Source organism: Diadema setosum, chromosome 20 (assembly GCF_964275005.1).
Source record: "Diadema setosum chromosome 20, eeDiaSeto1, whole genome shotgun sequence".
Classification (NCBI taxonomy): domain Eukaryota; kingdom Metazoa; phylum Echinodermata; class Echinoidea; order Diadematoida; family Diadematidae; genus Diadema; species Diadema setosum.
In genome coordinates this window covers 1,738,872-1,810,960 of record NC_092704.1, presented here as the reverse complement: position 1 = coordinate 1,810,960, position 72,089 = coordinate 1,738,872, and the positions used below count along the sequence as shown (strand labels likewise).

General features: G+C 38.7%; 2 protein-coding genes across 2 annotated transcripts; one reads left to right on the top strand and one right to left on the bottom strand.

Moving 5' to 3' along the window:
• Positions 1-46,465: 46,465 nt before the first annotated feature.
• On the bottom strand, positions 46,466-65,241 carry LOC140243817 (uncharacterized). The gene is made up of 17 exons (XM_072323484.1): positions 65,080-65,241; positions 59,630-59,700; positions 58,921-59,120; positions 57,481-57,577; positions 57,081-57,255; positions 56,593-56,746; positions 56,064-56,215; positions 54,369-54,595; positions 53,439-53,568; positions 52,937-53,021; positions 51,462-51,494; positions 50,609-50,965; positions 50,233-50,283; positions 49,309-49,464; positions 48,538-48,617; positions 47,540-47,714; positions 46,466-46,934 (listed from the first exon to the last, which is right to left on the bottom strand). Exons 1-17 carry the CDS (start codon positions 65,169-65,171, stop codon positions 46,872-46,874), a joined length of 2,298 nt encoding a protein of 765 aa, XP_072179585.1. The 5' UTR covers positions 65,172-65,241; the 3' UTR covers positions 46,466-46,871.
• Positions 65,242-67,325: 2,084 nt separating this feature from the next.
• On the top strand, positions 67,326-70,337 carry LOC140243986 (synaptosomal-associated protein 47-like; the record flags this gene model as incomplete). The annotated part of the gene is made up of 2 exons (XM_072323647.1): positions 67,326-68,331; positions 70,069-70,337. Coding segments are annotated over 2 exons (1,275 nt in total), but the record flags the coding sequence as incomplete, so codon positions are not given.
• Positions 70,338-72,089: the final 1,752 nt, after the last annotated feature.

Genomic DNA, 72,089 nt, shown 5'->3' with positions numbered 1-72,089 from the left:
TATGAACTTATGGAAAAATCACAACGGGTGGTAACTTTCGGGGGCGGGGGGTTCGGGGTATGGTTATGGGGGGGGGGGGGTAGTAATCCGGGTGGTAGTTATCCTGGGGGTAGTTATCCGGGGAGTAATTATCCGGGTGGTAGTTATCCGGGGGGTAGTTATCCGGGGGGTAGTTATCCGGGGGGTTGTTATCCGGGTGGTAGTTATCCAGGGGGTAGGTTATCCGGGGGGTAGTTACCCAGGGGTTAGTTATCCGGGGGGTAGTTATCCAGGGGGTAGTTATCCGGGGGGTAGTTATCCAGGGGGTAGCTATCCGGGTGGTAGTTATCTGGGGGGTAGTTATCCGGGGAGTAGTCATCCAGGGGGTAGTTACCAAGGGGGTAATTATCTGGGGGGGGGGGGGGTAGATGTCCTAGGGGTAATTGCCATTGGGGGTAGTTGCCCTAGGAGGGTAGATGACCGGGTGGTAGTTGTCCTAGGGGGTAATGGCCCTGGAGGGTCATTGCCCTAGGAAGGCAGTTGTCCGGGGGGTAGTTGCCCTAAGGGGGAATTGACCTGGTGGGTAATTATCCGGGTGGTAGTTATCCGGAGGATAGTTGCCCAGGGGGTAAGTGCCCGGATACGCAATGCCATAATCAAGTTCTACGACATCAGTATTCAAAGCTTGATTGTTTAAGCTTTTAAAGTGTTCAAAGAAATCTTCTGTTGAAATGTTCGAAGGCGCTGTAGTTCCTTTTTTGTTTCTACTTATAATATTCCAGTAATCTTTGGGATTTTTACTTTTCAAACTCCTTATGTTAGTATGTAAGTCAGCAAAGTATTTTCTTCTCTTTGATCGTACAAAGTTTTTATAACTCTTGCCAATTGCTCTCTTTTCATATATATAATCTGATCTATTTTCTCGACATTTGTTTTTAATTTGCATGAATTTTTTCCTATATTCTTTGCACTCTTTATCAAACCATGGCTGTGAACTAGAAAGAGTCGTTTTGCTAATATGCGATTTACTCTTCATTTCGTGCAGCATTCCAGATGAAGAAGCCGCATTAACATACACTTCTTGCAATAGATTGATCGCTTTGTCGATGTCCTCTTGACCAACATTATCAACATTTATGGACTCAATAAAGGAATTTAATTCGGATATAGCAAAAGCGTTCAGACCATCTACAAACTCAGACTTCATATCGTTATTCCATTTAATCCTTCTCATTTTTGTGTTATAATCGTCATCATCCTTCTCGGAACTATTGACCGTATTGTCAATACTTTTCAAACAAGGAACAGTTGATGACGTTTTTGCATGGATACTTAGAACGATCGGGCAATGTTTGTCGGACAAGAGTTCATCAAACATATCCACATAAAAGTTACTGAGGTTCATAAATAGTTCAGATGAGGCTATTGCGTAGTCAATGGTGCTAACATCTGCACATGTAACGCTACCTTTACCTTTATCATCACCAACTCTACCGTTAACAATATGTATATCTAAACATTTACACAGTTCTATCAATTTAAATCCATTGTTATTGGTTATGTGATCCATATTGTATCTCTCGGTGCAAATACCAAGAGACTCAAGTTCATTTCTTGCATTGAAAATCGAATCATTCATAAAATGCAAACCAGTTTCATTATGGATTTCATCGTCAATAGTAACAAAATCTTGGAGACAAGCCGTCCTAGAATTAGAGTCACCAACCAACAGCAAAGGAATGTCATACTTGGCTGGATATTGATGCAATCATGGTATCAAATACATCACTATCAAAATATTTTGAACCTTCATGCGGAATATAAACTGCCCCTATTAGAGCTGAAAAACCAGGTAAAACAAGTTTTATCCATAAAACTGAATCTGACTTTGTTTCATCCAGTATCTCATAGTTACTCTTATATTTATCTGAAATGATTATTGCGAGACCATGAACACTACCAAGAGCATGGGAACTTTTCAAATTCTTTTTCTTTGCAGTTATACAATGAAAGTCAGGGAAGTAAACCGGATCAATGGAGTCAGTTTTAGTTTCGGATAAACAGACTATATCAAAATTCTTTATGTATTCTGTAAAAATTCCGTAATCACACTTTTTCTTGAGACCGCATAAGTTCAGGCCTAACATTCTAAGATTGATTGTGGAAAAATTGCAATAATTATGGTCCTGTAACGCAAGATGTCCTTGAACTTCGCAGGCACGTGCCTCGAGTTCCTATAGCTAAAGGTAAATACCAAGCTCTCTTACTTTGCGCTCATCCCACCAAAGTTGCATCATGACCCTATCAAGAGAGTCAATCACCTTCACAGTCTTCTCGTCCCTCTTAGAGATGAAGTGGATTTTCCCATCGATTGTCCATACTTTCAGAATGCCAGTGTCCTTCTTCATCTCTTGCACCACCTTGCTGCGCATTCTCGTCAGGTCATCGTTGATATAGACCTCCTTGTGAGACGCCTTTTTCCTCAAAATTTTCTTGCTCTTCATCAGAGAGGCCTTGGCCTCTCTCCTTGTGAAGCGCGCGATGATAGCGCGCTTTCCCTTCTGGCCGCTCCCGAGGCGATGACAAATACTCAGATCAGAAGTGGACAGGTTGACGCCGATCTCCTTGGCCAACTCAACGACAACCTTGGTCGTATCCTCATCCTCCGCTTCCTTCACGCCGTAAATTTTGACATTTTCTTTTCTGGTGTCCTGCTCCAACCTTTCATTCTCGAAATGGTTGATCTGAATGGTCCGCTTCATCTGACTAAGATCTGCTCTCTCTCCTCCTCGATGGTCGATCTTCTCCACCAGCTGGTCCATCAATGATGTCATCGCCGTTGATACAGCTGCTGTTACTGCCTGTACTATGACGGGCTGAAGGGTTGCCAGAACCTTTCCAACCACTTCAGCCACCAGATCTCTCGTAGCATCCTTATCGGGAGGACTGGTTGAGGGTTTACTCTTTACCTCAGGGGGCACTCCTGTCGCTGTGGCCACTGCATAAGTAACTGCTTTCTCCAGCTTCAGATCCACGTCGACGTCAGGCTGCAGCTTCGCCGTCACCTCATCGTCTAGAACTGTGAAGCGACTTCCACTTGCCATGACGTCACAATCAGGAAACGGCTGCGCAGTATGAATACTAGAGCTGATGCGCAAATGACAAGACGCGAATGATAACTCAGCTAGAAAGTTGAAAGTTGAAAGTTTATTTACTCACAACCCAAACTCTGGGTATCGGAGTCCAATGAAAAACATATAGCACATTATAATATCAATAAATGATAATTGCAAATAACTCTGAAAAGTGTACAAAACAACTATACCAAAAAAAAAAAAGAATGAAATGCGATTGATGAAAAGAAAAAAAATGTACAGAAATATACAATGTATACACGATATATGGTGAAAAAAAAAACAAAGAACGGGAAATATGACGAGAGAGAGAGAGGAGAGAGAGAGAAGGGATATGGAGGTGAAGAAGGAGAGTGAGAAGGTACAAGACTGGTGAATTAACAAAAGATAATCGAGTGACTTGGTTCAGAAAAAAAAAGAAAAATAGAAACAGAAAAAAGAAAAACGCAAAGACATACGGAAATGAATTCATACGCTAAGTGAACAAGAATGAAGGAAATATGGAGACGGGAACGAGAAGAAGAAGTAGAGAGATGGAAGAAAAAAGAAGGAGAGAGTGAAAAGACAAATAAGTTATATATCAATTGTAAAGAAGGCACAGCCTGTAAAAAAAAAAGCATGTAGTATTTGCAAAAAGGATAAAAAATACTAATAATCTAAACATGTGTCATTATATAATTACAAAACTTGGTTAAATTGGAAAAGGACTGTTTTCTTTTGACAATTAAATAATTGATCCATCTTCATAGTGTTTGGGTATTTCCAGTAATATTCTTTTAAGTATTTCTTTCGTTGTTCATTAAAGAGTCTACACTGAAAAAGGTAGTGAAATTCATCACCAATTTTCTCTTCATTACAATGGGTACAAAATCTTTCGTTTCTTGGAATCTGATTGTATCTTCCAGAAACAACTGGCAGTTTATGATTAGCGCAACAGAATTTCCATAAAATTTTTGCCTGTGAATCATTAAGGTGTCGAAAATACTTCTCAAAATGAAGATCCTGCTTAAAAATTCGATAATTTAAACATTGAGAATTTTTGTCTACATTACTATGCCACTCTTGTTTATTAACTCATTTAATCTGGTACTAACTAAACTTTTGTAGCCAGCTAAAGTGAGATGTGATGCTTGGCTGTTCCAAATTGCAGTTAGACCTAAGTTGTTAAATATTTCTTTTATCCTAATTAACCATGTCATCGAATTTTCTTGCCTTGCCGATAAAACATATTGAAAATTATACAAAACATGCGCTATCTTTGACATATTACTGTTAACAAGTTTAAACCAAAACATTAACATCCGAAGGGTCACTGTTTTTAGTAATCTATCTTTACCTATTTCTCCGTAAACCATACAATTCGGAGTTCGCTTATGTAATCCAAGAAGTTCCTTACAATATCTACAAAAGAAAGTTTCAATTTGGGCGAGGTCTTCAAAACCCCAAATTTCACTGCCGTAAAGCAAAATAGGCATGATCAAATGTTCAAATAGCTCTAGTTTTACGTCGATTGGAAAGAAGAGAGGTAAGATTTTACTTTTCATGGAATACAACGCTCTTTTGGCTTGGGTTACTTGTTTGTTTATAGCTTTCTTAAAATTATTATTATAATTGAACGTCGTTCCTAAGTAAACATAATCATCGCAGACACAAATTTTGTCATCTCCGAAAAGAAAGGTAGGAGCTGTTCTAACTCTTCCACGGGAAAAAATAACTATCTTAGTCTTAGCAGTATTAACGGTCAGATGCCACAATTGGCAATGATCAAATAAAGCATCAAGAGCTAACTGGAGTTCCTCAGCATTTTCAGCCAACACAATCGTATCATCTGCATTTAGTAATGTGAATAAATCAACAAACATATTCACTTCTTCGGTAGAACACGTTTCATTGATACCTTACGAAAGAGAATCCAGGCCAGGGTATCTCTGAGACAGAAATGACGAAAAATCGTTTAAATACAACGAAAATAATATTGGTGATAAATTCTCGCCTTGTTTTACACCTATGTTACTCTTAAAAAAAAAAAAATCTGATTTAGAATTGTTATGAAAAACGCAGGACTTTGACTTTCTACAGATATCCTTAACGACCCGGAGTAATTTACCATTAATTCCATGGTCAAACAATTTCAACCACAGTGAAGATCTATCAACCAAATCGAATGCTTTTTTGTAATCAACAAAAGCTGTATACACCCTTTTCCTTCTCTGTAAATAAAAATCAAGAATAGCATGTAATGAAAATGCATAGTTAAATATCCGCATCTAAACCAGCTTGTTCCTCTCCTAACAGGCATTGTGATTCTACAAACAAAGTTTCTCTATCATTTAATACTGCCGTGAATAGCTTCCCAACACAGCTCAATAATGTAATACCTCTGTAGTTGTCAACACAATCTCGTGAGCCCTTCCCTTTACACAATGGTTTTATCAAACCGTTTACCCAAACTGTTGGGACAATGCCACTGTCGAATACAAAATTAAACAATTTGGTTATCACCTTGACCAAACTTTTTGAACTATTCTTCAGAAGTTCATTCAAAATCAAATCAAGGCCTGGTGCCTTGTTATTCTTAAGTCGTTTCATTTGATTGACAACTTCCGATATTTCAATCTCTCTGTCTAATTCTTCATTTGACATATCATTAAGCAGTGCTTCAATACCAGCATCATAAGATCGTACGTTACCACTACCCAAACTTTTAAAATGGTCATAAGAGTCATGCGATGATAGTTCTTGAGATGTTTCACAGTATCTATTCTTATTAATCAGTTTCCAATAATCTTTCGGATTTGAACTTTTTAAATTCCTTAACGCTGAATTTAATTGCGAGGTATGATCTTCCTTCTTTAAACGGATAACATTTTTGTACAGTTTACTTTTACGTTTCATTTCACTCTCACTATGATCAGTTTTAGTTCGACGGAAAACATTTCTTGCTTGTATAAAATCTTTTCTTGCATCAGAACATTCCTTATCAAACCAAGGATTTGCGTGAAATTTGTTTCGGCGTGCCTTGAAATTCTTTGCTTTAGACTAAATAACCATATTACACGCAACTGCAGCATCTAAATAGATATTACGTAGATTACCAGCGATCTTATCAGTTTCACTTTGAGAGATGTTTCCTTTAGTAAGTGTCTCTATGTAATCTATTGACGCAAGTATTTCTGCATCATCAAAATTTTGAACGAACATATTTGTTTTCTTATCCTCCCATTTGATCTTGACTTTTCATCATTATCTGTTCTAAAAACATTATAATTTTCAGTAGATCTTTGTACAGCATGAGCAAATTTATTGACAATTTCGAGTGAAATCGGACAGTGTTTATCTGATAGAAATTTATCAAAAGTACCGACGGAGAAATTTTCAATTTTTGTGAACACTTCGGGAGATGCCAGAGCATAATCAACAGTACTGGCACTGCCACATGTTAAACGACCAATACCGAAATCATCACCGAATCTGCCATTCACTATATGTATATCCATATTTTTGCAAAGATCTAATAATCTATAACCGTTATTATTAACATGACGATCATTGTTGAACCTTTTAGTACAAATACCAAGCAATTCAGTTATAGAGAGTCAGTTATATTCTCGGATATGAATGACAAACCAATTTCATTTTGAATCTCATCTTCCACTGAAAGAAAATCACCAAGTATCCCTGTTCTGGCATTGAAGTCTCCTACCAACAAAAACGGGAGATCGTATTTAGCCCGCAGAGTGGTACAATCATTCAAGACTATGTCAAAATGTCGTCAGTATAGTACTTTGACCCTTCATGCGGAATATACACTGAGCCAATCAAAATAGAAAATCCAGAAAAGTTTAATCCACAAAATAGAATCAGACTGAGTCTGATTCAAAATTTCATAACAGCCCCTTGAATCTCTCAGAAACAATTATTGCTAACCCATGAGTCCCACTGAGGGGGATAGAGACGTTTCTTTTCTGGGCCGTCACATATTGATACCCAGGAAAATACTCCGAATAATTCAAATTGGTTTTAGTTTCACTGAGACAAATGGTATCATGCTTTTTGACAAAATCTTGTAGGAAGCCATAATCACATTTCTTAGAAATACCGCAAACATTTAGCCCTGCAATCTTCAGCCTTGAAATCGATGAGCAATGATATTTATGGTCATCGGAGCAGGCATGTGCCGCGAGTTCCTAGATGTCAAGGTAAACCCCCAACTTCTTGATGCGGTCCTCGTCTCATCCGATGTCATGGAGATTGTCCAGCGAATCCAGAACTCTGATGCTCTGCCTCCCATCGGACTTACTAATGTAATGGATCTTTCCATCTATTGTCCAGACACGTAGTATGCCTGTGTCCTTCCTCATCTCTTGGACGACTTTGCTCCTGAGACGGGTGAGGTCGTCGTTGATGTAAACATGTTTCAGATCCTCTCTCTTTCTTAGACCTTTATTGGCTCGCATGAAGGTTGCCGTTGCCTCACGCCTGGTGAAACGAGCAATGACGGTGCGCGCTTTCTTCCTTTGATGGTCATCCGCCGGTGTTGAGCCCAATCGATGGCAGATGCTCAAATCTGTGGCCTTGATGTCTACTCCCATTTGCTTCGCTAGGTCTAGCACCACTCCTGTCGTATTTTCACCCTGCTCCTCCTTCAGACCGTAGATTTTCACGTTCTCCTTCCTTGTGTATTGTTCGAGTCGTTCTACTTCGAAATGACCAATTTGAACAGACCTTTTCATTCTCCCACTAGCCCTTCCTTCCTCATTCTGTTCCTTCCAAGTCTTCTGTTCCTCAAGCAAGGTCTTCATTGCAGCGGTAACAGCGGAAGATACGGCTTGGACAATGATAGGCTGGATAGCAACTATAACCTTGGTGACTATGTTGGCTATCAGCGCATCATCAATTCCAGTCACTGTAGGGCTAGTGGTGTCTCCTCCCTTTGTGTTGGTAGACCTAGATCCAAAATAAAGGAATCCTAATAAAAGGTGGAACCAACCTTTTACTAGAATCGCTTTGTTTTACTCTGCTTTTGGATATCTCAACCATTTCAAAACTAATTTTCGTCAAATAAACATTGAATTCTTCTTTGAATTAATGCTCTGTAGCACTTCAATAGTGTTTTCTTAGTATCTTGCAAAAAAAACAAGAAAAAAAGGCCAATCCTGTTTCTGAAAGAGCACACTCTCAGTTTTAAAATGATGTACAACTGAATTCAGATGGACTCTCCTATGTATTTGAATATTAGAAAGAAGCACACACTACGCAAAAGCATAGCTAGCAAATAGGTTCTGAAGTATGCGGTCTATCTTACCTAGCTATGTTCTGTGCAATGAATGGGACAAAAACCAGGATATAAAACTCTGGAGCAACAATAATGAAGGGATTATCAGATAAAGTTGAAATTAAACATGCCAATTATGTGAACACAAAATAGAAAAGCGGACAGAAAACAATCAAGATGTTGTTAGGTTCTGTAACACTACTCATGCCATTTGCAGCAAGTGCATAAAATTTGAAAATCTATCATGTGTGTAGGTCTAGCAACAATAGACCTATTCTTATTTTCCAAATGATGTCCTGAAAGACATTATATTCGCACTCCATTTTAGGAATTTTTGTTGTGCAAGAAGCTTTTGTAATAAGGATCTATTACAAAATCACCATGACATTTGCATTCATGACTTTCATTACAGTGCTGCAGGTACATGTCAGATCCTCGCATCTAATGCAGCCACCCCCCCCCCCCCAAAAAAAAAATATACATTGTATACATTAATTTTTGAAGGATTGAATCCACAGCGGTCAAAACCAACATATGTTATATTCAACCTGTCTGCATCACCTTTGGCAAGCTCCATGCCTTGAGAATCTATATGAAAGAAAAAAGAAAGAAAGGACAAAAGAAATAGAATATGGAAAAATAAACAATACTGATTACATACTGAAATTTTGTGACATGCAAATCACATCCCCTCTCCCTGAAATTATACAGAGTGGTAACATGTGGGTGTACAGTTGAATGAATACACACACGACTACCACACATATCATTACACAGAGCTGCTTGTCAGCAATTTCATATACAGTATATTAGCAACAGTTTAACAGCATCAAGCAAGATAAAAAAACAAAGAAAATCGTCTGGGTTGTCATACACAAGAATTAGTGTATCGGATTCTTCCTGATGAACAAAAAAGGTACGACACAGACTCAAAATGAAAATGTGACTGTGACTTAAAACACTCATCTGACATAATGTTATTCATTCATGTCAGTAAAGACTTATTTGACTTTTTTTAGAAAGGATTGTAACTCATGTCAGGCAAGTTGGAGTTCCAAAATAAACAGAAAGATGATTCAATGGGTTATGCAACAAGTCAGCTGCATTGCTATGTCAGTGCATTAATCAACTCTTGTGAGCCTTACTGAATTCCCAATTGTGGCTGATATAGACATAAACTTTAAATCAACTCCCAACTGGGGTGTATGAATGCACTAATTTCTTCACTTCTCGTGTGGAACAGTTCACATATGGAGGTGACATTGTTTGTCCACCAAGTCTACAATAATTGCTAAAATAAGAAAGACCGAATTACCTGTAACTTATATGTCATCAACAGAGGTTGCCTTTTTTCAACTGTTATTCAAGTTGTTTATTTTGTAAAATCTTTATACTTTCAAGTTTAATTTGAGAAAAGCATACCTGTGTTCTGTCGTAGATAAGATACTGCTATACAGTTCGTAGTCCAATTGCAGTCTGACTCTGACCTGGGTGAAGTTCAGCTGCAGTTGTCTGTCCCAAGGCTTGGTGAGGTTCAGCTCTCTTCAGGCCTTTCGGTGTGCAAATATAAGAACAGTTAAATACCATACAAACAGAAACATCGGATGCACAAATGGGATAGTCGGAAAATATTTCAGATGAGCGTACATCTTTATTAAAACAAGCAATAACAACAAAATGTTCATTAATGATTATCAATTTTGTAAGATATATTATGTGAACAACAAGTTGTAATTGCCAGTTTTCAAAGTTTGAATCACTATGTAATGAGCCCCTGTTAGCAAATTGTAAGAGTATGAGGTAATTTTAGTAATGAATGAGAGGGGAAATTAATAACAAGCATTCACTTTATTCAGTTGGCAGCAGAATTATTCAACCCCCTTGCATTATGGACACTATGGCAAATTAAATAACATTACAATTACTAAATCATATACAAGTGGTGGACAGATAGTTTATGACAAATGCCTACCTGATCAATAGTCTTTGATTTGCATATAGTTAGAAACTTTGATCATTTATGCATGAAGAGATAAGGTCCAGTGAGCACATTATGGTCATTTCAGACCTTTCTGTGATCACTGAAGCAGGACGTGTTATGGTCTGATGATAACGATTAATTTCTTTTGTTTTTATGGAATTTTAAATAGTATCTTGCCATTCTATACACAACTCTTAGCATTTCATTGGGTTATATTCATTTTGACATGACTTAAACTTTGAATTATTAATATCATGGCTAAACCTCTGTACAAACTCTATGGTGGCAACTTTCACTAGAAATTAGTTCATTTAAATATTTTTGTACAATGAAAAATGCCAATTGAAATATTAAGAATCCTACATCAAATTCCATCATATTGTGTCACCTATCAAAACATTGAGTGAACAAACCATATTCAACAAAGCATTTCAGTGATCACTGAAAGGACTGAAAATGACCATAAATGTGCTCACTGGACCATCTCTTTATACATGAATGATCAAAGTTTGTAACTATATGCAAATCAAAGGCTACTGATCTGTTATTTACTTGTAGCAAACTATCTGATCACCACTTGTATGATTTAGAAATAATTTCAGTTATAATGAAATGCATTATGCCAGAGTGTCCAACATGCAAGAGAGGGGTTGAATAATTTTGCTGCCAACTGTAGGTGATCAAGATATCATGATTTCTCAACTTGCTTCAATAGCTAAAAATAATCATTTAACACACCAAATGAAGATGGTGGAATATCCATGACACTGTCACTTGACTTTTCCATTTGCATCTTGCCCCAGTCCTTAACTCTGAAGTGGATGAAGTTCACATGTTGTCTGGTCCTTGGCTGTTTGGAGTTTATTCAATATACAAGAACAGTTAATATCTTTAACAAACAAAACAATAGTGCAGGACATGGGACATTAGAAAGTATGTTAGAGATGGGTGCTTTGCCTTTGCTATAACAAGCTATAGCAATCAAATTGAAAAGCCCTACCATTGATTTTGAAAGACTGAATTCACTAGTATCTACTGATCCATAAGCTGTAAATAGGACTTTTCACAGTTTAAAATGATTAGCTATGTGGAATATTCTTGTTTCAAACATTCTAAGAGCATGAGGTTGTTTTGATACTAGAAAAGGGAGAGGGTAAATAAACAATCATAGTAGGGCCTACATTAAAACGTGACTGCTAAAGTTTGTTTCAGAAGCTTGATACATGTAGACATGCAGGTACCCCCCCCCCCTTCCATATCTAACGTTATAATCAAAAATGTGAATACAAAATAGAAAGTGTGTTTTCAAACTGTTGTTTGATTATACAAGATTCTACATACAATATCTAGAATCTGCATGAAATTTGAAATCAGTTCACATGTTTTTGCAGTTTAAATATATAAAGGACCTTATATTATTATTTTTGGGGGGATGATTAAAAGACATACTACTAGTATTTGAGTTGTCTCAATTCAACATGTGTAAGCCTATTTGGAGTTTGGGGTATTATGACTTCTTGAGGTTCTAGATCTTGTCGATAGGCATCCATGTTGCAAGGTCTACATCTACCTAAGATCTGGTAGGACCATCTGTACTGTGGCTTCACATTCGGGTTGATCACAGTTACAGCCTGAGATGCAGCCACAGTCTGACTCTGATCATCAACTGTTGTCATGTCATCATCATCAATTAAATTGCTAAAAGAAGTTGTGTAAGCGGTACTAGCATCGGAGTATGGACCTATAGAATCTACTAACTGCCTAGATAGATAGCACTATTTAGAAGACCTATTAATTTCCTTACTGATGAGTGATAGGCCTACTTATGTTAATGATAATATATGTTTAAGAATACCAAGGCTAAGGGTCTAGTCTGGTTATACTTTTGGTATAACACTGGTTAAGTAGTATCTAGGTCAGTAGGTGCTACTCAGGATCACTATACCACTGGATTCTAGATCTAACATATTTTGTTACATCTGGTAGTGTAGCAGTAGAATTCTAGAGGTTCCATGCCAATGAATTTAGGTAAACATCATTCTTTATCTTATTGTGACACATGCATTGCGATTACAGTGCTGTGTGCACTTAGAATTGTTGAAGATAGCTTTCAAGTCTGAACCAAGATCTGAACCATGGTTTCCAATTCATATTCTGTGTAACGTTAGACCTGGATCTACGTACTACTACTACCAGGCCCATAATTCTGTTGGACAAAATAACCTAGATTTTCTAGACTGGAAAAAAAAAAAACAACCAGATCTTTCCTGTCGACACAAAACGGAAAATTTGTATCACTTCTCTAGTAAATACTATCCACACAGCTAGTGACAGTGTAATTATTCAATGTTAGACACGTCTTCAAAAATATAATATTAATAATAAAATGCAGACCAATTCTTATGAAATTTCCGGTTTCTTCTTCGATCCTTTCACTATTCAGGCCTTAAGTTACCTGCAATTCACCCATACATGAACAAATCGGGCAATTGCTCTCATGAAATATCTGCACGCTAAATATATCATAAAAATCAACCCACAAACATTTCACTATTAACGTTACTTCTAGAAGTTGTAGTAGACCTAGCCTGACCAGACCGCTGTGCAAACGCGAAGCGACAGCGGCTGCGTGTAGTGATAGTAGGAAACCTAGGCCTAGACCCTACCATGCTAACAAACTACCTATTAACTCAGCTGGCCATTTGGTCATTCAAACAAACGGCGATGTGCCTACGTGGGACTATTGTGATAACGCTACTACCGGTAAGATTAGATCTACATCTAGCTAGCCCTTGTAGGCCTTGGAGAATTGTAGAAGATTCGAGCAAAAATATATCCAAATAATATCACATTATGAATCCACATGCATTACTTTTCAATTGCAGACAGCTTTAAGGTTAATATACTCACTAACAGAAATATGTACTGGTAGCCAGGCGCGCCGGAAGCAGTTTTGGATTGGGGGGGGGGGGATCGGGGAGGGCAAATATGTGAGGGGGCTCACGATAGACGATTATGTTACACAATATACACATACACACACACACACACACACATATATATATACATATATATATATATATATATATAAATATATACATGTATATATATATATAATATACATATACATATATATATATATATATATATATATATATATATGTATGTATATATATATATGTGTGTGTGTGTGTGTGTGTACAATGACGACTCCGATTTTCAAGAGGGGTAGTAAGGCGGATGGAAAAAACTATAGGCCAGTGTGGTGTGTAAGTTGTTTGAAAGCCTGCTGAGAAAGCAACTTGTTAATCATCTCCAAAGGAATGATCTTCTTTCTGATCATCAGCATTCAGCATGGCTTCATTGCTGGGCGGTCATGCATGACAAACTTGTTGGAAGTGTTGGATGAATGGACACAAGTACTAGAGGAGGGTGGTACTGTTGATGTTGTGTATATGGATCTAATGAAAGCTTTTGATACCGTTCCCCACCAGCGCTTGCTCTGTAAATTGGAGGCATATGGCATTCAGGGCAACGTCCTTGCTTGGATTAGATCTTTTTTACTTGGCAGACGCCAGAGGGTTGTGGTCAGTGGTCAGAAATCAGGTTGGTAGTGTACTTGGCCCGATTCTGTTTGTAGCGTACATAAATGACCTCCCAACATGTGTTCAGTCTAGCTCAAAACTCTTTGCAGATGACACAAAGTTGTATGTGGGCTCAGATAAGCCAGGAGCTACTGAGCAGCTGCAAGAGGACTTAGAGGCACTTGAGTCATGGGCAGATAGATGGCAGCTTCGTTTCCACCCTGACAAATGTGTTGTAATGAAAATTGGTCGGTCATGTTCAGACTCCCAATATGTCATGAAGAAAGGGTCTGACACAATTGTCTTGGCTCAAACAAAAGCTGAGAAGGATTTGGGTGTTTTAGTGGACTCACAATTGACATTCAAGGACCATATCTCCCAAGCTGTTGCAAAGTCAAATAAGCTGTTAGGAATTATTAGGAGATCCTTTGTATATTTGGATGAGGATACTGTTAGGCTCTTGTTTAAAGGCATTGTGAGACCCATCTTGGAATATGGTCAAGCTGTGTGGTCACCTTTCAAGCTAGGTGAACAAAGAAGACTTGAAAGTGTTCAGAGAAGGGCGACTAAAATGATTCCGGGGATTAGGCATTTGTCCTACTCTAAACGTCTACGTCACCTTTCACTACCATCTCTCAGTTACAGGCGAAAAAGAGGGGACATGATTGATGTGTACAAGTATCTACATGGACACTATCACACAAAGTTTGACATGTTCTCTCATAATAGTAATGGACGAACACGTGGTCATTCCATGAAACTGGGAAAACGGTTTGCAAGGTTAGATGTCCGAAAGTATTTCTTTGCTAACAGAGTTGTTGGTATGTGGAACTCTCTCCCAGAAGAAGTGGTCTCTGCTTTTTCCATAATGCCTTTAAGAATTGGCTAGACAAGCACTGGAAAGATGTTGTGTTTGATTATGACTGATTATAGTCATTATAGTCATTACATGTATGTGTATTGATACGTAATACATGCTCTTGGTCTCCAGTAGCTGTCAACTCCTGCCATAGACCATTTTTGGTAATAACGCAAATACGCAATAGAAGTTGAGCTGTTAATTGTATTAGAATGGGTAACAGCGCTGGACAATTGCTTGATTGGAAAGAGAGCATCAAGAGATAACTCAACCTGATCGATGAACAGGCTCTGTCCTACACCATCGTTCCGGAAAAGTAAAAGTAAAGTAAAGTAAGTACCGTGGGTCGAGACATTGGGGGGGGGGGGCACCTTGTGGAAAAGTAATTTTGTGGGTGCGTAAAGTTATGCTTGTGCATGTGTGCGTGCGCTGTCAGTTTGCAAACTTAATGGGACTACAATACATTATACGGAATGCGATACATTCAACAACGCAGTCATTGAGCAACATTGTAGGTTTTCCTTACATGGATTATGGAATGACGGTGTGAAACGACAAGCACTGTCAGCAACATCAGATTCTGGAGAATTGCATAACAATAAAATGCGAGCGAGCTTGAAAATTTTGACATTTTACAGTCCCCAAACTGCCGTTTGTCGTCGCTATATCTTTCGCTTTGGAAATTAAGGGGGGCGCACCGGGCGCAACTGCTGGCAATTACTGGCAGCAACGTTAGGAGAATGGCATAACGATTCAATGCGAGCGAGCGAAGCGAGCGAGCTTGAAAATTTTGACATTCTACAGTCCAAAAACTGCCGTTTGTAGCTATGTTTTTTCCGCTTTGGAAATTAAGGGGGAGGCGCACCGGGCTCAACTACTGGCAATTACTGGCAGCAACGTTAGGAGAATGGCATAAAGATTAAATGCGAGCGAGCAAAGCGAGCGAGCTTGAAAATTTTGACATTCTACAGTCCAAAAACTGCCGTTTGTAGCTATGTTTTTCGCTTTGGAAATTAAGGGGGAGGCGCATTTACTGGCAGTAACGTTAGGAGAATGGCATAACGATTAAATGCGAGCGAGCAAAGCGAGCGAGCTTGAAAATTTTGACATTTTACAGTCCCCAAACTGAAGTTTGTAGCTCTATTTTTTTATTTTTTTATTTTTTTTTTTGCTTTGGAAATTAAAGGGGGGGGGCGGCCCAGGCGCAACTGCTGGCAATTACTGGCAGTAACATTCTCTTTTACAATGGCATAACGATTAAATGCGAGCGAGCTTGAAAATTTTGACATTTTAACTGGTAGCTACTATCCATGATCTTGCCTCAAACTACAACAACAAAGGTACATGTGACATATTGCCGTCCTCGACTTCAGTAAAGCTTTTGACGTCGTTCCACATCAGAAGCTACTGCAGAAGCTTCACATGTACGGTATCCGCATACGGTGAAACATCAGTGTGACTGGAAGCCAGTACTGAGCGGTATACCACAAGGCACTGTGCTCGGTCCCCCATCTTAACCGAATTGTATATCAACGACCTCCCAGATGCAGTCAACAGCACAGTAAGGTTGTTTGCAGATGACTGCATACTCTACCGTACAATATCTAACCCCTCAGACGAAAAATCCTTGCAAGAAGATCTTGACAACCTAGTCACATGGGCAAACACATGTGGAATAAAATTCAATTCAACGAAATGCTCCGTTATGAGAATTACTAGAAAACGCGACCCATGCAGAGCATACCAACTATAACACACTCCTTGGCGAACATGCCTCCAAGAAGTTGACAGTCACCAGTACTTAGGGATCTACATAGAAAACAACCTGACATGGGATAATTTCTAAACAGACCCAACACTCCATCAACAAGGTACAAGGGCCTTAAACTTCACTAGAAGGAACTGCCACCACTGCTCCAAGAGCAGTTAAAGAACGACTCTACCACACCTTTAGACCTCATCTCGAGTAAGCATCCATATAGCATGGCATCCGGGCACCGCCAAGATCACCAAATCACTCGAAATGGTACAGAGGCATGCAGCCCGATTCATAACAGGAGACTTATCTAGAGAGTCTAGTGTCACTAATGATGAACACACTTGGCTGGATTCCCCTGGACGACAGGAGACAACATCTACGCCTCATCAGCTTTTACAAGCTCATCCATGGTGAACTTGACCTAGATCTCCACAAATACGCCTCAAAGAAAGTAACCAGGCTACGGCGGACACACGACGAGCAGTACGACGCCGTATCAACTTTCATCTCCCCAAGCCAGCTAGCAAACTCATTCTTCCCAGACGTAATTTTCCTCTGGAACGACCTCCCAAAAGAAATAATATTATTCAAGAATATGGAAGTCTTCAATAGACCAAACTAAAAAATCAAAGCTCTCTCAAAGCAAAATAAACTTGTGCTACCACTACTACCAACTACTACAAGGTAGAAGGTACAAGGTACAAAGTACGTCCCAAATACTCCAAGTCACACCCCTCACACTTCACTATACCCCCACATTACATCTGGGAACCCCTCACACTCATCCCACAGACACCACACACAGCAGACATACCCCCAACGCCTTAAAAGGTAACCAGTGTGTTTTAACCTATGTTGGTTTATGTATTCCAATGATTTCATTGCAATCATTACCGCTGTTATTGCTTGTTACACGTACTATACTGCTACTACTGTTCCATTATTTTCACTGCGAGTGTATGTAATAATACTGCCGCTCCGTTGTAGTGAATGTCATGTTGCTGTCTGATTTTTTTTCTTTTTATTTTCTTTTGCCTTGTTTTTGCCTTATTCTGTTCAAATGTATGCAAATTGGTGTGAATGTCATGTTGCCGTCTATATATTCCGTTTGGCTGCCTTTCTGCTTTTGTGTTTACGTCCCAAGCCCTTGAAAAAGACCGGTAACTCGGTCGAAAGCTCGGGAGAATAAAAAGGCTATTAGTGAACACACTGCAACACAACGTACGAGGCCAAGCCCGCTTCAACTTTTACATATATATATATATATATATATATATATATATATATATATATATATATATATATATATATATATATATATATATATATATATATATATATATATATATATATTATATGTTTATATATATATATCTTATGTTTATATATCTTATGTTTCTTCAATTTATATGCATTCAAGCGAGTTCGATAAATTAATTATCTTCATAATGTGTCAAGAGTTCATAGTGTGATCAGAGAGGTAAAAGAGAGAGCTTACACCTCCCTGGTGTGATCACACTGGAAATACGAACATCATGAGTTTCAGCAAACCTCGTTTCACCCCCTTTGAAAGGGACTTTCTGTGTACGCATAACCATGATAATCATAAATGGGCGTATTCCGAGGCAACGGGAAGGGGGGGGGGGGGGGGCTTCCTCCTTCCCCTCGGCTCAACTTTTTTTTTTTTTTTTTTCTGCAGAAGATATAGGGACTGAATCTTTGGGCTTCCCACTTTTTTTTTTCCGAGCAAGTATACTAGATGGGAGGGAAGTGGCACCCAAAAATGTGAAGACCTTCCCCCCTCACTTTCAAAAACGTAGCGCCGCCCCTGCAAGGAACTTCCTAGAATTTGGGGGGGGGGGGCATAGTTTTGCAGAGGAATTGTTAAAGGGATGGTACAGTATTGGTGGAGATGAAAATTGGGCTTTTAAATTTTTGCGAGATACCTAGAAAACACTTATGATATAGTACAGAGCATACTATTTTAAGAGGAATTCAAAGTTTATTTGATGAAAATTGTGTTTGGAATGACTGAAACATCCAAAAACAAAGTAAAACAAAGCGATCGTAATAAAGAGTGGGTCCCACACTTTATCAGACTTGCTCTTTTTTTGATATCTCAGCCATTTCAAAACCAATTTTCAATAAATGAACGCTGAATTCCTCATAGAATTACATGCTCTTTCATATTTCATTAGAGGTTTCTCATTATCTCACCAAAAAAAAAATGTTAGAAACCTGAAATTAGGTCTCAAACAAAATTATACCATCCCTTTAAGAGCGTGCTACATTCTAAATCCTGAATGGAGAAACCACAATGATTTGATGCATTTTCACACGTGGAAGTAGTGGGGAAAAAAAAAGAGAAATGCAGTAATATTCACAAAGATTCTCTTTTGGCGTTGCCGTTTTGTCTGTCTAGTCACCAAAGAGAGAAAAGGAAAAGTCCAGAGCCCTAAAGCAAGGAAAGGTGTGAATATCAATGCCAAAAAATAACGCTTTTTGTTCCCCGTATTTATTCTAGTACCGAAACTTTGGAATGTAGGCCCTACAGTGTATCACTGCTTGTCCTAACTATACTCTTTACTGTAACAATGTTTGTGAGAATATTAATTTATTGACATTATCACACGCGTGGATGATTTTTTTTCCCCAATTAACAGATAATCCATCCGATCCCTTGACATTGATTTCGCACTCCAAGCCTACAGCAGATGAAGCTTACGTGCGGGGAGTGAACCTAGAAACCCCTGACCTGTGCGCACACCTCATAGCCCCGGCCCCCTTCTCCGGGGTCGGAGAGATCGCATACGTGTTCCCTAAATCTCCAGTTAAAAACAAACATGACAACTGAAAAAAAAAATAGATATCGCGCGACGAAATCATGCTCGAGCATCTTTAAAAAAGAATGGATGTATTTGACTCTTCACGCTCAGATCTCATTTAAACATAAGATGCTTTCTTTTCTCTTTCTGTTTTGACTCCTGAAAAATTATATTACAGGGTTGTGATAAAATCTTGAAAATCAAAGAAAAGATTGATTTCTCTTATGTTTTAGAATGAAATTCTCACCACGGCTCAACTTAGCTTGAGAGAAAAAGAAATCTCTACCGATTTTGTAACAACTGAACTACGAGATAAGATTAAATTCCTCTTTTCAAGCATGTGTCAATGATCATGATTTATTTTTTTTTTTTGTCTATTTGGATCAGCAACAATAATTTTACTCTATACATTGTAGAATTTGGGAATACGAGACATAATAGTTTGATAATGGAATAAAAGCTATTGCTCAAATCAGCAAAGAATATGCTTCTATTCATGTACGTATATAGAATCTGCAATGTCCTGTATTAGTTGTGGAATTCCACGAGGTTCTGTTCTGGGACATCTACCGTTTTTGTTATACATTAATGATATTGCTAACTCTTCTTTCATTGTCGTTAATCTTATTCACCGTTGCTTTCCAACATGAACTCAAGAGAATTAATCATTGTTATGAATTTCGAATTGAAAATGGCTTCATTATGATTCAAATGTAATAAATTATCTTTGAACATTAGTCAAACATAATTTATGCATTACCCAACTACTCGTAGAAATGAATATTTACCAAAAAATATAATCACTGATAATCTCCCTTTCGATGAAAAAAAAATATGTTAAAATTCTCGGTATTACAATAGGCAGGCATTATCATGGTGTCAACACGTAAACGAGGTGTCTTCTCCAATAGTTAAAGGACTTTGAATACTGCATGAATTCAAACACTTCTGTCAGATCACTCTCTTCTTACGATAAATATAGCATAAATTTTACTGTATTCTAATCATTGTAATACTATCGGAGACTTGTGCTTTGACTGAACTAGATCAAAAAGAAAGCGGTTAGGATTTGCACAAAATCGTCATATTATCTGTATTTAACACAATGATTCACTGTTCAGTCCTTTGAAATTGGTCAAGATAGAGATTATAAAATAAATGCTCTACAGATGATTACTCTCATGTATAAACATCATTACAAAATTCTTTATTTTTTCATACAATGCATGTGTATACGCTAGCCGACTTTTTGATATAATTGATTCATACTCTCACAATATAGCTTGTCATTGTTACGCAGACGATACTCAACTATCGTCATTCAGCCCCGTGAGTATACAAGAGCAGTCCTGTATTTTGGAACTCTAACAATGTATTAACCTAAGGATCTTCGTAGGTGGATGTTAGACAGCAGGCTGAAACTCAAAGAGGGCAAAACTGAAATTCTTCTTATTGGAACACCTAGGCAAGTGTCAAAACTGAGTCTGAATTCAATTACGATTGGAAACACTGAAGTCGAAAGTTCTATGGTTGCAAAAAACCCTAGGTGTCTGGTTTGACTCTCGGCTGAGCATGGAGACACACATATCCAAGACCTGCAAAGCAGCATGCTACTATTATATAATCTTCGTCATATTCGTAAATATCTCAGTAGAACATGACATGGAAACATTGGTCCATGCCTTCATTTTGTCATGTAAACTTGATTACTGTAATGGACTTCTGTATGGGTTACCTGAATCTCAGATAAGTAAGTTACAACGTGTACAAAATGCGTGTGCCAGACTCATTTGCAACTCTTCTAAATTTTCATATGTTAGTCCACTACTTTATGAACTGCATTGGCTCCCAGTACGCCAGAGAATTAAGTTTAAGCTCCTTCTTATTACATTCAAACTTATTCATGGCTTGGCTCCCTCTTATCTCAGCGAACTTCTCACAATAAAAGCATCCCAGTCTTACAGACTTCGTAGTTCAAATGACACCATGCTCCTCAGTCATCCACGGTGCAAGACGAAAATTACCTCAGGTGACTGTGCTTTTGTTTATGGTGCCGCACCAAAACTCTGGAATAACCTCCCTTCCTCAATCAGACATACATCATCAATCAACAGTTTCAAAAGTCTCCTTAAAGCACATCTATTTTATGAAAATTTCCCATAGTTACAGTTTAGTACATTATCTACATCGTTCCCAGATATCAGATATTTTTATGAATTATAATTATGCAATTATCAGTCCCTTAATTGTATTTTTCTGTATATTGTATGATTTTCAGTTAAGAATTAGATTGTGCTACTTGTGAATCTGATTTTTTTTTCTTTGATTACACCTTATTTTTATGCGCAATTGAGTATATAATAATTATATATGCTTCATAGAAACTGCGCATTATAAATCCACAATCATTATATAAGCGTTTTCAATTTATATTCAGCATGGATATGCAACAATGCACTTTAAATAATCCCATATTCGCACACAAAGCCCTTATAGTCATCATGAACCTGATTTATGGAATTCATTATCTAATTCCCTCAAAGAGATAAATCTTCTGACTTTGTTTAAAAGAACTGTCATAGAAATATTATGAATTCAATATATTATGAGTTAGATATCTGGTTGTATTTTTTGTATATTGATTAACTGTTAGTAAATTTCATATATCTTATCGTTTAAACCTAATAAAAAGAGTTTAAAACACATTTTGAGGGGAAAAACATCCCCAGCCCACCCCCCCCCCCGCACATTTACTACCATCTTCTGTATTAGGTAAGTAAATACAGATTATAGAATTTATTTTTATTTTACTGTTATCACGCTAGGAGCTCTGTTATTTGTATCGGCCCCTGCAATCCCATCAAGCATTCCGCCTGAGAAATTTATAGTCTACATTACTCATTAAGTTTGATGGTCTGAATCTTGTTTATCACAATGTCAAAATGTACCATGCATCTTAAAAGTATGTTCAATATTTTCTTTGTAGAATTTTGTTCATGAAAAAATTGAAGAATCCGATAAATGTGAAATGACGTGAAATGAAATTAGAATATATCAAATCCCAGGATCAAACTTTTGAAGTTCATGAAATAGTGTCATTAACAGGACTTACCATTAACAAACATTTATGTCGATCGAGAGATTTTCATATTTGTTTGATTTCTTATGAGTTCTTAGATCCCATTTTAAACACAAAAGAATCTCACCTAAAGGTCTTGTTTAATAATGTCAGCTCTCCAGGGATAAGGTGGTGGAGATGTGTGTCCTGAGAAAGGAGTCTTGAATTAGAGCTAACCTGAGATGGGGGGAAGTAGTTTGCAGGCACAAACCATTGTTGGTCGTATAGGAGTTGCGCCAAGACTAATACACGCACCACTACACTGCAGCCTCTCTCCCTCCCTCTCAACTCTTCTCTTGGTCAACGATGTAGGCTAATGTACCTATACCATGATTTTCCCTAGAACAACCAACAGAAATCATTGTAGGCGGTCAATACAATTTTCCTTTCTATACAGACGTTTCCAGAAAAGCTGGGGTACACTATTCTATAATACTTTTTTGGGGTTATCTTTCTTTCTTTCTTCTTTGTTGATGGGGGGGGGGGGACACCGTGGATGGGGTAGTGCAGACATCTTGATCTTTTTCGCTATGTTGCACTTTTAAAATTTGTGAATTGTATGTCTCTTTTCTTGTACTGATCATTTATGAACATGCCCTGCATGCATATGACAAGGTCGCTGTGTTTTCTACGACACGCACGTCAAATTTCACAGTATTATTTCTTCGAATTTTGTTGAAAAGTAAAAACAAAATCTGAATCTAAATTTGAATTGGAATTACAATTAACATGGACGAAAGGAATGCGGTTGCATGGTATTATTATCATTTTTTATTGTTATGATGCACGGACATGACTCATGAGGAACAGCCATTTTGGCTGAATCATGTGCTGTCTTGGAGTAAATAAATTAATAAAAAATTATTCTTATCAACCATGGCACTCTTCTTCTTAGTATTATCTTATTTATCAGAAATATAATCTTTGTTGCCATCACCTTATACATTTTCACATTACTGATCCCCCAAAACAACGTCTCTTGTTATTGTAACAAGTGTCTATCATTCTTGCCCTAATAGCAAAATATTCCTGGGTAAAGTGGCCATGTATTTACGTATAGTGATGTGCGTGTGTGTGTGGGGGGGGGGAGGTACAGTTCGTTATTCCGAAGGTTCGTTATTCCGAAGGTTCTTTGGTCCGAAGGTTCGTTATTCCAAAGATTCGTTATTCCAAAGGTTCGTTAATCTGGAAATTTTCATTAATCCGAAAAAGAAATAAGGTTCGTTATTACGAAGGTTCGTTAATCCGAAAATGAAACAAAGCTCGTTATTCCGAAGGTTCGTTACGGACCCTATTTCATTTTCGGATCGACGAACCTTCGGAATAACGAACCATATTTCATTTTCGGATTAACGAACCTTCGGAATAACGCCACAATGTTTTGTGTGTTTCGGATCAACGAACCTTTGGAATAACGAACAGTACCCGTGTGTATGTGTGTGTGTGTGTGTGTGTGTGTGTGTGTGTGTGTGTGTGTGTGTGTGTGTGTGTGTGTGTGTGTGTAGGGGGGGGGGGGGGGCGTTGAACGGACATTAGGCCTAATCGCCTTTCTTGGCCGTAATAACTTGAGACCGTCTCTCGGCCGCAAATCATACCAGGTCTAATCAGAGGACTTGTCTACGCCACTGCCTCCTCCAACCTATACTGTCGGAGTTTTTGGATTTCCCAAGAGGAATTCAACAATCTTTGGGGTGCCCATTTTGGTGGAATGTTATTTAAAATGTTTTTAATCAAAGTCGACAGTGGGGCCGGGAGAGGGGGAATGGGGGGGGGGGGGGGGGGTCTTAGACGATGTCTCCCTCCCACACGAGGGAGCTTTTGTATTCTCAGAATTGATATGATTTGGTGCACATTTTGGCGGAATGTTTGCAATTTTTAATTTTAAAAAAGAGATGTAGGAAAAATGTGGCTAAATTCAGTATTATTCGCGACCTCTTTATTCAAGATCGACATTATATATGCGCGTCTTCATTGTGTAAGAGGTGGACCGAAGGGGCCGGGGAGGGAGCCTATTCATTTTTCAGAATTAAAATTCAACCATGACTGTGATGCACACCTTTGGTGGAATATTTTTTGAGAATTTTCAATCAAATATTGTAATCTTCAACATGTTCGCATTGCAGATCATCGTGAGTGCTAAAAAAAATAAGAATACTGAGTTTGAAAATACAGGGGGGATGATCATCAGAAAAAAAAAAAATCCAGGAGACACGCCCCCCCCCCCCCCCTCCCAAAGATGTTTTATAAGGCCAAAAGGCCAGGGGCGAAAGTAGAGGGAGATATGGAGAGAAAGGCGTTTCAGTAGCTCGAACTTTGAGGGACTACAGATTCGAAAATAATGGACATTTCTTCTTCTTTTTTTCATCTTTAGACATAAATGATGCTTCTAAATGGGAATCTGAGGTCGTAAGCAAAGCTACACCGCTGTTTGCTCCCTTAAAAGGGAGAAAATGAAGGGGAGGCAGAATTCACTCCTATAGGTCACATATTAGACTCTCGCGATAATCCAGCGGTTTGCTTCCTAAAATGGCCGCCGTTGGGCTCCGATGGCGTACTACACCTGTTTACGTGTAGAATCGCGCGAGTAGACCCTCTTAGGGTTGTACGCTCTTTGCTTATAACCTTCCTCAATAGCATTTCAAACCCCTCGGGTGGAACATTCGGTATGTTTCCTCCCCCTGCCAGTCATCATCTATATAATGTTTTTTAATACCCTCGGGTTGACATAATATGATTCGAAGTGGACGGAGAGGCTATATATCGGTATCAAAAAACGTTAATAGATAGAGGAGATTCCTTATACTGATTCGTAATCGTTATTTTCCGACATTCTTAATTTTTTTTAACTTTTACTATTCTATTTTTCTACTTTGTATGCTTGTACTCAATAGTGTCTCCTTTCATTCCCTTATAGGTTTTGTGGGAACTCCAATGTTCCTTTTGATACTGGATTTAGCATTAGTTTAACATTCTTTTTTATGCATGCTCTCCAGTCCATGAAGCACCAGAGTGCAATTTTGTACAACATAAAAGCTGTCCTGGGAAATCACAAACACACAATTACTGTAGCGTCTCTCTTGCCCTTGTGCTATAGCTGCCTATGAATTCTCCGTTATTTGATATTGAACAAGAGTTTATGTACAACAATAAATTATTGCAAGAAAAATTCCTTCTCTGTATTTATTTTCAGGCGATTAGCGTCCAATCTGTGTGGATGTAGGTTTTTCTTTTTCTTAACCTTCACTCGTCAATCATTTCTTCGTCACTCTTATCTAAGTTTGATTCTAATTTCAGTTCTAATTTCAGTGGAAGGGGTCAAGTTGGCAGACTGAAGAATTCCTGTACATAATTGTCATCAATGCATGGTACCATATTTTAGCAGAATTATTCAAAATACCTGACCAGATAAATACTCCTATCTTGAAGATCATTTTGTTTCCATCTTGTAGAGCTAAGTGAGATAAATAGAGCGTCTACACAGAGTTGTATCATTGGTAATATTTATTCTTTTATCTATGTGTCTCTGACTCTCATTATTTATCATTCTATCTTGTCATACTTTCCCACTTTTCCTCCCCTTGTTATGTTATTCCTTGTTTTCTTTCATGTCATCGTACAACTTTCCTCCCCTTCTATCCTCTCTCTGTTATTCATTATTTTTCTTTGCGTTAATCATCTTCTCTTCTAATTCTGTTATGTTACGTGTAATACTGTCTGTTATTTCTCTTTGCATATTTCGATCGGTTTTCAAACTGGGATATGATTTTTTTTTTTCCGATGTGTTGCCGTTAGGATACTATACAGCTTTATTGTTTTGTTTTGTTTTGTTTTTTGCTAATTTCGCCAGAGCGAGACGCGCCGCAACCCGATCCGACTGTTTAGCAAAAGCCGTCTTGAGGTGTAGGAGGTACTATTCGAGAATACGTGTACCTTAAATAATACGGGGGGGGGGGGGAGGGCTCAAAATGTAATCCTTGGTCCTGCACTTCCTTCCCTTATACCAATGTTAAAGAAGTTTTGCCCTGTGTTCGTGAAGAAAACAGAAGAAGACGATAAGCCATCTCGATCGTACAGAAGTCGAACAGGAAAGCATTCCTGTAATCAATTTATTTTTCAATAGAGTTTCAAGAGGATGTCCGGTCAAACTGATACCTCAGTCAGCGCTCTTGGGAAGCCAGCCTCTGGTCGCGCTATCTTGTGGTGCGTTCCTCGCTCTCGCTCCTCCATCTTGGCCAAATGTTTGGCAGGGATACCCGACTCTTCGGTGTGGTTTGCATGCTACAAGCTCGCTGATTGGGTGAACCGCGTCTACCTGGAGCAAACAGGAGACGTTTTCCCCGCTGAGTATAGCGGGAACGAAGTGGTTTACACCAAGGCGGCAGAACTAATGACCACCCTAAAACATTTCAAGGCCTCGACAGATAGAATGGGGTATGCTTGCCTATAAGTACCGGTTTATTTGTTGTTGTTGTTGGGGTTTTTTTTTGTGTGTGTGTGTGCGCGCGCGCGTGCCAGTGTGTGCGTGTGTTTATGTGTGTGTGTGCGTTTATATCCTAGTTATCCCCAAATAATGATAAGATAAGATTTCTTTGTTCTTAATTTCTGATAATCTAATGTTTCATATCTGTTTCGTGATAGAGGAAATTGAATTTAGTCATTCCGGAAAACACATTTTGTTTGATAGTTTTCGACAGAAAATCTTTAAGGTGATATTCCGAAATCCAATGATTATAATGATTATAATGACTCAAATCTAAGCTAATTCACTTATTCCCACACTCACAAAATCACGTAATAAGCATTAAACATAAGGACTGAGAGAATGCAGCAATATCAGTAGAACACATCAGTGAAAGATTGAGGAAAGTCGGACAATCTGTTCAAAAGTTATGAATTTTTGAAGTTTCAATGCCGCCATCGCTGGATGAGAAGAACTACAGCTCATGATGTCACACGCGTAGAACGGTATAAAGAAAATGCGAAGAGAATTCTAAATATTTTTATTTTTCTCGCATAATAGAAGAGCACATGACTTGCCTCTTTCAGAAGGCAGGGGGTATTATTACCCTTAGAATACATCAGCAACGAGTTGAGGGAATGTAGACTTAAAAAAATAATAAATTGTGTGGAATTCTTATTTTATTTTCCTTTACCATTCTACGCATGTTACACCACACACTATTGTCTTCTCATCTAGCAGTGACTGCACAGAAACTTTAAAAATTCATAACTTTTGAACGAATTGTCCGATTTTCCTCAGACTTTCACTGATGTGTTCTGCTGATATTATTGTATTCACTCAATCCAGATGTATATTATGGTGAACGTGTCCTTTAAGCACAAAAATTATTATTCTTACCTCCGCCAAGGAAGGAGGTTAGGATAGTATTCTGAAAATCTTCCTAAGTTCAGTGGGCGGGGATAAGGATGGCCTAATTTGCATTAGGAAGCTCCTAGGAAGAAATTTCAAAATACATAGTCTGCCTTTCCCAGGCACTTCCTAACTTTCTGACTAAAATGAGGAAGAAACTTTGGAAGATTTTCAAAATACCACCCTTGGTCATCCTTACCCCCGCCCATTGTTCCATCTTAAGCCAATACGAAATTTGTCATAAGGAACCAATTAACCAATAACAATCGTTTATTTTTATGACACATGGTTAAATACACGTGTTGTGCATGCTTACGCTTTGTGCGCGGCATGTCCGATGTTTTATAACATAAAGTATTTTTTTTTTGCGCCCAGTTAATGACAAGCGCCCGTCACGATGTTTCGCATCTTGCCTATATCTTAATAACGTAGGACCTACTTAGGACAGGGATTGGGCTTTCCTAGTAATCTTCCTATTCTTTTACCAAGTGCATTCTAGAATACCAACTTCTTCCTAAGTCAGAAATTTGCATATCTTCCAATAGGATTCATCCTCATTTGCATAGTATTTTCCTAAGTTTCTTCCTAAATTTAGGAAAAATTACGAAGAAACTTAAGAAAAAAACTTGGGGAAATTGTTAGAATTTCACCTTAAAAAAAGAATCCTGACTTAGGACCAAAAATCTTCTTAGGAAGGATTTCAGAATACCACCCTTATCATCGGCGTTGGTTTGTCTGTTTGCAAAATAACTCAAAAAGTTGGGAACGGATTAGAATGAAACTTGCAGGAAAAGTCAATAATGATACAAGAAACAGATGATTCAATTTTAGTAGTGATCTTGAAATTTTTTATGGATTTTTAAAGGATTTTTTAGCTTTTGGCATAGAAAGTCAATGAACTATTTGTGAGTTCAAGCTGCGCGTATGAGATTTACATACGCATGCTAAAGCGCGTGCTCTGCTCGATCGGCAGCGCGAGGCGCCGCACAGCTGGAAGCTGAGCTGATGACGTAAACAAAAGACTAAAATATAATAAGTATTGGGAAATCGCATGCGTGTATGGGACCACGGTGGAAATGTGTTGCTGGCTTGGCGGTAGTCCACTGCCTGGACTGTTCTCTACGAGCTACCCGTGCGCGCTTCTCGGCTCACACACAGATAGATTGACACAATACTATAAAGCACTAACCGTACGGCACGCACGCACGGACACACAACCTGTATTCGGGCGGACAAATCAGAGGGGATACGCGATAGGTGGGGATCACGCTATCAGTGTGGTAGATATTATGTGATTTACGCTGGCGCACGATTGGAGGGATATACTACGACAAAAAACGGCCAGTATCTGGTCTAACTTGGCGGAGGTCTGCGCTCTCCGAGTGCTTTCTATAGTGTTCCAATCAATTGTTTCGGATATAGCTGTATTTTGATGTAGTAGTACTGTCTAAAAGACTGCAAATTTGTCACCAGACTCCAGAGCACTAAAATGCATCCAGCAACAAGCCATAAAGGAACGTGATGGAGATGATTACTTGCAGATAATTTTATTGATTATCTAACTTAATTGTACAACTTAAAGTCGCGATTTTTCCACCTCATCTAAAAAAAAAAAAAAAAAATGAGTCGTAATGATATGACAGCAGATATTTCTTTCCCCTATTTTCTTTCATCATTATTTATCAAGCTTGTATTCCTTTACGGAATCAATTCCACGAAATAGATATGTGTCTGTTAAGAGAGAATTGGAAGTGGTAACACTATCGTATGATGAATACATTTTATTTTGTGTCAATTTAAACGCTGCAATCTATGATTTACAACAGAACTACAACTGTCGCTATGGCGACAGGTATGCCTCCGCCACAATGCATGGTTCGCTTGATAGGTCTATAGTACAATGTCTTGACAATGTGTGGTGACCGTTTCACATAATTGGCAAAATATCAAAATGACAAGTTTGTCACAAATGTGTTGAATGTTGACTTTCTTTGAACTAGGCTGAATTGGATGAATGGCTACAGAGTGCAGGTATTTGAGGATTTGAGGATTTTTACTTAACTTTTGACTCTTTGATAAGTTTATGCATTGAGTAATTTTCAAGGTATGGAGAAATCTAAGCATTTTAACCTGGCCTTTGACCCTTGACCTTTGACCCTTGACCTTTAACCCTACTTATGACCCTAAAATTCCCAAGAGAATCACTGTCAGGTAGAACATGCATAAATGTGTACTAAGTGTCATGATGATACCTTGGGTCTCTTTCGAGAAATGGATGAAGAAGTGAAATTTAGCACTTTCACTTGACTTTTGACCTTTTGACCTTTTACCTTTTGGCAAGAAACTTCCCAGAGAATCTCTATTCTGTAATACATATGTATATATTCAGTTTCAAGAAAAATCCTGCTGGCATTGCATAAATATGAGGGAAATAGTGAAGAGTTGACCTTGACCTTTGACCAATGACCTTTGACCCATGACCCATGACCTAAATTCCCTAGATAATCACTGCCAGTCAGTACATGCATGTTACTAAACTTCCATGAAAATACCTTAAACCATTTGCGAGATACGGAGATAAAGTGAAATTTAACATTTTCACTTGACCTTTGACCTTTGACCTCATTACCCGAAACTCTGGAGAATCTTTCTTGGGTAGTACACCTTTACATTAAGTTTCAAGAAAATACCTCAGGCATTACATAGATATGGGGGAATAGTGAAATTTTGAACATTTGACCTTGACCTTGAGCATGTGCACCCAAAAGTTGATAGATACAACTTATTTTCGCCCACTCATGCATATCATGTCAAGGTTCATTAGGATACCTCAAACGATTTTTTTTTTAGTTACGCTGTATACACAAAATTGATTACAGACGGAAGGACGGACGGACGTACAGATCGACGGACGGACAACCCGAACACAATGTGTCCGGCGGCACTTCGTGGCGAAGGCATAAAAAAGGGTTAAAAGCTTTGTCTACAGATTTATACGGCTGCATATCTTGATCGGTCGGGTGCCGCATTAACCCTATACCTGAATAGATGCAAACTTTCAGTCAGAATATGAGATGTGGAAACAACGACTTTTCTCAGATACACAGACTTCTCTCTCTCTATGAAGGTGTTCTAAATGAAGCAAAAAAACTATTAAAAAATTCAGTTAGGAATTATGTTATTATTTTGAATATGGGCTTTTAATCGATAGGCCCTAATGCATAATCTAGTATAATTATTATCTTTTTTTTTTTTTCAACAGGTTTGGGGATTTAAAGCGACAGATTGAGTCGGACGAAAGTAAGTACATCTTTGTGAAGGATCAGGCGCAGGGCGTTTACTCAGAGAGGGCACGTCGTTTTATCCCATCTGGTTTCCATCACATGTTCCTTATTCGAGATCCTACCAGGGTCTTTTCATCCGTATACAATGCTATGGTTCGGATCCTCGAAGAGCGGGGTGAAAACATCGACAACCCAAACGTCTTCCGAGATGACCCTCATATGTACGAGCATTTGGACATCTACAAAGCTCAACATGATCTCTGGCAGTATGTGCGCAAAAACACCGACTCCACTCCCCTTGTCATCGACTCCTACGACCTGGCGACGAATCCGAGAGCAATCGTGAAAGCGCTGTGCGACCATGTGGGCTTTCCATTCAAAGAGTCTCTGTTGTCATGGGCACCGTCTGGATTGACGACGACGCCGGGCTGGAAGCTTCCAACACCTCATTACGCGTACAGTCATCAGCAGTTTTACACAGCCGCACTGAAGAGTACCTGCTTTGTCTCTCCTGGCGAAAAGGGAGCCGGTCCAGTACCACGTGATCAACTTACCGACGACGTCATTGAGTGTGTCGAAGCGTCAATGCCATACTACCAGGAGATGTCTATGCATAAATATCAGATGTGACTACGACACAGTTGTACCGTTTGTGATGCTTAATATTTGTTAGTCAAAAGGATATCTTAGACTTAAAAAAAAAAAAACGATCACAAAATCTTAAGAAAAGTAAAGTTTCAATTGTGTTTGCACATAACAGCGCTGTTGCCAGCGTTAGGTATGCGTGTGAACATGAGGTGCTGATATCATAACACCTAAATTTTCCTCGTGGTGTGCACACAAAACATTTTAAAAAGTCAAGTTTGATCGAATCCAGCAACAACAATCCCTCTGTAATACAAAACTAGACACAAATTACTTACTTTACCTCCTTTATAAAAGCCATTGTATTAAAATGAGGACACTCTCTATTCATTAAGATCACGTCAAGTCCCTCGAATTCATTTGATTGCTGATGACTCACTGATTGCTGATTCTGGAATTGTCTCCCAGCAAGGTCACTTTTTGTAAGTAAATTTCACAGTCTCAAATATCACTTCCAAATTATAGGCCTATATTACATGTTGTCTCTCTATATGTATTCCTTCACTGTCTGAATTTTGATTTAGATAGACAGCAAGTGTTATTTTCCTTTCAAACATACTTTGTGAGGGTCAACAATTCCCATGTGTGATAAAAGATGTGCCAGGTGTTCCTGACTTTCGGTTTATGATACTTCACTGATCGAGTTTGTTTCCGGCTGACCCATCTTGTAATGCGTGATATCCCGAAACAGCGCGAGGAAGTTAATGCTAAATATTATTTTATGCTATATTATAATGTTTACTACTTGTTCAAATAATTTATTCAATTCAGATCATATCAATCGCAAGGATACTTTTATGTGGAATACGATAGATATACAGAGATCTGATGAGCACATGTTCCGAGAGCTTGTGTTGAGATGTCCTGATACAAAAGGACAGTTTGAATTACAATTGATATAGAAATTATGTACAAACACACACAAATACAGAAAAAAAAATATAAGCAAGGTACAGGTTCACAGACATCACAACGAAATAAAAAAAGATATGCTCGTTTATTCACTCTGGATCAACAATGCCGACAAATCCTACTTTCTACAGTGTATTGATAACAGGTATTTCTTAAATCAGCTTTTAAATACATTTATAGATGATCGAGGCACTGGTAATGTACAGGGGCAGTGAGTTCCAAAGTTTTTGGTCCAGTAAAACGAATTTTATACTGGTATGACATTGTTCTGTTTCTACTGAGGAGTAGACAAGCCGATGGTCGTGTGCTGAAATTATGAAAACTTTTATTGAGAGCGAAATGCCTCTAAACCAGGATGGTATGGTTTTGTTAATGACAATGTTGATGGTAATAACGTTGAAGATGATAATAATGATAATGATAATCATTATCATCATCATCATCATCATCATCATCATCATCACCATAATACTGAAAGCATTTACAGTGAGATGGTACAATTGATGATAATCACAATTAGGAAAATTTTTAGTAAAATCAACAAAATGCTGTTACAATAAAGGGCAACCATGCTTTTGTATGCAAATTGTGCATTTGCTATTAATGCCATCATGTGAATAATGATTATCTGATTTGGCATATACATGTCAGCAGTAAAAATTTCAAGGGTACAAGGTATGTTAGTGGAAAGATATATCAGTGATAGTTCTGATAGCGACTGATTGACAAATTGCCCTTCTTCGACATATCAAATTAGCATTCAGTGTCAGTAGTGGTAGCCATGATTATAACAATCATGGACAAACATAATGGAACCTCATTTATAAGGGATTCCATGGGACCATGGAAATCACCCTGTGTCAGTTGTCCTGTGGTGCCTATATGGAAAGACAAGTGAAAAGAAGATGTTTGATTCAGCAGGCAATGGCAAGGCCACATCGGTGTCAACAGGTTTTGTTTTGTTATTTTTTTTCTGAACACTTAATTATACTAACAAGGTTTCATTGTAGTAGTTTGATATTGACACGTGTTATGCTGTTTATAAACTTCAAGATAGTTACCATGTTCTTGTACCTTTATAACAAGGTTTTAAACAATAAAGAAACTTGAAACTTGCAGAACCATTGCACAGTGCGAGAGGGAATGTTAAGTTCTGATTACAAGAAATAAGTTCCTGTCCAGGACATATGACTCACTGTTCTCCATTGTAACATATAGAGAAGATTTAATACAATTCTGCCATTTATTTTGGAAATGTACATTTTTATGCCTCCGCCACGAAGTGTCGCCGGAGGCATTATGTTTTCGGGTTGTCCTTCTGTCCTTCAGACCGTTCGTCCGTCCTTCCGTCCGTCCGTAATAAATTTTGTGGACAGCGTAACTAAAAACCCGTTCGAGGTATATGAATGAAACTTGGCATCATGTACGTGCATGTATGAGTGGGCGAAGTTGTGCCTATCAACTTTTGAGTGCACATGCTCAAGGTCGAATGCTCAAAATTTCACTATCTCCCCCATATCTATGAAATGCCTGAAGGTATTTCCTTGAAACTCCCTGTAAATATGTATTGCCTGATAAAGATTCTCTAGAGAAAGTTTTGGGCCGTGGGATCAAAGGTCAAAGGTCAAGTGAAAATGCTAAAACTTCACTTTTTTCTCCAAAGCTCGGAAATGGTTTAATGTTTCTTCATGGAACTTAACACATATGCATGCACTACCTGACAGTGATTATCTAAGGAATTTTAAGGTCATGGGGTCAAAGGTCAAGGTCACTAGTCAAAGTCAAAATTGTAATATTTCCCTCATATCAATGCCAATGCCTCAAGATATTTTCTTGAAACTTAGTGTATACATGTATTGCCTTGTAAAGATTTTCTAGAGAAAGTATTGGGCCATGAGATCAAAGGTCAAAGGTCAAGTGAAAATTCTTAATTTCTCATCTTCCTATATAAGTGGCTCAAGGTATCATCATGAAACTTAGTATACATATTTATGCATGTACTGCCTGACAGTGGTTATTTTGGGAATCTTACAGCCATGAGGTCAAAGGTCAATGTCAAGGGTCAAAGACCAGGTCAAAATGCTAAAATTCTACCATTTGATGCTGAAATTACATTTTCTCCATACTTTGGAATTACTCAATGCATAAACAAAGATCGAGTAAAGATCCTCAAATCCCCAAATACATGCTCTCTTAAACAATACACTGTATAACCATTCATCCAAGTAAACCTAGTTGAAGAAAAGTGAACACTCAACACATTTGTGACAAACAATCATGTCAGCTTTTTGCCAGTAGATGTGAAACTGTCGTCACACATTGTCAAGATGTACTATGGACCTATTGGGAGAACCATGCATAATGGCGGAGGCAAGTCGCTATAGGGCTCACACGGGTAAATAATTCCCCATAGAGACGTGTGTTAAAATTCAAATTTCAAAAAATTCTGTAAAATAGCAGGGAGAAATGAAGTGTTTCAGCTTCACTTACCTGGATAAGTGAGATATACCCTTTCATCCATCAAATTTTCAGGGTGGATTCTTCAGTCCAAATTCTGTCCAGGGGTCCGCAAAGCCAGACTACGAGTTCTTGTCACTCACAAAATCACCTATTTTCCGTACACATACCCAATGAAATATTATAGTCCCCTCAAATTCCATCAGAAAAGCTTTCATCTTCCAACCCAAATGCAGTTTGTAGAGGAATTCATACTCGATATCTACGGCTATTCAGTTTTTAGCCAAACTACATCATTGATTTTTTAATTGATTTTTTCTTCATTTATTTTGGTATCTTTGGTACGAAATTGTGAAGGGGTTTGGTACATTCCATTTTTTTTTTTATTTACGGGTGTGAGCCCTATAGCGACATTTCTAGTTCTCTCGTGAATTGCATACATTTTGAGAATTGTGGTAAAAGTGAAATGTCCCACAACTTGCAATATATCTATGTAGATGCAACCGATCACCCTGATCTCTGCTTTGACTAAATCCGACTGATGGAATTTCGGGGAAATCTCTTTGAAGTCAAACTGGTAACTTCCCTATTATACATGATTTTCTGTGATGGGTCTGTAGTAATAGGCCTAATCATGTTAATCATGCGAATGAAAATTTTAATGCCAGTGAGAGTGATTGGTGCCGTCCGTGCTGTCTTGTTGAGGAAAACATCGATCAGTTTGAAAAAAGAGCAAAGCAAACCAGGTTTCAAAACACAGCTTAATCTATAATTTGGACGATTACCTGCCAAGGCCCATGCAGACGCGGTAAAGCTAAAACATTATTGGACAACAAGCAACAAACAAACAAGCAATTATACACAGGCACTGGCAGCACTGGAATAGATTTTTTGTAAGTTGTAAATCATGTGGTTTCTTTCATGCGACGTTTGTGCTTTTTGTATGTTGCTCTAAGTACATTGTGCTGTGTGCCAAAAATGTACGTGGTTGGCCTGCTGGACGGAACAGTTGTTTATTTGCGTAGACATGGTCGTTGGACTCTACTCGGAATAAATACGTGCCAGTGTGCACCTACACGTATCGTGTTAGTCATTCAGAAGAGTGCAAAAATATGTTCAGACGTGCCAGACGTCTATCTCATCTGCAGTTTGATAGTCTTGGTTGAGATGGGGATTCAGGTTTCAACTTTTTTTGCGAGATAATTAGAAATTACTTATATGAAATATTACAGAGCATATAATTTTTAGAGGAATTTCAAGTTTACTTGATTAAAATTAGTTTTTGAAATGGCTGAGATATCGAAAAATAAAGCAAAACAAAGTGGTCCTAATAAAACTAAAGGTCGGTCCCACCTTTTGTTAGGACTTCTTTATTTTTGTGGATATTTCAGCCATTTCAAAACCGATTGTCATAAAAAAAAATACTTTGAATTCCTCTTAATATTTTGTGCACTTTGATATTTCATATAAGTGGTTTCTAATTATATTGACAAAAGTTAAAACCTGAATTCCATGCAATCTCAACCAAAACTATATCATCCCTTTAACCCTATAAAGCCCAAAGGGGGGGGGGGGGGGGGGAGGGGGCACGTTGTGCCCTAGTACCAGATTTTTCATTCGCCTCTCCTCCGCCCTTAATGCTATTTCAACCAAATTTGGTGACTTTTCCTAAAATTTCCTATAAACTGACAACTATGTAAGTCAGCTTTTGCATATTTTTCTGTTCCGATTCCAATTAACAATATTATAGTGTATGAAATGGGTGTTTCTTGGCTGAAATTTGCTGAAGAAGCAAAATGTGAAGCAATTATGGCACTGAATTTTACTATTATTTCCATTGTTTTATGTGACAATGGCATAAAACAATAGATACCGGTATAGGCCTAATAGAGAAAATTGAAAACAGTATTTTCCAAAGACTGCCGTTCTGTTTTGTGTCATTTTGATTCCTTCACTCAAGTTACACCCTATTATCTTTTTTTTTTTATCACATTAGAGTCTGCAAACTTAAAATTCCAATGTTATGGAAATATGAAATGTGATATAACTATGCATGTAACTATCCATAATAATACATCACAAGTCTCAAATGTTTTTCTTTATGTTATGAATAGCGCCCCATGTGGCGACCTTGAGAAATTTCAACCATAACAAATAATGAGCTTTGACTTGCACATCATTAACTTGTTGCAAATATGAAAATGATTGATCTATAATTAAACATATATACTTGGGATAAAGAAATTATACAGAAAAATCATGTTTTTAGCATATTTTCTATGTATTTCTTTGTATTTTGGTAAATAGCGCCCTCTATGGGTGACCTTGAGAAAATTCAAAGGTGCAGTCATGTAGAGTATGAGTTACTCTACCAATTTGCCTAATATGACGATGAAACATCAATTACAAAGTTATTGTGCTCCCCCCCCCCCCCCCAACCGGGCCTGGGACATTGAGAAGGGTCAAAATAGGTTGGGCTTTATAGGGTTAATACTGGTATACTGGTATAGGGTTGATACGATATTGATGTTGCACTGTCTCAAGGAGAGTAACAACGATATTTCACATGATTATCTGAAAAGTGATGAAAAAGGAAAATGAAATGCAAAGGGATTAAAACGGATTTTACATCATATAATGCTGTGTGTACATTATAATTATATGGTTAAGTGTTTCGTCAATTCAAATCTAGATTCAGAATCTAATGTTGTTCAGTTGCGTTGTACGTGTATATTGAATCCATATTACTTCATTGGCGTTTTCCAGTTGGAAAACAAAAGGGAAGGCATGTAAAAAAGAATCTAATTATTGTATTTCAGTTAGTTTTGGTTTATTTTAAGCTCAGGAGAATTCTTCACAACCCAACATTCATGAAACAGGCTGAAACTAGAACCCACTTCACTTCCCCTTGGGTCTCAAACATTCTGAAGCTGTCTTGTCAAAATTTCAGCAAAAATGTACAGTATGTCATTGAAATACAGTGTATAACCTGGTACATCGTACAGACAAACGTTACTCCCATCAACTGGTGAAGCTATAGCAGCTTATGATGGAGCGAGTAATACGGCGTATACCCCTTGGAATAAAAAAAAAAAAAAAAAACTTGTTGTTATACTGTAATAAAGACTTCAAATGATAGCAGCTACCATGGCAATAAGTCAAATACTGAGAGCTGAATGGCTATATTACTGCAGTGAAGTAAATAGCGGCATAATTATCATAAGAGCTTTGATGACGCAACAAGGTTTGGGAACAGGAACTTTCCATGGAATCCTGTTCTTATGTTATTATCACGTATCAGTGTCTATACAATGAAAATGTGTGTCTGTGTAATGTGTTTGTATAAGTTATGTATGCGTGTTCGGTGTATATGCGTGTATATACATAATATGAAGAAGTTGATCACAAAACGAATCAATTCTATTATTGTCAATCTAAGATACCGTGAATTTGAGATTAAACTTGGAAAAACAAGAAAAGTGATCAGAAAATATGGGATATTCTGTAATCATAACTTCAAGATTATTCCTCGTTATGCAACAAGTAAAGAATCAGTGGAAATGTTTTTATTTTGCGATATCTGAAAAAAAAAATGTTATGTTATGCGCTTTTTTTTTGGGGGGGGGGGAGGGGTGGCCGGGTGAATGGGGTGGGATGGGAGATTATTTTGCTTTGGATAAAATGTGCCAGGGGAGTGAGTCTCGAAAAAACAGTTTGCAATATTAAAACACATCAAATTTTTTACGGATATTTTAAATGAAACAAACAGAATGGTATTTCATTAGGATGAACATAGAATTAAGAGGCTGTAATCAGAGCAGAGTACCGGTATGAAAATTGCTGACTCTTTTTTTTTTTTTCACGAATCAGTGATATTGGTCGCGACCACATTATTATGCTAATGAGATGAGGTGATGACATAATAATCTACCCCGGACCTGTACTAACACAAATATTTATAAAAACATGTCTTTAAAAACAAAACTAATGAAAAGGTTTATCATTTGCTTAACATATACATCTAGCACTGATATCTTTTCATGGGGAGGGGCTAAAGTTGCTAGATCGTCAACACCAACGACAAAAAACAACAAAACAAATAAAGATTTCTACATTACTGTGTACAAATCAATGGGAAATTTGTATGGTGATGACACAATCGCCTCTCCCGATTTACATGCGTTAGCGAAAAATATCCCTGCGTCACGAAAACTCAGAACACTTTAAGATATCATAACTACCTTGTCAACTAACTCTTATATATACCATTCTGTACGTTTCGATTTACTCCTTTTATTGGCATTGATTTGGATATAATGAGAGGCGTATGAGACTCCATAGTACTATAAGTATTGTTAAAAATTAGCGGAAAGAAACAGATGTCCTGATCCAGTTTGAAGTGTCAGGGAAGTATAGGGAATCCCGATTGATTTCGATGATCCGCAGGGTTAGATAGTGGCAGGGCGCCGCTCAGCCTCAATATACGGCAGCTTCAGATCTGCCACGCTAATGCTATGACACGCCTTAATTTAATAGGTAAAAGTTACTTTGTTCTGCGCATGTTCGAGACAGCTCCAATTGAACCCAGGAGGAGGCGCGTCATAGCATTAGCGTCCCAGATAAAGCTGCCTATTATTTTTTTTTTCAGAGGAAGGGAAGGTCATTATGGTAAAATTGGCGGTTCTGATTGGCTTACGAACACTGGACAATACGAGGAAGTATATGCCTGTCTATGTAAGAGCGTGAACACACACATACATATACCGTCTCACTCACACTCATGCATTCTGGATGAAGAATTTGTATATAAGACAAGGAAAAGTAGAAATTACGCGGTGCGTAATATATGTCCCCGCCGGAAGTAGCATTTTGTAGCAAAATGTACAATGTAGGTCAAAAATCAAGGTCAAAGGTCAAAAATCAAGGTCAAAGGTCAAAGAAGTCAAAGGTCAAAATTCTGTGTAGAAGTTTTGAAGCGCTCACCTAGTGCCATCACATAAAGCAAACGAAATCAAAATCGGGTAAGAAATGGCGAAGGAGTAGCATTTTGTAGCAAAATGTAAAAAAATGTAGGTTAAAAATTAAGGTCAAAGGTCAAAGAAGTCAAAGGTCAAAATTCTGTGTGGAAGTTTTGAAGCCCTCACCTAGTGCCATCACTTAAAGCAAACAGAATCGAAATCGGGTAAGAAATGGCGAAGGAGTAGCATCGTTATAGCAAAATGTACAAAACAGGTCAAAAATCAAGGTCAAAGGTCAAAGAAGTCAAAGGTCAAAATTCTGTGTAGAAGTTTTGAAGCCCTCACCTAGTGCCATCACATAAAGCAAACGGAATCGAAATCGGGTAAGAAATGGCGAAGGAGTAGCATTTTGTAGCAAAATGTACAATACAGGTCAAAAATCAAGGTCAAAGGTCAAAGAAGTCAAAGGTCAAAATTCTGTGTAGAAGTTTTGAAGCCCTCACCTAGTGCCATCACATAAAGCAAACGGAATCGAAATCGGGTTAGAAATGGCGAAGGAGTAGCATTTTGTAGCAAAATGTACAATATAGGTCAAAGGTCAAGGTCAAAGGTCACGACTGAAATTCTGTGTAGAAGTTTCAAAGCTCCCATGTAGTGCTATCATATAAAGCAAACAGAATCAAAATTGGCTCATAAATGACAGAGAAGTAGCAAATTGAAGATTTTGATCACACACGGACGCACACACGGACGCACACACGGACGGACGGACGGACGGACACACACACGTACGGAGCCCGTTTCATAGTCCCCTGCTCGAACTCGTTCAGCGGGGACAATTACATGACAGAACCTATCATTCCATAACGCCACGGACCAACCTATGAACTTGTTACAGCTCTTATAGAGCTATGACTTTTCGTCTAATGATCCTAATCATACTCAGAAGGGGGAGGGGACTAAGATCCTAACTTGATGTCTGTCCGATGTATGGCGCTCTATTATAATTTGGAATACTGAGCATAATTACTGAAATCTTTACCAAATCTGTATTTGAATATAATTTTAAAAAGTCGAAGGAAGAATCTTACCTTGTGTAAGGCTAGGCCTTGGTCGCAGAAGTTGAGAGGCAAAACAAAACAAAATGAACTAACGCTCTTGAGAGTGACGGACTTTATTTCTACTTTGTGTTATAACATTCACATTGACTGCATATTTAGGGCAATATTACAAAGATTAGCTGCTTTAACAAATACTGTAGTTCCAATATTGTAAAACATATGTACTAAAGACAGTTATTATTCAAATAATGATGGCTCATAACATTGGGTGGGAAAATGATAAGAAATCTCATGATGAAGGCTAAAAAGAGCCGCCAGACAACAGGATGGGGACAGGCCCGACCTCAAGGTAGTGGCCCTCTTGAGCAAATTTAGAGGACAAGTTCACCAAATATATTTGTGGATTGAGTGAATGCAACAATATTAGTAGAACACAGTCATGAAAGTTTGCTGAAAAATCAGGTGATCTGTTCAAAAGTTATGGATCCTTAAGTTTTAGTGCAACCATTGCTGGATGAGAAGACTACAACAGTTTGCAACAACACTGCAGTACAAGACCAAGAAAAGAGTATAAAGAGAATTCCACAAAAAATATATACATACTCCTTTTTTTTTTAAATGAAAAGTACACATTTCCTCGACTTGTTGACACGTGATAAGGGTAATAATGTTTCCCCTGCTATCTGAAATAGGTAAATCAAGAGTATTTTTCCTTTTGCTAGAAATATGAAAATACATATGTTGAATTGTATCACATCTTTCTCTATGTCATCCTGTAGTGACGTTACAAAATGCTGTAATCTTCTCATTAATGGCGTAACAGACACTTTAAACATTCATAGCTTTTGAATGAATTGTCTGATTATCTGCACACTTTCTTCTATTCTTCTCTTGTGTGTGTGTACAGTGGACTCCCCTTATAACGAAGTCCTCGGGACCGGCATTTTCCTTTCGTTATATCGAAATTTCGTTGTAACCGAACACATAAACAATAACAAAACATAGAGCGGATAATGGTGTGGCCTGAATTTTTACTTCATTTTAACCGGACATTCGTTATAACCGTGTTCATTATAACTGAAGTGCACTGTATAGTGTTCGTACATTATTGCTGCATTCACTCAATCCACACATATATTTGGGCAAACTTATCCTTTAACACAAAGATGTCTCCAATAATATTTGGTACAATCCTCCATAGTATTGCATCAAATAATTCAACAAGTACAAAGTTGGGAGATGAAGAGTTTTATTTTCTTTCTTTGTGCATTAAAGTTTTTCTCTGCCAGGGACTTTGGGTGTTCTCAGCTAATCGACACTCAAAGTACACAAAGAATTAGTAATCTATAAAATATCTCCTGATTTACAAGTTCTTGTTCATGTATCTGGACTTCTCTTAAAATGCACCAATCACTGTTGTTGTACTCAAGGGAAATGTCAAAGGAGTAAATGAAATCCTAGGGAGGACAATTCGTCGGCGATAAATCCAACCGGCCAAATATGGCCAAATACGTGTATAAAATTACAAAATACAGTGTACTCAAATTTACGTTTTTTGGTGTAATCTAGTGGTAGGTGTGGTCTACAACTATCTTGTGGCAAAATTTTAGACTGAAAGTTGATACAATTTCAGAGAAAAAGTAGATTTGCTGGTTTCCAATGTTTAATTGTACGTAATGTTAAACTTCACATTTTTTTTTTCCCACAAAAGTAACTTTTGCGCTCTCTACGGAGGACTTGGCCAGTTTGATTTATCGCCGACGAATAAAGAGGCTTTTCCTCTCTTCTCCTTCCCTGCCTCGCCCTCCACACAACACAACCACTGGGTCATCAAATGTGATGATAATCAGCAGATCCCGTTGATATAGAAAACATGGAGCACAAGATACATAATATTGTCATCACGGTCCGTCTGTACGGTCTGTATGGTACAGACGGCCGGCCAGCAGAAATGACAGCTTGTGACAATGCAGTTCTAAACCAAGCTATAACTCAACGATCCTCCCCATACAGTGCATGGACCCCTTGTAACAAACAGTTTTCATGACAGTGCCAACTAAAAACTACTCGATATAAAAAAAATTGTACATTTGTCACAAGTCACATACGCCTATAGATATTAGCTTTTGAAATAGTGGACTCCCGTTATAACGAAGTCCTCGGGACCAGCAGTTTTCTTTCGTTATATATCGAAATTTCGTTTAAACCAAGCAAATAGACAATAAAAATACACTGAGCCAATAATGTTGCGGCCTGAATTTTTATTTTGTTGTAACCGGAATTTCGTTATGATCGTGTTAATTATAACGGGAGTGCTCTGTATCCCATGCTTCCAGAGACCCCCTGGTTACAAACAAATTTCTTCCTATTGACCTGGTATTAGTGAATTTGATGTTTTAGCCACAGTGAACCAAGTTTGTTGACCAGATCCCTGATGCATTGCAACTGGAGGTTACTACCATTTTCTTCTGCTGATCAAACTCACATCAACAGAATTTCATGTCCAAGGTAAGCCCTACAAAATCACTTTTGATCAACACAGGCATGGATAACCTTTACAAGGTACATTCTAGAGTTTATTTACAACAAGACTATTTACAGCATGTTTTGTGTCTGAATGGTATGGTATTTACAAATCGACATAGCAGCAGAACTGGCGAGGTATTACGCAATGATTCATCTACAGTAAGTACCACACACGGGCATTCAGGGGTCTTCTTAGAAATACGACAGAAACCCACCTGTCTACTAACAATTAGCCTTCAAAAGATCAATCCCCTACAAGCTGGTTGAATGACCAGAGTAAAGTTTACAGGCTTAAATTTCAACCCATGAGACAGCTCACACCATGTACCATTACCCTCTTTCAACATTGGTCATGAAGTTTTCCACTACCAGTTTACCTTGAGTGATTCGACAACTCCTGCCAGAAAAAGCTTGAACACTGTCCCAGAAACACTGAAAACTGTCACCTGATTTCTGTGTTGAAATTTGAGCTCACATCATCCATGCACATGTAAAGAAGTTATATGGTCCAAATGGAAATTGCTTTTGAAGAGCAATTCTTTGGAAATACACTGCTGTACATACATGTACATGTACCTTGAGGACAAGTACATGTGTGCCCATTGATGAGGAGAGAGGAAGAATTCCGTTATCTCTCACAATGACAAAAGTGAGTTCATCTCTTTAAATGCCTCCAATTCATATTGCATTCTGCTGTTTCAGGTGACCCAAACCTAAGACTCCCTACAACGACGTAGTCTGACCTTTCCTATTGATTTGCCAAGACAATGAGATCCTTCACATGGGTTGATGACACAACTCATCATTTGAGAGGCAAAAGGCATTAACTCCAGTCATCGCACACAATCAGTGCCCATTATTCTTTATACTGAACTACATCATTTTCTAGCTCTAATGAGGTGAACAATCCTTTCAAAGAGCACAATTTATTTTCCTCGAGAAAACAAAAATCATATGTAATCATTTCATGACCCCATATTCAAAGGGTTGATATCTGCTGTGCCAAAATGAAATTACATACATGCATTTGATCCCAGCAAAAGCAATGGGCCACAAGTGAGATCTCTGTGCCAGTTATAACAAGCCCCTCTTACAACAAGGTGATTTTGCATGTCCAAACATTTTACATATCTCTTGTTTTTGTATCCTGATATAGTGAGAAACTTGATATAACAAAGTAATTGTCATGGTTTTTAGGTACTCATTTTAACAGGGTTTCCCTGTACAAAGGATATCTCTCACGTTTGTCCCAATGGGCATACAGGAACAGTATCAAACTTTGAAAAGGCAAGTTCCTATCAGAAAGTCATAATACTTGCCCGATGGAGAATCCGACTTGCCCTTCAAAACTACTCTTGGGCTGTCCAGTATAATCATGTGACTACATTAGATATTTCTGCACCTTAGGAAAAAAAAATACCTCTACGGAAAAAGCTATCTCTATTTTTCAATGCCTGGACATTTGAAATTGCACTCATGACTGTAAAACATGTTTCCTTACATTTGTTTGCTACTAGAGATATCATAAATATTTTTGTGTTCTTGCACACGCAGGCTTGTGTTAATATTTCATCTTCTCTTTTGACAATTCAACATATCTGTCAACAACATGCGAACTTTCTATTAAAAAAAAATCAATCCGATAATTTGTTACATGAGGTACAGTCACACTATGCAAAACTACACATAGTTTCACTACCCGGTATTTTGCTTCACATAGTTGAGCAGTGTGACCACAACATTTTTTGAGAAGTTACCAGCAAAACTTCCTGCATGCACTTCAGAAATTTCTCACTTCCCGCAAAACTACATGTAGTTTTGTAAAGTGTGACCACGCGGGGCTGAAACTTTGAAAAGTTTGTGTTGCCATAATAGATCCATTCATGTTGTTTCTGCTCATTGTGCATTCTGTTGTATGCTGTTGCGCATCTGCACTTTTTTCCTGTAGAAGACCAAAACTAAAGGTAGTTTCCTATTGCTGTTTGTCTGTAGTGCGCCTGCGTGCTCAAACTTTTGGAAGATATCAGGAAGCAAACAATGGGTAGTTTCGCATAGTGTGACTTTGACGTATAGTCAAGCTACACTTATATAATGCAGTATATGGCCAGTCATGCCCATTCCAAGTGCGTGCCAGCTTACTTCAACTACTCTGCATAGAAAAATGGATGATGTATCGTCCTGGCAACTCCTCTACTCAGAGATGAATTTGCATCACTGGTACATCCTTCCAAAACATGTGGGGGGGGGGGGGGGACTTGTAATGCTGTATTTTGACGGCAGAGTTAACATGAATCTTAAATGTGTGTCCTAGTTAGGTCATTCACCCTAACTGACAGTTTGTTTCTTTGTTTTTTTCATGCCTTGCATGTTTACTTTTTTTTTTTTCATTTGAAGTATTTCATACGATTGATTAATTTGCTAAATGCTGGTTTCCGCCATCACATAAGGCAAGAGACCGTCCTTTCTTAATTTCTATCTGGTACACTCTATTTTGAATAATCTCTATTCTCTTGTGCTCAGAACTCCTAAGCTTCCTTTGTACAAGAGATCTCTTAGATTTTTCCTGTATGTCTTTTGATCTCCTCATTTGGGGACAGAAACGGAAAAGAAAAATTGGTCTTTGGAACTGAAAAAAAAAAAAAATGCCCAACTCTGGCAGAAAAACAGCACCTGCGTCGATCACCATGACAACCGCTGGAGTTTGTATCTATCATCTGTGACATCAATCAACACCCGGGCAGCCCTCATGTGGACCAATGTGCTGTGTAGGCGACTTTTGCATCAGTGATGTCTGTTTAGAGTGCCAAGACATTCAAATCATTGTTCACGCTTGCCATGTTGGCGAACTCTGGTGATTGCGATCTGGACTATGAGGGTACCCTCTATCCCCTGAACCACTGATGCACTGCCATCGATATTGCTAAAGACTGCCTGAGACAAACGCACTTCTTGTGTGGTGTCCACGCTTGCACGAGGGCAATCACATTTGATATAACAACTCTTTTTATCTGCCACACATTCTCCATTGCTAGGTCATCCACAAAGTTTGATAGCAACCATGTGCTAGTTCGGTGGGTCCTCCGATGGCCAAGCGCAAGACTTTACGATGTGGACCTTCGAGCTCCCTGGAGAAAGGAGTTGGGTCACAAAAGTGTCTTGTGCAGAATCTCCCAAACCATCCTTCGTCTGAAGTAGGGCATATCATGCTGCAAGGAACAGGACAAAAAAACAAAACAAACATACAAACAAAAAACTGTTTCACCCTTCTGCAATTCATGCACAGAAAAATCTCACACATCAGAGGAGGACTAACTACTGTATACGCCAAATATTTTGCGAGGTTTTTATTTTCGTGAATTTTGCGAGTCAGGCACTATTCGCAAATTTAAAGACACACGAAAAATATCGAAACATATAAAAAGAAACTGAAGTCATACATGTTCACATCTCGTTTTGATTAAATATTCAATGGATTTTCTATCACTCCCTTGTCCTTCCCACTTTAATATGTAAAACTGTATGTAGTTTGCTCTATATGTCCCTCTGTGCCTCAGAATAGGTCAATAGATCAATGGCACATTACACATTACAAGTGCTGTATTCATCATTATCATTATCATAATGAAGAGGCCCATATAATGCTTCCCTGTTCACACTTCAACTGTGCCATTTCCATGTGAATGTATGTTATGTAACTGTTATTGTAATTTTCATTTGGCCGAATGAAATAATACACAGCAATGACTGGACATTAAGAGCAAAACGGAAGTTGGGGAACGGTTGTTTGTAGTCACACGAACTGAAAACCCACCTGAGTGAAGGTGATGGGGGCATCCCTGGAGACGTACTCGGCATACTTGCAGGCAAACATGCCACAGTCAGAGCCGTTGAGCTGCTGGGGGATGTCCCTGGGACACTGGTACGTCCAGCCATCCATGCTGTACTCCTGCTTCTTCTTGTCAGCGTGCTCAGATACCACGTAGTCCCTTTGGGGCGGAGGATGCGGGAATGAGGGAGGAATTTAGCATGGCAGGTAACATTCACACATCAAAATCAGGGGATTCTTGAAAGCTTTCAGGGGGATTCTTCTATGTTACATGCATCCAAATTGGCAAATATATATATATTTATTTTTTTTTCTTCTTTTTTGGGTGGGGGGGGGGGGGGTGGGTGGGGGGACTCCAAAAAGAATTTAGGAAGACTTGTTTAATATTAACAATGAACATCAATTTGCAGAAGTTATGAAATTCTTAGGCTTATTGTGAGCATGAGGTAGCCAGCCCATCACAGTTAAATACAAATTCCAACCTATTTTGTTTTCTGCTAGTATACATTTTGCTGAAATGGAAGTCTGAGCCTTGACCCCCCCCCCCCTTAAAAAAAAAAGAAGAAGAAGAAGAAAACAACCGACAAAACAACAACAAACCATTGCCAGAACCAATGGATGGTTCAGTATTCAGATTACAAAAGATTGGTCAGAAGGGATTATTGAATGGAGGTGAACTGTTAATAAAGTCCTTTTAACCTGTTATTAATAAAGACTAATACCAAATATACTCAGGCAGGTGTCTATGGGAAATGCGTGTTATAGCAAAATCAACCCATCCTCAACAGGTTAACACACAGATGACAATACTTATGTTGTGAAAGTGAAGAGAACATGAAGCTATTCCCTACATTAGAAAATGCAACAAACTAATGTCAACTTGTGGCTATCGATAAAATATTACAGAGAACCAACTGATGAGTTGATAAGAAACAGTTTCTTAATACTTGAGACCACTGATAAAACAGGTCACTCTGGCATACCGTAATGCATCCAGGCATTGCTGGTTTTGGCTGCCCATGGAATCGAAGAAGGAAATGCTTTTGTTCCGAAAGTCTATCACCTGCAGAGAGCACACAGAATAGAATGGGAAGGATTTGAGGAAGGAACGAGACAGAAATGTGGCAAAACACAAGCAACAGTTTTAATAAGTAAGAGGAAAGAAATGAAGTGCCCCAAAATGAATGGAGGTCAGGCACACATATCCAATATATCAACATATTCTGTAGGTGTCCTTTACTTACAGGTTTAAGCACATGCAAGCTGATTTGACAAAAAAAAAAGAGCAAATTCAGCAGTGTAGGACTGTGTCACGATCATGTCAGTAAGTGATTCTGCAGATGAACAATGTATGTCTGTTCCTACAGGAGAGTAGACATGATAACTTTTTGATTTGGAAATGGATGGTTTGGGTATTCATGTAAACAAAACACTAAACAATACTGCAAAAGTGGATATTTTCGTGCGAGTAATTTTTCGCGCTCGGACAGGTAAGATGACTTTCGCATGTTTTTAATTCCATGGAATCAATACTTTAACTAATCGAACATATGGCATGTAAAAAATAGTCGTGTGCTTTTATTTTCCCTCTAGCTTCTGGTTGCGCGAAACGCGCGCAAAAAAAAAATTCCACTTTTACAGTACAGAGGAAGTACAACCCCTTCACATGATCATCTGCCCCATGTTCCTACTCAACAAGAGACTGCCATTCCCAACAATATGGTGAGATATGGACATTCATGTGTCGTACTGACCGCTAAGCACCAGTGCATTCCCAGATGGACGGGAACAAGGACCATGTCCTTGGCAAAGATGTCAGTCCGTTTGGTCCAGCGCCGTATGCTGTTGTAGCCAGAGTTGACCAGCTTCGGGTAGAAGAATGTGTTGAAGTAGTGCAAGGTTGGGTACTCCTGAGTAGGCCATGATGATCGTGTCAAAAGAATAAAATTACATAATACAACATAATTCATTTATATGTCACCTTTTTCTCACTGCTGCAAAGCATATTATAAAGAATTAACACACAATTACAAAGAGAAAAGACAGAATACAAGTATTTTCAGTTACTTGCATTAAAACCACAGTAAGGCAATTGGCACAACATTTTCCTGGACAAATACAAAACATAAATATGGAAAAAACAAGACTGGTCAGATAGGCAAAACTATGCACAGCTCACTTCCTGATAACTTCCCATAGTTTGAGCATGTAATCACACTACTGAAAAAAAAAAAAAAAAACAACTACCCATTGTTTGAGCGGTGTAAAACTACCCGTAGTTTCGGTCTCTGACATGCACCCTCCACTTAGGCAAAAACACTGTGTGCCCTCCTCCAATATATTTGGTATAAAAAATACAAATGCGCAACAGCAAGTAAAATAATGCACAATGGGCATAAATTACATGAAATGGATCTAATTTCGTGACAAACTTCTCAAAGTTTCAGCCGTGGGTAGCCACAGTACACAAAACTAGGCATAGTTTAGTGGAAAGTGAGAAGATTCCCAAGTGCAAACTGGACTTTTGCAGGAAAGTTCATGGGAAATCTTGCCAATTGGTTTTTGAGAAGTTTGCAGTAAGACTGTCCAAACTATGCACAGCAAAGTTTAGGAAGTGAAATTATGCACAGCTTTGCGTGTAGTCTGACCAGGGCTAAAGGTAATATGGTTGACCTTACCTCTCTGCTATTGCTCCTTTCCATTAGCAGCTCAAAGTAGAAATTCATCACCTATGGTAAATCACCAAGAGGAAACACAAAAGTGAGTACTCTGAAGAAAACATCCTTCCCTCCCCAACAAATATAAGCTGGAAAATTGAAAGGTGATAAAACATTACACAACCCTGATCAAAATTTACAATCAGTGTTACTTGGCACTCTGAAGACTTGTCCCGAGTATACTCCAGCAGGTGTCTATGGGAAATGCATGTAATACTTGTAGTAAAATAAGCTTGTCCCTAATGAGTTAATATTGAGACAATTTCAATCATGAAAGATGAGAAGTAAAATGCTTGTTTCCTAGCAACCCATCCAGAGAGTCATCCAGCACTCTCACCTCATCATTGAGCCAGTTGAGTCCACGGAGGGTCTGCATGTCACGCCTCGTGATGGTAAGCCGGAATCCTGAGACCAGTGCCTCTTGGGAGGGGTTGGGATGGAAGGCTCGCTCTATCTCTTCATCCATCTCAAGAGTCAGCTCGGCAAATTCTTCTCCCTCCCCCTCCTCGTCCTCCTCGTCCTCCTCACCCTCCTCATCCTCATCCTCTTCTTCCAATTCCTCCTCCTCTTCATCATCATCATCTATGACCTCCACCACATCCTCCTCCTCCTCTTCTGCCTTCTCCTCCACCCGGTAGATCACATCCTCAACCACGCCCGGTTCCTTCTCAGCCTGGCTTATTCTGGCTTTTATCTGTAAGGGAAAGAAATTTATTCTACGAATGTGGCATAAAGGCAACTTCGAGTTTGCAATGTCCATGTTCATTTGTTGGTGGTATACAAACTAATTTGCAGCAAGTCACAGAAACATACGAATGCCCTAGATTGTACTTCCATGATTACTTTTATGATTTGACTCTTGCCACATCACACAAGAAATTGAGTAATCTATTTTCATCCCGGGGTAACAGATAACTAATATGATAATCTATTATGGAATCAGACTTTCATAGAAGAGGAATCATATTCTTGAATGACATATTCATCTAAGGTTGTGATATCTTGAAATAAAACTGTTAATTTACAGGGACTTTTTCAGAGGTAATGTAAACGGAATATCGATCATAATGCAACTTTGCTTGACAACCTGTGAAAAACACAACGCTCTTGCAAAATTTAACTTTTTATACCACGTTTGGCAATGCCATGCTTCATGTGATGCAATTGACAACACTTGTGCATTCACTTACAATTTCTTGAGCCTCAGCTTGTCCTTTTGCTCTCTGGAATAGAAATTAGAAAATTAGAAATTGAAAATAGTAAAAATATTGTACTGACTATTGCATTACTACTACTGGACATTGTATTTTTTGCATTCTTTGTTTAGCCCTCAGACAATGACATTCAATATATTCATAATGATACACATTTTTGTGACAAAAGAGCCCTATCATATATGCTGATGTCTAGCTGATGTCTAATACAAGCCCCTGGTTGCAAACTAAGTATCCCCCCCCCCCCCCCCGAAAAAAGAAGAAGAAAAAAAAAGAGAGCAACTGTCAAGATAACATGTAAAGCTAACAGAAAATGAGTCATAAAGAAATACAAACTAAACTTTGAATGGACTTGTGCAACACCATACTACCAGAAAATATGATCAAAGCTTAACCCTAAAAAGACTGGGGGGGGGCCTAAAAGGCCCCCCCCTCGACATTTCGCGCGATTACTCAGCAACACGCAATGCTCTCGCCGCGATGCTCTGTGACTTTTTTCTTTCGAGTTTCCCGCACATTTTGACACCAAATTTGTGACCCCCGGGGGTACGGTTCTGAAGTTACATAACTTTTTGTACGTGCACGTGAGACCGAAAATGGCTCAAAAATGCGATTTTGTGTACAAAGTCAATACAAATTGAGTTTTATCACATGGTTCATATAAATATGCTTATTTTTACTCTCAATGGCTAAAATCAATTTGTGTTAGTGGTATTATGCTTCAAAAAGGGTCTGCCACAAATTTTGCTGAAAAAAAACAACAAAAACAAAAGGTCAAAAACAAGGAAATACATAAGAAATTCATAAAACAATAAAATAAATAAGAAATTAATTTAGATACCGAATTTTTTTTCAAGTACATTTGCTAAGAATGCTACACAGAATATCTAGACCAAAAATGAGCACTTTTGGAGCTTTATTTACTGATTTAGATAAAAAAGTCTGATTTCTCGCATAAATTAGCATAATTAATAAAAATAAAATAAAAGAAGACTATTTTGGAAAATTTAAATATACGATCTTGTAGATTACATCGCACACTACCATTGTGCAAATTTCCGCGGCGATCGCGCGATCCACGGCCGAGATCTTAAGGGGGGGCCCTTTAGGCCCCCCCCCAGTCTTTCGAGCTACCAAAATAGCCCAGTCTTTTTAGGGTTAAAGATGTGATATCTCATCCTTCCTCGGGTACCTCTCATATCCACACACACAAACAAAGCAAGTTGATAGAAAGTTATTTGCTGCAAATTTGAGCATCCTTTCGGTATTGTGGGAAGTGACCTTTTTAAAAAGCTTCATAGTGTTTTATGGTATCTGCCCCATATCTGAAAAGCTCTTCACCCTAAAATATTACACTAAATAATAAATACACAGACATTGTAATACTGTTTCTATGTATTGGAAGGATAAGTTAAAAAGAATCAAATTCTCCAATAATTTCTTTTACTCACTCTCTCTGCATAGAGCTTGACTTTGAGATGCTGCTCATCAATCTCTCTCCGCTCTATCCTGACACTGGACTCAAAGCGGGATTTTCTGTGGTGCAAAATGAAATAAGGCTGTACAGTTAGAGGGGAAAATTCTAAATCCAAAAATGAATCAAGAAGTGGTCATAAGCCTGATTAGCATGACAGAAGTTTGATTTGGATTACAAACCGTGGAAAAATCTCATATTCTTACACCTTTAGCAGGAATGGGTATCTCAGCTGATTAATAAAAACATAAAAAGAAACTTCAAAACTCACCATTCTCAACACAGTTATAGCAAAGAGTAGTCAGGTATTCTGTTCCCAAAATATGTTTAAGTAAGCAACTGACAGTAATTTCTCACTTCAAAAATGTACAATCTTCTTTCAGATGAGAGACAATATCAAAATTAATATAATATATTTGTCATCACAAGATCATGATTTTCACTGAATGCATTCGATATTTTCAGGTATTGTCACTTACAAGTCTTTAATCCAGTCATCTGCGAGATAGGGCGTGGCACACAGGCTTCGCTGGAAGGCACTCATGGGCGTGGTCTTGGGCGGGGACCTGACCGAGGTAATCTGGACTGGGCTCTCTGATTCATTGAAGTCTGAAAGGTAAATCATAGTGAAGTTTGTAACAATTTTTAAACGTATTAATGAAATATGAGCAAAGAAAATGGGATTTCATAGAGATTCAACCTCGAGACCTACAGGTTGCTAGACCTGAGCTCTTACCCACTGAGCTACATAAGGCCCTAGTGTGGTGTTTGTCCTAGAAAGTCCCCGATTTTCAATGCTCATGTGGTCAGAAGCTTAGTACCTAAACCTGACATAAACTCGTAGGAGAGAGATCAACATGGGGATGAATGTGAGGGATCACCGAAGTGATGCGATTTTCAAGCATGTGTAGATTATTCCTTAGTTTGTGGTCGTTTTCCCAAACTATATAGATTTATGTATGCATGAAATTCACTTTTAGCATTAAACTATATAAAAAAAAATATGATGTGAGAAAATATAGATGTGAGAAAACCAATACACAGAGTCCGTCACTAGACAATGGTTAATCAGTATCTTTTTTTTAATATGCAAAATGATTCGTGGAAGAACGACAACCTATCAATATATGAAATGGAAATACTCTGAAAACCAAAATCATCTTTTAACTAGACAGCAGGAACAAAATGGAGACATAAGGGAAAAGTAAACTCATCACCAGTGTAAGAAACTCAAAATAGTTAGTCAGATATAGATCTTAGAATAATAAGTATTTGTTAATTACTATGATTCTCCCCTCCCAAAAAGAAAACAAGAAAACAACTTTCATAGTACATACAACTCTTGTGTTAAGTTGATTTGCACATTTCTAATTCTCCTAGAAGGGAGGGCTAGGGCTTTAATCTCTCACCAGGCTGGCCGGGCGTAGCTGCAACGGCTCTCTCCCCCGAGGGCGTCCCAGGGCTGAGGTGACTGGCTGGGGCATGGATCCGCTGACGCACCGCCTCTCGGATCTCACGCTGTGTGGAGAACTGGTGTGGCAGGACGCGGGTGCCCAGCTGGCTGGTCTGAGTGGACGGGCCAAAGGTTGACCGCTGGTCAGCTGCCGTTGTACGGCTCAGCTCTGGTGCCTTCGGTCTGGTGCGGAAATCAAGATACATAACTACATAAACTTTGGATAATAATACATCAGTATGCAATCTGATATAAAAACCATTATTGTTATCTAGATAAATCTGCTGCTGGCATTGGTTAAAACCTTATCCATGACAATTTGATAGACATACCAAATTGCCACAATCATATGAAACTCTGAATTAAACGTGTGTAATGTTGTGTAATGATACACAAGCTGTCACTACCTCCTGTCCTTCCCATTCCACTATGATGACCGGATATCTCTTCACCTCCGGCCAGTCAATGACCCTTACCAATACTCTCCACCTCATCCAGTGAGTCACATACCTTCATCATCCCTCAAGTACTCCAACAGACCAGTGAATGTTGTTAAAGCTCAATCTAATTTACAACCAGGCTGAGTCAAACCCAAACATCTTGCCCTTACCCCATTGATTATTTACAATTGTTGTTGAATCCAAATCCAAGAATACTTCCTCCTTCCTAAAACTAGTCTTGCCTTTGTTTCTAACAACCAGTTTTGCCCAATTGAAACCCCCTCTTAACATGAAGACTCTATCCCCATTCACCCATTCGCCCATTATAGTATGTTGTAACCAATGTGAATAATTCAATGTATGAAGTGAATTGTAACATGCAAGGAGACCCGGAATTTGATGCTCGAAGAGAGAGGTCATTGCTGTAAGACACCTCTCAAATAAAGTGCTCTCCAAAATATACTCAACTGGGTGCCACGATACTTCATTGAACGTACCTCAGTAAACTAAACGGATCCCACTACACAGCACTAATTCACAATTACCTTAGTTTTCAGATTCACAGTAAAATGTCCTGGACCCGATCGTAGCATTATGTTTGACACCAGCAACTTACAATCCATACAAAGGGATGCTATTTAGAATGAAAAAGATGGCCTGAAATACATCAACATGAAGCTGCTTCGTACATGAAAGGGCCTGAACTTTGATACCACAGGGACCTGAATTCAGGCTTTTGGCTGAAAACTGGCATCCCTGCATACAGTCACCTCTCTATTAAACTGCATGGTAACAAATAATAAAACCTTCTTTAGTTGTTGCTTTGGTAGCTGTAAATGCACCTTCAAATTTTTCTTGAAACTCACAATTGGAAACCTTGAAGATGTTATGTAAAATAAGGCTCCTGATCATATCTCTGTATGACAATATAATTTCTGATCAAATTTTTGCCCATCTGGTAGAACGTGACGTTATTTGCCTCTTTAGTTTTCCTAGTGCCCACCAACCGACAAGATTATCTCCCACAGTAAATCTCAATGTTGTAGGAACACTGTTGTATAAAACTTTGAGCACTTCAGTGCAGAAGATAGTCACTACATAAAAACAACAAAATGCATCTCATATAATTATAAACACATCATATAATGTAACACACAAATAGGAAAAAACACACACACACACAAAGCTCTGTGTACTAAAGGTCTTCTCACCTAGCACCTGTCTGTTGAGTCACAGTAGAGGGAGCCCTAGACCTTGCATCAGGGCCCTGCAGGGTGGACGTGCTGCTCACGCCTGTGCTGTAATCTTTGGAAAACTGCTGCAGCAAATTCTGATACTCTTGTCTCTCTTTTAATCTCACACACTAGGGCAGACAGAAAGCAAAAAAATAGAAATTAAAAACATTTGTTTTAGTAACCAATGTTTCAAATGTTAGGAGCCCTCAGAGGCATACTCTATATGTTAATTACCTCATGAGCATAATTTCTGAATTGCAGTCATTTAGGAAAATTTCTTGAGTGGGTAAAATCATAATCTAGAACCAGAAATATGGTATTGAAAATAGCTACTATTATTTTGCTCGACACAGTTCACATCATGTGTTCGAATAGCTATGGACACTGTACTCACTGTCAGCCACCACCCTACCTGGACTCCAGGGTACTTTGGTTAGGTCGGTTTAAAAAATCATACACAAATCACAAAGTTTACTTGAATTATGAGTTTTGAGAAGATACTCACCTCCAAGGCTGTCAGTTTGCTGTTTGGCAAGTGAGGACGCCCTCTTGAGGTATGTGAGACAACCTTTCTCTTTGTTGGTCCGGGAAACAGCTTGTCTTTGACGGGGACATAGCTCTCAGGTTTAATGGGACCTCTGGCAGTGACTTGTGAGTTGCTAGGAAAAAGGTGAAGACATTGTGGAAGAATTATATTTCTGATTTGCAAGTGCTGAACGAATACATGCATGGCAACCAATTGACAAACTGCCCTACATTGACGTAGATAATTGAATAAATAAATGTATGTGTACACTCTTTGTTTGAACAGCAAATCTATGAAATTGCTATGGTGATATATACTTAAAACTTAAACAAGTGTTGTTGTTTTTTTTTAATGAACATGCAACATGTCTTCTGTTCACTCCAAGAATACCCTCCATGCAAAAAATGAGATATGGAAAATTTTTACGAGAAATGAACTAGAGTATATCTTTACAATGCTTTAGTTACCTTTTTGATGTGTTGGATAACGACTCTTGTGGCTTCACTGCTGAGATGCCACCCCTGATCCAATCCAAATCATCTTGCTCTTCATGGTGTCCATTGTGTAGAACTGGTAAAGGAGACTTGTTTGATGTAATGCTTGTACTTGATGATAAATGCTTCCGGTGTGGAGGCTCCCCAGCTAAAAAGTATGAAAAGGAATAGAATGGGTTCACTTCATATAGGAGTCAAAAGATTTCTCCTTTTTTTTTTTTTTTTGCCACATTTCAAATATAATAATTTTAGTGGTCTGAAAGGACCATCACAGAAAAAAGCTACTTTCAAGCCCTGATGTAAGTATATATTTAAGATAATATATATATATATCAATATTAATAAATACAATACACATGGGTAAATACATTACCTGGCTCTTTGAAAGACACTGGACCAGAAGCATTCTTGCCCTTGTTTTGTGTTGACATGTTGTTGGATCTTGATGGAACTGCAGCATGGCTCACAGCCTGAAGGAGACATAAAATAAAACAACATCAAAATTACCTCCTGTGGTTTGCAGTAATGCCAAGCCGTGACAGCAGTATATCCATGTACCGGTGACCGACAGAGCCGTCTGACACATTTTCCAAAACAACTGGCTCCTTTTCTTTCTTTCTTTTTTTATGATGGCTACCCCCCCCCCCTTTTTTTTTAAGGCCCTCAAATATTGAACAGTTGATGTGGAGTCTGAAATATGTAATGCAATCTCTCTGAACATTTCGTTTGGTTTGTTTGTTTGTGGTTTTTTTTTTGCTAGTTTTTTTTTTTTCCATAAAAAAAGGAAAAAAGCAGGCTGTCTTATAAAGGGAAATGGATGGGATGCTAAACATGTATTTTTTTATCAAACATCACCTAGAGAATCTCAGAAAATGTTTGCACACACTTCGCAGCATTCTTAATATACAGTGCACTCCTGTCATAACAAACATGGTTACAACAAAATTCTTGGAAAAATAGCAAAATTAGGTAAAAAATAACCATCTATATATGTACTTTACTGTTTGGCTATAATGACATTTTGATATAATGAAAGAAACTCACCAGTCCCAAGGACTCCGTTTTAACTAGAGTGCACCGTCACATACATTGTGGAATGATCCCAAGAGCGCTTGTAAATTCAAAATACTGCCCTACTTTGGCAAAAGGAAGCAAGGGACAAAAGTGACATCTCTCGTAAAAGAGCAAAATGTGTCTGTCATTTACACTGATGTCAATGGACTATCATTCATTCATTCATTCATTCATTTATTCATTCATTCATTCATTCATTCATTCATTCATTCATTCATTCATTAATTCATTCATTCATTCATTCATTCATTCATTCATTCATTCATTCATTCATTCATTCATTCATTCATTCATTCATTCATTTTTCATTTCCAACAAAAACATATAAATATATTACAAAAATTGAATACAGTGCATGAATTTCATTATATACAAAGTAAAGGATAAATTTACAGAAAACTTGTAGGTATAGGAAAATGTTGGAAATGGGGAGGAATGCTAAAAAGCTGACATCTTATCTAACATATCTCTTAGTAGGACGAGTGTTTCTACATGAAATTTGGCCTGGAAGAAGAGCTCATTATGTGAATTATGAAAACATCAATAACTCAAATTCGGATGGTATGTCACTTGCTTCCTTTTGCCAAAGTAGGGCAGAATAGTTCAGTTGTGCAATGCTTCCTAAAAGACTAACAATAAAAAACAGGTGATGGAAGAACTCCCTAGAATACCATGTGTCCAGATTTTACATTTTTTAATTATTGAGCACACTCTCTTCCATTTTTCATCCCATACCCACCGCATGTGAGGAGTGACCAGCATTGGGCTGTCTCTGGTTATTTTCTACTCCTGGTTCCCCCGCGTGTTCTGGGTAGCTCCTCTCCATGAAGTGCTCAACGGGTCGGAAGAAGTAGTTCTCTCCAAACGAGGTTGCCTTCTTCTTGATCCACGTTGCCACTTTGATGAGAGGCGTGGATTCGCGGGAGTTGGTCAAGTCATCTGTAGTAGATGTGGTACAATGTACCGCACATGTATATATATATATATCTTTTTTTTTTTAAACAGAAAAAATCCATCAGCATGTTGTTCATCTTAGCTTGGGTGAATCTGAATCAACTCATGCCCTGTCTCTGCCTTTATCTTAACACAAGGAAAAATTGTAGGCTCTTTCTTTTTCTGCTAATGTAAATACATGTGTTACCCTACAACCTGTACATCAAATTTGGACAGAAGACAGTGAAAAGCCTCATAATATAAGAGATTTTCTCTTTCTTAACATGCATGTACACTGTGACATACTTTGCCATAAAGGTTTGGAGATGTACCATTTCCCCTAATAGCCCTCTTTGTTTTTCTGTCCAAAACACTGACATTACAGACTCATTTTAGGTAGTCTAGCCATCATGATTAAACAAACAACACACTACACCAAACAATAACATTTTCAGTGAGAAGTCTACAAATTTGCACAGAAATCATAAATATCTTTGTTTTCCTCAAATTGTTACCTGTGTGGTTAGATGTACGTGCCCTCTTTGGCTGAGGTGTCTCCAAAACATCTTGAGTTACATCGTCCAAACTGCAAAAATTAAAGTGGAACAAGTCAATCAGATAGACAAAGAGGAACAGGGTTCTAAAAAAATGCAGTCAACACTCCAGACTTGTGTCTTTGGCAAACGCATAACACTTATTGTATACGCCATATACACTGTATTTCGCAAGTCTAAATTTTCGCGAATCGGGAATTCCCGACGAATTCGCGATCGCGGAGTCTTTGTACTGAACGGAGAAATGTACATGCATACATCACATCCACATCGGGATCAGAGTCAATATTTTCGTGTGTCTTTAATTTTGCAAATAGCACCTGACTCGCGAAATTCGCGAAAATAAAAGCCTCGCGAAATATTCAGCGTATACAATACATTGAAGATCTTGTAGCTGTAGCCCAACCGAAAGCCATGTGAAGCACGGTGTCTCGTTATGCGCAGCATGGTGTGTGAAAAGTAATAATAACAATAAAAACTAGAAATGTCGCTATGGCGACTGATGCCTCCGCCATAATGCATGATTCTCCCAATAGGTGTCTAGTACAATGTCTTCACAATGTGTGATGACAGTTTCACATAACTGGCAAAATACTGAAATGACAGGTTTGTCAGAAATATCTTGAATGTTCACTTTCCTTGAACTGGGTTTGCTATAATTGTCTAAGAGTGCAGGTACATGTACACATATTTGGGGAATTGAGGATTTTTACTTGACTTCTGACCAACCCTTTTATAATTTAATGCAATGAGCAATTCTCAAGGTATGAAGAAAAAAAAGAGTGTAATTACGGTACAAAATAGATTTTTTCTTTGCATTTAAACCTGACCTTTGACCCTTAACCTTTGACCTTCTGGCTGGAAATTTCCCAGCGAATCTCCATTAGGTAATAGACGTAATAAGTTTTAAAACTAATAATGCAAGCATTGCATTTTGAGGGAAATAGTAAAATTTTGAGGAGTTGACCTTGACCTTTGATCCCCTGACTATTGACCCATGACCCCTAAGTTTCCTAGATAATCCCTGCCAGTCAGTACATGCGTATGTACCAAGTTCCATGAAAATACAGTGTACATTGAACCATTTGCGAGAAAAGTGAAATTGTAACATTTTCACCTAACCTTTGACCTTTTGACCTTCGACCTTATAACATGAAACTCTGTGGAGAATCTTTACGCAGTAGTACATGTCTACACTAAGTTTCAAGAAAATACCTCCGGGCATTGCATAGATATGGGGGAAATAGCAACATTTTTAGCATTTGACCTTGACCTTTTGACCTTTGACCTCTTGCCAATGTCACTAAAATCTACTCAACTAATTGCTCTATCATACATCATCCTTGGACCAAGTTTGGTGAAAGCTGCTTCATCCAGTTTTGAGTCATCATGTAAACAGAAATAAATTTTAGGATTTGACCTTGATCTTTGACCTTTGACCTCTGTCCGATTTCTCTAAAAAACTAATCAAGTAATTGTCCCATCATACATCATCCTCGGACAACGTTTGGTGAAATTTGCTCGATCCAGTCTTGAGTTATCGCGTAAACAAATACAATTTCATGATTTGACCTTGACCTTTGGCCTTTGGCTGATTTCACCCAAAATCTAATCAAGTAATTGCCCCATCATACTTTATACTTGGACCAAGTTTGGTAAAATTCCAGTCAATATTACTCAAGTTATTACGTAAACGAATGCGGATGGATGTACGGTCGTACATGTACGTATGGACGGACAGACAACCCGAAAACATAATGCCTCCGGCACCACTTCGTGGCGGAGGCATAAAAAACGCACTAGGGTTCAACCTACCACGCCAAAATTCAACTGCACACAAAACATAGGCTTCTACATGTACTGTAGCTAGCAGTCAAATATTGGATGGCATTATGGTCGCGGTTTGAATTATTGGCGGATTAATTTACCTACACACTTTCATAGCGATACCCCTCATCAGCTCATAATACTTAGTACAGCTCTACAGAGCTTTAAATTTACTGTTATGTTAGAATCTACAGTAAGCTAAATTCTTTATGGAGACTACCATGGTAGGTGTTCTACAGAATCTACATTGTTTGTAGTTATAAATATTGGAGCTTTAAAATAAAATGTAGCTCCTCATATGCAACGCTGCACACTGACACTGGTCCAATGGTCCCTGACCAGTAAAAATTACTGCTGGACCAGTAACTTTTTCAGGAATGGACTTGTAAAACATGGACAAACTGGGTATCTACTGGTCAGACAGACAGGTTGGAGTTAGTGTGCAGCCCTGTCGTATGTTAGGTGACATCAGAACGTTTAATAGTCAGCTGGCAGGACCAAATTCTCAAATCCAGCTCTCCTGCAAAACTTTTGAAAGATGTTACAATGGTCTACCAACAAAACAATGGCAATGCTTCATTCCTGACAACAGTTTACTTTAAATCATATCAATTTACACACACACAGTCATTAGTTTAAGTTGTAAATTATAATTTTAGACAAAGGAAGGTGTCAACATGATTGAACTGAATTAGACTCTAGATGTTAAATGAGTTAATGCCTTCAAGTTCAATTCTAGTTTCTAGACTGATCACTGGAAACTAAAGCATGTTAATTTCTAATAGACCTTATGCATATGACGTCACATGGTCTTAGCAACTGAAGGGCACCCTCCCTCAGAGGGCAAGCGAAGCGTTGCGAGAGCGTGCTTTTATACGCGAGGTACTGTACGTGCATAAACGTACACACAGCATCAATGTTTCTTTTACCGTCTTTTCTATTGCATCTAATTCACAGCTCTAGATCGGCAAAGTTAAACTTGTACGACAAAATCAACATTTCAGGTATGCACTCACCAGGTATATCCAACATTTTGGAAGAATTTTCATGAAAAAAAGATGCAACTACCAGTGGTCGTAACAGCTCTTCAACAAAATTATTATTATTCATATTATGAATCCGTTAACCAATCACATGCGAGGTAGATTTCTACGTGTTTTTTATTAAAACATGTACCTCGCATGTGATTGGCTAACGGATTCAAAATGGCGACTTACAGCTACGTAGCGAACGGCGATGTTGCAATATGGATACAAATTTCTGCGATATAACCTAGGAATACTCTAGTTACTGCGAGTATTTCGATTGCACAATGTGAGAAAGTTATCCCTAATATTGCTGCATAATGTGTCATGTCATGTCAAACTTGTTTGAATGTAAAAAAGCTGTCTGAAATTTGGTTTATCGTAACGTTTGATCTGTGCGCGTCCGCTGGCAGCGCATTCTACAGGAGCCAGCATCATTGCCTTTGGTCTGTATACAATTTGTAGCTCAACTCCACAACATATTTTGACAGTTTTGACAGAGTAGCCATTCTGTCCCTGGTTTTTTTTTTTCCACTTTGATTGAGCAAATAGATGCTCCAGCAGGTATATTGGGGCGAAAAAGAGGTCGGGTCTAAAATGTAAAATACCGAACAGTTGTAGAGACGAACAAAGAAACGTAAAGACCGCACTGCCACTGGCCTGGGGACTGGCAGCGCAGCGAGTGATCACCCGAGGCGATCGCCGGTAATGCGCGTAAGAAAAGCATATAGCTAGCTGCACGCTAGCCCAACCAGACGCTCTTAGTACGCTGTGCGAATACAGCGTCTGACCAACGAGGCATGCACCTTAAAAGTGGGGAACCACAACACGACTACAAAACTTATTAAAATTTATACGTTTCTTATAAAAAATGTATACATTACTCACGTTAAGTGCATGCTTGTATTACAGAAGGTTCATAAGTCCATAGAGAGCTCTCACGATAAGTCCACTGAACAAAAATACATAGCATAGAACTAGATTATATTAATAGATATGAAGTCTCATTATTATTAGCATTCGTCATTCAGCACTAGATGGCGCTGTCGTGCATGTACATCGTTTTCTACACATGCAGTGCTCAACTTCTGAGCCCATTCGCGACGATCGCTAGCTGTAGCAGGTGTATGACAGGGGTGCATTGATATCATTCTTTTCAGAATACGGCCGTATGTCAAACAACATGCTCGAATCTCAAACCTGAACTACTTTTGCCTTCCTGTATGTGGGGTTTGCGTCTGCTACCTATCGCTAGTAGCCCAAGGAGGATGATCTGTTCAGCACGCCAATTCGAAATTTCGCACTTATTTGCCATGACCTTTGGTGTATTGTGTACTTAATCCACATAGGGCAAAATATGGCAGTATCGAAACTTCACTTTTTTCAAAATTGAAGTGTTTTCTGATTTTTTGAAAGGAAGATTTATCGACCTCAAGTAACCGCATGTGGTAAGAATGGTACATGAAATGGACCTTGCAATGCCTGTTTCAGTGAAATTGGCTGCCCGATTGGAGCCCAGTGGAGAGCTGCCGCGGGCGTCGCAATGGGTGTTGTGTGATTTACGACTACCCGCGGATGCCGCGCAGGCTGCGCGCTGGCTCAGCGCTAGCGAGCTCTTGTGGTTACGATGATGGGCGAATCAAAGCCGCCACTACAATGGGAAAATCAGGTACGCGAAAAGTTAGTGAAATGCCAGATTTTTTCAAGAAAACGAAAAAATAGACTGATTTAAACACTGTTCATGTCTATATCACGTATTAATCTATGGATAATTGATCTCATTTCATGGCTTGATGTACATCTGATTTTCAAGTGGTGGTGGCTATTTGTTCGTTAGATGAGTTTTAGGTATTAAAAATGATCTAAAGTATCAAAATTCAAAGCGATCGCCATGCGATCGTTGAACTCTCTTCGTGTTTGTTGGTCCCTTGGTACAGCCCTGTCGCGCTACTTTATACAGCGACTGGGCAGTGTATAGTTAGCTGCATGCGTGTGTAGTCAAGGACTTCAATTGCCCTCCAAGATGGCATCGCGAGTGGTTGTCAAGCGAGTGATCATACTTGGTGATGACGTCAATGCACAAGGTCTATACAGATTGCACAAATTGACCACTCTCCCCCTGTGCCGTGGATAATTAAACATCATGCATCACAAGCAAAGGTCAAGGAGCGCGCTCCTCACGCTGAGGATGAGATTGGATCCTTTTGCTCGATCCTCTGGCTCTACATTACTTTTAGTCTAGATCTAGGCCTAACACTTTTTGTTAAAATGTTAGATAGAACTTGGACTGGAGTACAGGTCTTTGACTTACTACCACTGGGCGTTATCATAGGTAATTCAAATCTGGTAAATATCACGGATAGTAGAGAAAGATACTGCAGAAATAACTATAAACAGCCCTGTCGCAGTAATTTACAGAAGTACGAAGTCACTCGCGATCGCACGCATGGCGGCGCGGCGTCTGGCCCTGCTACTGCACAGACAGACATGATTTGCAGTAGGCGGGACCACAATAACAGTAACTGTACATGCAAGTTCAAATTATTATCTAATCATTACCTCTCCGATGGGCGTTTTTTCGACCTAGAAGTGGATTGATGAGTTTCAGATCCAATCAAATTGCGAAAGACTTTGTTTAGTGTAGAAACCATTGGAAATAATAAGTTTTTTACTTCCTCAATGTAAACTTTTGTACAAAATGTCGCGGCAACATGCACTTCCCATGACCTCATCCGCGTCACTCAAACTGCTGCGTGCAGCTCTAGAATTAAGAGTTGATTCACACCTCATAATCAATCAGAAATTAAAGTCAAATAAAATTATTACCAGATTTATTAAACTTATTCTGAAATTTTACATTTTCTTTGCTCTTTCTGCATAAACACATATCTCTTTTTTTAATGAGTTTGAAAGAGCCTGGAGCGTGAGAACGCTTAATCTATTACGTAATACGAAATCGTTGCCCAAAATAAATTCGGCTTCTAGTTTAGTGCTGCATGCTGCTGCTACAATTCTGCTGCCAAAGATCGTGTACGACTTTGCTGCTGCTGCATGTCTGCTGTTGCTCAACAAAGTGTTGAAGTCCACATCTCATCGTCTTTTGTTATCAGTGTTGAAAGCCGTGATAACAAGATTCTCTCAAACGTCGAGAAACTGTCAAAGAAGAGGGGGCATGCATGTAAGAAGTAGCACGATTTATTCAGCTTTGCTTTTGTTGTACGGTACCCACTTGCCTTTTTAGTCAAACGATATGCCGTTTGCGGCTCAGTGTAACGTTACTGTCAGTGTCGTTAGTGTTGGCAGTGTTGCTGATTATGGCCATGGCTCTACTACGCAGCTACGAGTAACTTGTTAGTCAAACCATTCTGTGTGAACGCTGATGCTATGTGTAAGTCGTTCCATGGCCATGGCAATAGCAGTTCGGGAAACCCACTCACAAGGGGGGCCCCTCCTTATAAGTAACCCGTCCCCCTTATAAGTAACCCCGTCCCCCTTATAAGTAACCCCCGGGGCACCCCTTATAAGGAGTCTCCACGCTTTTTTGCAATGCAACGCGAAAATGAAAGGACTGCGGCAATTCGCTTGATTATGTCCATAAAGCTTCACAAGTTTCCTAGTTACTCACGAAATTTGAGCAAAATCGGTTTGAGGCATCATATCTAAAATCATGGATTTAAATGCGATGTCAAACGACCCATGCGAATGCTGAAATGCGAGCGATTACTGGCGTGAGTGTCGCCAGGCGCGGCGGCGTGGCAATGTTTGAGTGCAGACGTGGCGACTGACCTCCGTACTCAGTCGCCACGTCTGCACTCAAGCATTGCCGCGCCGCCGCGCCTGGCGACACTCACGCCAGTAATCGCTCGCATTTCAGCATTCGCATGGGTCGTTTGACATCGCATTTAAATCCATGATTTTAGATATGATGCCTCAAACCGATTTTGCTCAAATTTCGTGAGTAACTAGGAAACTTGTGAAGCTTTATGGACATAATCAAGCGAATTGCCGCAGTCCTTTCATTTTCGCGTTGCATTGCAAAACAGCGTGGAGACTCCTTATAAGGGGTGCCCCGGGAGTTACTTATAAGGGGGACGGGGTTACTTATAAGGGGGACGGGTTACTTATAAGGAGGGGCCCCCCTTGTGAGTGGGTTTCCCGAACTGATAGTGTGTATGAATGAGCATGCGTGCCAAATATTGTGATTGATCGAGCGATGTACATACATGCATGGTCATATAGGCCACTGCAATAGCTGCCCCTCGTATTGAGTCATAAATCATTCATAATGTGGTGTCTGATGATTGATAGTGCATGATAATTCTCGTGATTAAAATACTCTTTATACTTATTAGAACATCTTGATCTGGAGTTCTTTTACCAAATGTTTACCTTCCTACCGTCCATGGCCCAATAGAAGAGGTTACCCGTACTGATTGCTGATGTGAGACCCTGTTTGGCCTAGGCACAAATTGTGCCTAATGAGTATGACTATGAATAAGTACAAGTATGATTATGAATCTCTTGTTTGTTCCTCTGGCATCATTGATAATGGAACAATCTCATTGTCAATGATAATCAAATGATGACAGTAATTTGGAATGATAATGGTGATATTGATAAAGATAATGATACTAATGATACAGTACCCCTCTCTGTCTTCCTACCTAGAAGAAGAGCAAGTGGAGTTGGACAGAGTCTTCCAAAACTTGCTGCAGTAAAGTCCAACTTGCCAAAGTCAAAGAGAAGAAAGTAGACTAAAATTAAAAATCGCTGCTACCAAGCACCAGAGATTGGACATGGCCAGCTCAGGACAGTACTTCGAGCAGCAGCCTGTCGTCAGGCAGTGGAAAGGAACTTTCTACAGAGACATCGACAAGAGATGGATTAAGGGTCACTTGTTGCTGACCAATAGATGTCTAGCATTTCAGGAGCAAACTTCTGACAATGTCTGCCTTTCCTTGGATATTGACCGCATAGTTGATGTGAAGGTGGAGAGAGCCTGGATGGGTTACAATACTGTGGTGGTTTTGTTTGGCAAGGAAAAGTTCTGGTTTTCTTCCTTTGCAAGTTCGCAGAGTGTGAAACAACTTCTGCTGCATTTTATCAAGGAGTCCCTCCTTTTATCACCTGGCTTAGAGGGGCAGATGAGCTCTACTAGTGATCAATCATCAAGGACCAAGCTTGGGAGTGAATTGCTGTCCATTGCGGAGGATTCACACAGGACGCTTGGCGATGCAGCGTTGCAGCTTTCGGCTCAAGGAGAACAGCTAGATGATGCCTTGAGAAAGACAGATGTCATGGAGCGATATGTGGATGTTGGAAACCGCAGCATCTCATACTTGGAGTCTTGGCTTGGGCGGTGGAATGTCAGCTCCAGATCATTCACCACTAGAGAATCCAAGAAAGAAGTCCAAGCCATGCAGCAGGGACTGAAGCTGCCTCAGGACTTTCCTGTTGTCTATCAAGCAAAAAGCAACAAGGAAGAATCAGGGGTACTTATAATAAGCCCAGAGGACATCCTAATTCAGGATGGAAGGAAAAACATGGCTTTTAAATTCGGATTGAGAGACATTAGTGTTATCAATGTGCCCTCGCCATGGACACTCGTCATCACCAGACGAATGATTGGTCAGGCTGACATCAGGTGTGAGCTGATGAGTGCCAGAGTAATTTCTATCCTGAAGATCTTGGAGAAGAGCATCAAGAATAAGATTGAGTATGATGAGCCACAAGAAGTGGCCTTTGCCGCAATCAATCCTGCATCCAAGAGACAGCCGACTGATAGGGAGGCACTCTTTGCCAAATGTGATGGTAAGTATTAAAGCTACAACGACATGGTACTTGCACACTAACATTGTAACACGCAAATATGACCTGACCTCAAGTCAATTAAAATTCAGAAGACTGCAAAACAACATGTTGTGTGTGCAAGAAATTTAATATTTGTTCATAAAACCAAAGTTTTATACAGTCAACCTTGCACAAGTTGAAAAATTTTACCCCTGATGGATACATTTTTTAAACTTAATTGTGTATACATGTTTAAATATTCATTCAGGTCAAAAGAATGCTCCAGTCCCTTTGTATTCAGCTTAGGCAAGGTTGACTGTATTCTAGCTCTTTATCCGCTCTCCAAATTTTGAGCTGGAGAATGTTTTGAAAGTCGAATATTTTTAAGTCAATATGAAACCTGTTTTATGTTGACTCCTTGGCCATAATCTCCTGTGCACCTAAATGCTTTAGAAGTCCACATTCGAAAAAACAAAAACAAAAACTGTTTGTGCAGTTACTGACTTCAAAACTATTTTCTTTTGACCCTTTCAGGACAACATTTTACTAGAAAGCTCAGAAGAAAGAGTGTTTAAAATTAGCCAAATCACTAATATAGTTTCAGTGACATTATCAGACTTTTATGGTGAGTAGTTGGAAAAAAAAAAAGAAAGAAAATTATGTACATTGAAATTTCTGGATCCCACAAGTGAAGCATTTAGATCAGGTTACCATGATCATGTGGTCATACCAAAAAAAAAAAAAAAAAAGAGGATCAAGCGTCACCTATGCAGGTAATCTATCAGGATGCATGGCTATCAGTACACTTCCTGTTGTGGTTGCTTACATTTATTGAAATGGTGTGGGCAGGAAATATTATCAAATTGAAAGTTCTTAATTTTTTTTCTTAAACAGGAAGTGGCATAATATCAACAGATCTCATTTATAAGGTTTGAGCAGAATTGATTGTAGTTATACAGTATATCACAGAGCTCTATCTTTCAAGGTCAGTACATTTGTAATCATGTGACATTGTATGAAATGAAAACTGTAGGCCCTATGACTTGCTTCCTTGAAAGGATTTTGTTGTGGCTTGTGTAGAAGTCTTATTCAATTGATGTTTTGACCAGAATATTGCTTCCAAATCATGTCTTTTACTTGAATTGTGAAAGAAAACCTGCTTTCTTTTTCCTTAGGGATAATGTGTGATATAATAACCATCATAATAGCAGATTCATGATGTCAATTGTAAAAGAAATGTTACAGAGAAGATTGACACTGCACAGTGCAATAACACATTAGGTAAAGAATATTCTGTGGACACAGGTACTACTTGTAGTTGCTGTGTACTGTGAAGTTATCTACTGACATTAAATGGATTCCTCAAAAACTCAAATCGGTCATAGTCCTGCTGCATTCATATGAACAGTGTGAGATTTTGAGGTGACTATTCAAAAGTCATCATAGAAAACTGAACTATCTGCAATTCAGTTCAAATTCTGCTTAATGACTTACTGATTACATGTACATAGTGGATTTTGTTTCAGTGTGTTCACTGAATATTGATGTGTTCTTGAGATGTATGCTCCTTTAGATATTCTACAAAACCTTTCAAAAATTTATACTGGCTAAGTTCATTGATTATTAAAAAGAATCGTCTGAAGTTTTGTCAGATAATTTTTTGTTTTATGTTCTGTCAATTCTTCAAGCTGAATAGCAATGATACAACTCTTACCAAATTTTCTGTTTGTTTGTTTGTTTGTTTGTTTCTCAAAGCAGGCCATAGCAGTGCAGAACCATCAAGAAGACCTGATCATAACCAGCCAATAGGAGGGCAGCAGATCCAGGTCAGCAGCCAATCAGATGTGGTGACAGAAAGTGAGGCTGCTGAACTCAGTGGTGTTTTGAAAGACCTCAAGTCATTGGCCGTGGAGGTTGGCAGTGAGTTGGACGTCCAGGATGAGAAGATCTCCGAGCTGACCAGCAGTGTCACACACCTGACAGAAAACATGGATACCAGTAACAGGAGAATGCAGAAGCTTCTTTGAAACTTACTGTAAAAACAGAAATTTTGATTTCATGAATTTCATGAGAGCCATTTGAGATTTGTGAAATTTAAATCCACGCTAAAGTTCTTGTCTACACTACATGCATTGAATGCCAGTTGCAATTCACAAAAATTTCATGCTAGGAAAGAGACCATTGGTTCCAATGCATAAAAATTGTGTGCCACAAAAATTTCTTGCTTTCCAGTATGTTACCACCAAAGTTTTCAGTGAGTGAGAAGAATGAATATTTATAGGCATTCTGTGTTGATTACACATTACATTTTTGTATTTTTATCCAAATCATCTTATTTTTGATACATTTCTCTCTGACAGCTTTGATATTTGTGACTTTATAATGGTAAATGTGAACACAAGTCACATATTGTCAAATATGAAAAGTGCAGCCAGAAGAGACTTCAATTGAAATGTTAGGGGATGAGATTTTTTTTAATTCTTTAAAAAAATGTTTGGCATTTATCATTCCCCTAAGAATATTTATGCCATATTTTATGGGAGCTGGGATGAGCTCCTAGGTGTGCTCCAAGTCCCAATGACCATCATCACTGCGATTGTCTTCAGTGTCACTGGAATCGTCATGCTCATGGATGCTGTGATGGTTGCCATGGCTACACTCCTGTTCATTTCCATTTGCGCTATCACCACTAAGCAAGGCATGTGGTAGAACATTACGCAATATGTTCTCTTCTGCACAAGGATCCTCCACAAGCTGTCGATGATTCACCCACTTAGCCTTTCTTCCTGTGAGAGGCCATACTTTGTGGACATCATTTTCCTCATTCTTGTCAATGACCACGTGAGACATCTTGAAAAACTTGTCTTGCAACTTGTGCCTCCCAGTGAAAGCATTCCTCTTTCTGAGAACACAATCCCTAATCTTAAATGGAGCAGCAGAAGTACAGATGCTGGTTGTGCCTTCTTTCTTTTTTCTCAGCGGCCTCCCTGAGCCAATCTGACACAATGCGGTGAGCTTTCTGAATTAGCTTCTCCCGTGTCTGAACATCATTCTTAATTACTCGTCAAGTGATTCAAGAGGTGATCTAGAGGCAACGATGGATTCCTGCCAAACATCAAGAAATATGGCATCTCTCTAGTCACCTTGTGTGGTGTTGAATTGTACACAAAGAGTATGTGCTGCATAAGCTCAGGCCATTTTCTGCATTCCTTGGGATCTAGAGACCTGATCAGTCCACACAAAGTCTTGTTCAGTCTCTCACTCTCTCATAATGGATGCCTCGGCACCTGTATCGTTGATACATCCCACTTGTACTCTTCCAATTGCTATTGTGCAGCATGGACTTCTTGCCACCAAGCGATCCACCAAATCAGCTGGAATGAAGCCTCTCCAGCCACTACACTCCCTCTGTTAGCTCCTGGATACACTGATGTATGAGGTGCACTGGTAGCTAGATACTTCTGGCGTGGAGCTGGTTTCCTGTTTCTTTGTTGGGCAGTCCTTACCTGCATGTTCCTCTTTCATACAGTGGAAACACACAATCTCCTTTGTACATTCCTGCTTTGTGTGGCCTTTCTTCAAGCAGTTGTAGCACTTCAAATTCTCTCTCCCTCTCTTGGACTGTGCTTTTGGGGGATTAGCCGGAGCTTGCACAAGTGCTTGCACAGTCTTTGTGAGTTGAGCGACATCCTTCTTCAGATCTGACAGCTCGCTCTGCAAATCATGTCCACTTCTTCCACGATGCTGTGTGGTGGGACTGATATACACGCGTTCTGTGA

What these genes read in the sequence shown, in the direction of transcription:
- LOC140243817 (XM_072323484.1), bottom strand. Translation starts at nt 65,171, where the DNA reads ATGGTTTCTACACTAAACAAAGTCTTTCGCAATTTGATTGGATCTGAA. An exon ending in GCAAACTGACAGCCTTGGAG is followed by an intron (nt 56,216 to 56,592) that starts GTGAGTATCTTC and finishes TGTCTGCCCTAG; the next exon opens with TGTGTGAGATTAAAAGAGAG. An exon ending in GAATGCACTGGTGCTTAGCG is followed by an intron (nt 48,618 to 49,308) that starts GTCAGTACGACA and finishes TGCTCTCTGCAG; the next exon opens with GTGATAGACTTTCGGAACAA.